The sequence below is a fragment of the Aegilops tauschii genome, chromosome 3 (assembly GCF_002575655.3).
Source record: "Aegilops tauschii subsp. strangulata cultivar AL8/78 chromosome 3, Aet v6.0, whole genome shotgun sequence".
NCBI classification, from domain to species: Eukaryota; Viridiplantae; Streptophyta; class Magnoliopsida; order Poales; family Poaceae; genus Aegilops; species Aegilops tauschii.
In genome coordinates, this window is record NC_053037.3 from 49,323,930 (window position 1) to 49,394,991 (window position 71,062).

The following is a 71,062-nucleotide window of genomic DNA, read 5'->3' on the forward strand; positions in this document are numbered from 1 at the left end:
GCCTGGCTTCAGTAGCGATTTTAGGTCCAGCAAATAGTTGGTGATAAAAGAGTGCGTTTGCTTTGGGCTTTGGAAGATCCCTTCATAAACAGCCTTCCTCCTGACATACAAATGGACCATAGTGTAACTACCATCTCCGCAAATTGGTCATGGCTCGGGATTTGCTGCATGTCACATACGAAGCTCTTCGCATTAGATTATCTATTCTCCGCTATGAGATCAACCAGGTCCGAGTCTGAGAGCGCCCAGATGCACCTTGCCATGGTGCAACTTATTAGGGCATGTCTCCATGAATCCTCTCCACCACACAACGGACATGCATCAACAGTGGACATCTTTCTGTGATGGAGGACATCAAATGTTGGCAGCGAGTGGCGCGCTAGTCTCCACAAAAAGATTTTGACCTTTGACGGTACCAAAAAATTCCATAACGACACCCAGTCCTTCTCATGTTTTGTACTATCAGAAGTTCCTCCTCTTCCTTCCAGCAGGTCCTCCCGGTGTGATTTGGTGTTGGTCATAAGTTTATAGGCAGAACTTACTGAAAACCGTCCTTTGTTGTGTGGGTACCAGGCCCAAAAATCGTCAATGTTCCTCGTACACACCAGGATATTCAAAATAGTTTCAGCATCGAATGGAAGAAAAACAGACCGGATCAACTCCTCATTCCACTGAGCCGTCGCTGGCACCAATAATTCATATACCATAATTGGAGGGTTAGGAATCAGAGATAATAAAGGTCTAAGTGAACTCTTAGGTAACCAATTATCTGTCCATATCTCTGTATTTTGCCCATTCCCTATTCTCCTTATGATACCTTGCTTCATGATCTCTCTCCCATCTAGTATTGCATGCCAAATCTGGGACGGGTGCGCTCCCAAATCTGCTGTCAAGATATTCCCATCCGGATAATAAGCTGCTTTCAAGATTCTAGCACTCAAAGATTCCGACTCTTGTAAAAGTCTCCATGCTTGCCGTGATAGAAGCGCAAGGTTAAAAAGCTCCATATCACGAAAGCCGAGTCCCCCCAGGTACTTTGGCCTCGTCATAACTTCCCACGACACCCACGTCGGCTTCCTTTGTCCTTGTTTACAACCCCACATGAACTTGCGGATGACGGAGTTAATATTTTGCACAACCCTCTACGCAAATTGAAGCACGACATAGAGTAGACTGGGATAGCTTGGGCAACTGTTTTAATCAGTACATCCTTACCTCCTGCAGATAGAAGTTTACTCATCCATCCTCTTACCTTCTCCCATACTCGATCACTGATATATTTGAAAGTGCCCATCTTCGATTGTCCCACATCGGTCGGCATACCCAAATATCTATCACTCAAAAGATTCATTTGGAACCTAAAGATGCCCTTTGACTGCATCTCGTACTATTTGTGGGCAACCCTTACTAAAAAAGACACTGGACTTATCTCTATTGATTCTCTGTCCTGAAGCTGCAAAGTAGGTCTCAAGTAGGTTTGATACCTCCTCTACTCCATTAACACTTGCCCTGAAAAACAGCAGGCTGTCATCTGCGAATAAAAGGTGGTTCACCGGCGGGGCCGATGGTGCCACTGTTGGGGAACGTAGTAATTTTAAAAAAATTCCTACGCACACGCAAGATCATGGTGATGCATAGCAACGAGAGGGGAGAGTGTGTCCACGTACCCTCGTAGACCGAAAGCGGAAGCGTTAGCACAACGCGGTTGATGTAGTCGTACGTCTTCACGATCCGACCGATCAATGACCGAACGTACGGCACCTCCGAGTTCAGCACACGTTCAGCTCGATGACGTCCCTTGAACTCCGATCCAGCCGAGCTTTGATGCAGAGTTCCGTCAGCACGACGGCATGGTGACAATGATGATGTTCTACCGACGCAGGGCTTCGCCTAAGCACCGCTACGATATTATCGAGGTGGATTATGGTGGAGGGGGGGACCGCACACGGCTAAGAGATCAAGAGATCAATTGTTGTGTCTAGAGGTGCCCCCCTGCCCCCGTATATAAAGGATGGAGGAGGGGAGGCCGGCCAGCCCCTAGGGCGCGCCAGAAGTGTGGAGTCCTACTAGGACTCCCTAGTCCTAGTAGGATTCCTCCTCCCACATGGAAAAGGAAAAAGGGAAGGGAAAAGGAGAAGGAAGGAAGGGGGCGCCCCCCCCCCCTCCCTAGTCCAATTCGGACCAGACCATGGGGAGGGGTGCGGCCACCTTTTGAGGCCTTTCTCTCCTTTCCCGTATGGCCCATTAAGGCCCAATACGAATTCCCGTAACTCTCCGGTACTCCAAAAATACCTGAATCACTCGGAACCTTTCCGATGTCCAAATATAGTCGTCCAATATATCGATCTTTACGTCTCGACCATTTCGAGACTCCTCGTCATGTCCCCGATCTCATCCGGGACTCCGAACTACATTCGGTACATCAAATCACATAACTCATAATACAAATCGTCACCGAACGTTAAGCGTGCGGACCCTACGGGTTCGAGAACTATGTAGACATGACCGAGACACATCTCTGGTCAATAACCAATAGCGGAACCTGGATGCTCATATTGGCTCCTACATATTCTACGAAGATCTTTATCGGTCAAACCGCATAACAACATACGTTGTTCCCTTTATCATCGGTATGTTACTTGCCCGAGATTTGATCGTCGGTATCTCAATACCTAGTTCAATCTCGTTACCGGCAAGTCTCTTTACTCGTTCCGTAATGCATCATCCCGCAACTAACTCATTAGTCACATTGCTTGCAAGGCTTATAGTGATGTGCATTACCGAGAGGGCCCAGAGATACCTCTCCGACAATCGGAGTGACAAATCCTAATCTCAAAATACGCCAACTCAACAAGTACCTTCGGAGACACCTGTAGAGCACCTTTATAATCACCCAGTTACGTTGTGACGTTTGGTAGCACACAAAGTGTTCCTCCGGTAAACGGGAGTTGCATAATCTCATAGTCATAGGAACATGTATAAGTCATGAAGAAAGCAATAGCAGAATACTAAACGATCAAGTGCTAAGCTAACGGAATGGGTCAATTCAATCACATCATTCTCCTAATGATGTGATCCCGTTAATCAGATGACAACTCATGTCTATGGCTAGGAAACTTAACCATCTTTGATCAACGAGCTAGTCAAGTAGAGGCATACTAGTGACACTATGTTTGTCTATGTATTCACACATGTATCAAGTTTCCGGTTAATACAATTCTAGCATGAATAATAAAATTTATCATGAAATAAGGAAATAAATAATAACTTTATTATTGCCTCTAGGGCATATTTCCTTCAGTCTCTCACTTGCACTAGAGTCAATAATCTAGTTCACATCGCCATGTGATTTGACACCAATAGTTCACATCACCATGTGATTAACACCCATAGTTCACATCGTCATGTGACCAACACCCAAAGGGTTTACTAGAGTCAATAATCTAGTTCACATCACTATGTGATTAACACCCAAAGATTACTAAGGTGTGATCACGTTTTGCTTATGAGAGAAGTTTAGTCAACGGGTCTGCCACATTCATAGCCGTATGTATTTTGCAAATATTCTATGTCTACAATACTCTGCACGGAGCGACTCTAGCTAATTGCTCCCACTTTCAATATGTATCCAGATCGAGACTCAGATTCATCCAGATTGGTGTCAAAGCTTGCATCGACGTAACTTTTTACGACGAACTCTTTATCACCTCCATAATCGAGAAATATTTCCTTAGTCTTCTAAGGATAATTTTGACCAATGTCCAGTGATCTACTCCTAGATCTCTATTGTACTCCCTTTACGAAAATAGTGTAGGGTATACAATAGATCTGGTATACAGCATGGCATACTTTATAAAACCTATGGCTGAGGCATAGGGAATGACTTTCATTCTCTTTCTATCTTCTGCCGTGGTCGGGTTTTGAGTCTTACTCAATTTCACACCTTGTATTACAGGCAAGAACTCGTTCTTTGACTGTTCCATTTTGAACTACTTCAAAATCTTGTCAAGGTATGTAATCATTGAAAAAACTTATCAAGCGTTTTGATCTATCTCTATAGATCTTGATACTCAATATGTAAGCAGCTTCACCGAGGTCTTTATTTGAAAAACTCCTTTCAAATACTCCTTTATGCTTTCCAGAAAATTCTACATTATTTCCGATTAACAATATGTCATTCACATATACTTATCAGAAATGTTGTAGTGCTCCCACTCACTTTCTTGTAAATACAGGCTTTACTGCAAGTCTGTATAAAACTATATGCTTTGATCAACTCATCAAAGCGTATATTCCAACTCCGAGATGCTTGCACCAGTCCATAGATGGATCGCTGGAGCTTGCACATTTTGTTAGCACATTTAGGATCGACCAAACCTTCTGGTTGCATCATATACAACTCTTCTTTAAGAAATCCATTAAGGAATGTAGTTTTGACATCCATTTGCCAGATTTCATAAAATGTGGCAATTTGCTAACATGATTCGGACAGACTTAAGCATAGCTACGAGTGAGAAAATCTCATCGTAGTCAACACCTTGAACTTTGTCAAAACCATTTTCGACAAGTCTAGCTTTGTAGATAGTAACACTATTATCAGCGTCCGTCTTCCTCTTGAAGATCCATTTATTTTCTATGGCTTGCCGATCATCGTGCAAGTCAACCAAAGTCCACACTTTGTTCTCATACATGGATCCTATCTCAGATTTCATGGCCTCAAACCATTTTGCGGAATCCGGGCTCATCATCGCTTCCTCATAGTTCACAGGTTTTGTCATGGTCTAGTAACATGACTTCCAGAACAGGATTACCGTACCACTCTGGTACGGATCTTACTCTGGTTGACCTACGAGGTTCGGTAGAAACTTGATCTGAAGTTTCATGATCATCATCATTAACTTCCTCACTAATTCGTGTAGGCATCACTGGAACTGATTTCAGTGATGAGCCACTTTTCAATTCGAGAGAAGGTACAATTACCTCATCAAGTTCTACTTTCCTCCCACTCACTTCTTTCGAGAGAAACTCCTTCTCTAGAAAGGATCCATTCTTAGCAACGAATGTCTTGCCTTTGGATCTGTGATAGAAGGTGTACCCAACTGTCTCCTTTGGGTATCCTATGAAGACACATTTCTCCGATTTAGGTTTGAGCTTATCAGGATGAAACTTTTTCACATAAGCATCACAACCCCAAACTTTAAGTAACGACAACTTTGGTTTCTTGCCAAACCACAGTTCATATGTTGTCGTCTCAACGGATTTAGACGGTGCCCTATTTAACGTGAATGCAACTGTCTCTAATGCATAACCCCAAAACGATAGTGGTAAATCGGTAAGAGACATCATAGATTGCACCATATCTAATAAAGTACGGTTACGACGTTCGGACACACCACTACACTGTGGTGTTCCAGGTGGCATGAGTAGTGAAACTATTTCACATTGTTTTAACTGAAGGCCAAACTTGTAACTCAAATATTCTCCTCCACGATCAGATCGTAGAAACTTTATTTTCTTGGTACGATAATTTTCCACTTCACTCTAAAATTCTTTGAACTTTTCAAATGTTTCAGACTTATGTTTCATTAAGTAGATATACCCATATCTGCTTAAATCGTCTGTGAAGGTGAGAAAATAACGATACCCGCCGCGAGCCTCAATATTCATTGGACCACATACATCTGTATGTATGATTTCCAGTAAATCTGTTGCTCGCTCCATAGTTCCGGAGAACGGTGTTTTAGTCATCTTGCCCATGAGGCACGGTTCGCAAGTACCAAGTGATTCATAATCAAGTGGTTCCAAAAGTCCATCAGTATGGAGTTTCTTCGTGCGCTTTACACCAATATGACCTAAACGGTAGTGCCACAAATAAGGTGCACTATCATTATTAACTTTGCATCTTTTGGCTTCAATATTTTGAATATGTGTATCACTACGATCGAGATCCAACAAACCATTTTCATTGGGTGTATGACCATAGAAGGTTTTATTCATGTAAACAGAACAACAATTATTCTCTAACTTAAATGAATAACCGTATTGCAATAAACATGATCAAATCATATTCATGCTCAACGCAAACACCAAATAACACTTATTTAGGTTCAACACTAATCCCGAAAGTATAGGGAGTGTGCGATGATGATCATATCAATCTTGGAACCACTTCCAACACACATCGTCACTTCACCTTTAACTAGTCTCTGTTCATTCTGCAACTCCCGTTTTGAGTTACTACTTTTAGCAACTGAACCAGTATCAAATACCGAGGGGTTGCTATAAACACTAGTAAAGTACACATCAATAACATGTATATCAAATATACTTATGTTCACTTTGCCATCCTTCTTATCCGCCAATTACTTGGGGTAGTTCTGCTTCTAATGACTAGTCCCTTTGCAGTAGACGTACTTAGTCTCAGGCTTAGGTCCAGACTTGGCTTCTTCACTCGAGCAGCAACTTGCTTGCCGTTCTTCTTGAAGTTCCCCTTCTTCCCTTTGCCCCTTTTCTTGAAACTAGTGGTCTTGTTAATCATCAACACTTGATGCTCTTTCTTGATTTCTAACTTCATCGATTTCATCATCATGAAAAGCTCGGGAATCGTTTTCGTCATCCCTTGCATACTATAGTTCATCACGAAGTTCTACTAACTTGGTGATAGTGACTAGAGAATTTGGACAATCACTATTTTATCTGGAAGATTAACTCCCACTTGATTCAAGCGATTGTAGTACCCAGACAATCTAAGCACATGCTCACTGCTTGAGCTACTCTCCTCCATCTTTTAGCTATAGAACTTGTTGGAGACTTCATATCTCCCATTTCGGGTATTTGCTTGAAATATTAACTTCAACTCCTGGAACATCTCATATGGTCCATGACGTTCAAAACGTCTTTGAAGTCCCGATTTTAAGCCGTTAAGCATGGTGCACTAAACTATCAAGTAGTCATCATATTGAGCTAGCCAAACGTTCATAATGTCTGCATCTGCTCCTACAATAGGTCTGTCACCTAGCGGTGTATCAAGGACATAATTCTTCTGTGCAGCAATGAGGATAATCCTCATATCACGGATCCAATCCACATCATTGCTACTAACATTTTTCAACATAGTTTTTCTCTAGGAACACAATAAACGGGGAGCAACATCGCGAGCTATTGATCTACAACATAGATATGCTAATACTACCAGGACTAAGTTCATGATAAATTAAAGTTCAATTAATCATATTACTTAAGAACTCCCACTTAGATAGACATCCCTCTAATCATCTAAGTGATCACGTGATCCAAATCAACTAAACCATGTCCGATCATCACGTGAGATGGAGTAGTTTTCAATGGTGAACATCACTATGTTGATCATATCTTCTATATGATTCACGCTCGACCTTTCGGTCACAGTGTTCCGAGGCCATATCTGCATATGCTAGGCTCGTCAAGTTTAACCTGAGTATTCTGCGTGTGCAACTGTTTTGCACCCGTTGTATTTGAACGTAGAGCCTATCACACCCGATCATCACGTGGTGTCTCAGCACGAAGAACTTTCGCAACGGTGCATACTCAGGGAGAACACTTATACCTTGATAATTTAGTGAGAGATCATCTTATAATGCTACCGTCAATCAAAGCAAGATAAGATGCATAAAAGATAAACATCACATGCAATCAATATAAGTGATATGATATGGCCATCATCATCTTGTGCTTGTGATCTCCATCTCCGAAGCACCGTCATGATCACCATCGTCACCGGCGCGACACCTTGATCTCCATCGTAGCATCGTTGTCGTCTCGCCAACTTATGCTTCTACGACTATCGCTACCGCTTAGTGATAAAGTAAAGCATTACAGGGTGTTTGCATTGCATACAATAAAGCGACAACCATATGACTCCTGCCAGTTGCCGATAACTCGGTTACAAAACATGATCATCTCATACAATAAAATATAGCATCATGCCTTGACCATATCACATCACAACATGCCCTGCAAAAACAAGTTACACGTCCTCTACTTTGTTGTTGCAAGTTTTACGTGGCTGCTACGGGCTGAGCAAGAACCGTTCTTACCTACGCATCAAAACCACAACGATAATTTGTCAAGTTAGTGTTGTTTTAACCTTCTCAAGGACCGGGCGTAGCCACACTCGGTTCAACTAAAGTTGGAGAAACTGACACCCGCCAGCCACCTGTGTGCAAAGCACGTCGGTAGAACCAGTCTCGCGTAAGCGTACGCGTAATGTCGGTCCGGGCCGCTTCATCCAACAATACCGCTGAACCAAAGTATGACATGCTGGTAAGCAGTATGACTTGTATCGCCCACAACTCACTTGTGTTCTACTCGTGCATATAACATCTACGCATAAACCTGGCTCGGATGCCACTATTGGGGAACGTAGTAATTTTAAAAAAATTCCTACGCACACGCAAGATCATGGTGATGCATAGCAATGCGAGGGGAGAGTGTGTCCACATACCCTCGTAGACCGAAAGCAGAAGCGTTAGCACAACGCGGTTGATGTAGTCGTACGTCTTCACAATCCGACCGATCAAGTACCGAACGTACGGCACCTCCGAGTTCAGCACACGTTCAGCTCGATGACGTCCCTCGAACTCCGATCCAGCCGAGCTTTGAGGGAGAGTTCTGTCAGCACGACGGCGTGGTGACGATGATGATGTTCTACCGACGCAGGGCTTCGCCTAAGCACCGCTACGATATTATCGAGGTGGATTATGGTGGAGGGGGGCACCGCACACGGCTAAGAGATCAAGAGATCAATTGTTGTGTCTAGAGGTGCCCCCCTGCCCCCGTATATAAAGGATGGAGGAGGGGAGGCCGGCCAGCCCCTAGGGCGCGCCAGAAGTGTGGAGTCCTACTAGGACTCCCTAGTCCTAGTAGGATTCCTCCTCCCACATGGAATAGGAAAAAGGGAAGGGAAAAGGAGAAGGGAGGAAGGGGGCGCACCCCTCCCTAGTCCAATTCGGACCAGACCATGGGGAGGGGTGCGGCCACCTTTTGAGGCCTTTCTCTCCTTTCTCGTATGGCCCATTAAGGCCCAATACGAATTCCGGTAACTCTGCGGTACTCCGAAAAATACCCGAATTACTCGGAACCTTTCCGATGTCCGAATATAGTCGTCCAATATATCGATCTTTACGTCTTGACCATTTCGAGACTCCTCGTCATGTCCCCGATCTCATCCGGGACTCCGAACTACCTTAGGTACATCAAATCACATAACTCATAATACAAATCGTCACCGAACGTTAAGCGTGCGGACCCTACGGGTTCGAGAACTATGTAGACATGACCGAGACACATCTCTGGTCAATAACCAATAGCGGAACCTGGATGCTCATATTGGCTCCTACATATTCTACGAAGATCTTTATCGGTCAAACCGCATAACAACATACGTTGTTCCCTTTATCATCGGTATGTTACTTGCCCGAGATTTGATCGTCGGTATCTCAATACCTAGTTCAATCTCGTTACCGGCAAGTCTCTTTACTCGTTCCGTAATGCATCATCCCGCAACTAACTCATTAGTCACATTGCTTGCAAGGCTTATAGTGATGTGCATTACCGAGAGGGCCCAGAGATACCTCTCCGACAATCGGAGTGACAAATCCTAATCTCGAAATACGCCAACTCAACAAGTACCTTCGGAGACACCTGTAGAGCACCTTTATAATCACCCAGTTACGTTGTGACGTTTGGTAGCACACAAAGTGTTCCTCCGGTAAACGGGAGTTGCATAATCTCATAGTCATAGGAACATGTATAAGTCATGAAGAAAGCAATAGCAGAATACTAAACGATCAAGTGCTAAGCTAACGGAAGGGGTCAAGTCAATCACATCATTCTCCTAATGATGTGATCCCGTTAATCAAATGACAACTCATGTCTATGGCTAGGAAACTTAACCATCTTTGATCAACGAGCTAGTTAAGTAGAGGCATACTAGTGACACTATGTTTGTCTATGTATTCACACATGTATCAAGTTTCCGGTTAATACAATTCTAGCATGAATAATAAACATTTATCATGAAATAAGGAAATAAATAATAACTTTATTATTGCCTCTAGGGCATATTTCCTTCAGCCACCTTAATACCACTGAGTTGAGATGACTGATGTTGGGATTTTAATATGAACGAAAGGCCCTCTGCTGCTAACAAGAAAAGGTATGGAGAGATTGGATCTCCCTGCCGAATTCCCCTGGATGGTTTGAAAAACTTTGATTTTGATCCATTGAACATGACTGAAAAAGAAACTGAGCTTACCAAGTGCATGACAATGTTAATCCATGATGGTGCAAAGCCAAGCTTTCCCATAATTGCTCTTAGATAGCTCCACTCAACTCTATCGTACGCCTTCATCATGTCCAACTTGAGTGCACAGTAGCTATTATTCTTTGACTTGCTCCTCTTCATAAAATGCAGACATTCATAGGCCGAAATAATATTGTCAGTGATTAGCCTTCCTGGGACAAAGGCAGACTGTTCGTCGGAAATTATCTCAGGCAAGATCACTTTTAGGCGATTAGATAGCACTTTAGATGCAATTTTATAAAAGACATTGCATAAACTAATAGGCCGAAATTGTGATAGTAAAGTTGGGTTTGATACCTTCGGGATGATACTAGGATTGTATCATTTATGCATTCCGCACTCTCCTCACCCCGAAGAATTCCCAGGATCGCATCCGTGATCGAGTCGCCTTTGGAAGAAGTGAGCCGGGAATCCATCAGGTCCCGGAGCCTTGGTTGGAAACATCTGAAAAAGGGCCCTTTTTACTTCTTCTCGGTCATATGGAGCTAGCAAAACATAATTCATTGGTGCTGTCACTTTTGCCGGGACATGCTGAAGAACATTCTCAACCCCTTGTACACCTTCTGACGTATATAAAGCTTTGTAAAACTCCAAAGCCAAAGCTTGCATTTCTGTTGGATCCTCCGTCAGCGTCCCATCTGGCCCTTGCAAGGCTTTAGTCAGGTTTTTCCTCCTCCTCATTGAAGCACGGAGATGGAAAAATTGTGTGTTACAATCACCCTCAGGGAGCCATTGAACTCGCGACCTCTGTCGCCACATTGTCTCCTTCCTGAGATACAGTTCAATTAGCCTATCATTTATCTTAATCTCATTGTTGCTAGGACCCATTCTAGCAGGGTCACTTCTCAGCTTTTCAAGTTCACATTTGAGCTTCTTTATCTCCCCTCGTACATTGCCGAAGGTTGCCTTGCTCCATTCTCCCAGCTCATTAGCTAGTGCGGTCAGGTTAGCTCGCACTTCACTGGCCGTCCGATTACGACCGTTCGACTCCCATGCAGAATCGACGACCCTCTTCAAGTCTGGGTGCATCTCCCACATCACCTCGTATTTGAAAGATTTCTCCAGCCGATGGCCTGATGCAGCTAGCTTTACCAATAGAGGTGAATGGTCAGAAGTGGCAGAGGTTAAGTGTTCGACCATTGCCAGCGGAAACTGTGCACACCATTCAGAAGAGCCGAGCGCCCTGTCAAGTTTTACTCTGGTATAGGTACCACCGGAAACCTTTTTCTCAAAAGTCCATGGTCGTCCCTGAAAACCGAGGTCAACCAAGCCACATATATCGATAGCATCTCGAAAACCTTGTATCTGGCTTTGGCTTCGCTTTCCTATGCCGTCATATTCCTCCAAACTCAGAACCTCGTTAAAATCACCGAGGCATAACCAGGGTAGATCACTCAAAGATGCCATATTCCTCATCGTGTTCCAAGTGTTGTGTCTCAGGTGGGTTTGAGATTTCCCATACAAACATGACAATCTCCATGGGGCTCCACCCAAGTCAGTAACTTTAGTATCTATATGGTACCTCGAGTAACCCAAAACCTGAATATTTATTTCATTATTTCAAAACATAACAAGCCCATCACTCCTACCAGTGACTTCCACAGCGAAAGAACTATCATAACCTAAACTGTTGGCAAGATTTTCAGCTCTATCTCTATCAATTTGAGTTTCAATAACACATAGCAGTCTAGGGTCAAACTTTTGCGAAAGGTCGCGTAACTCTTGAACTATCGGGGCGTTGCCTAACCCTCGACAGTTCCAACATAGCAGATTCATTGGGACCGGCGGTCCTCCGCCGGGGAGGCCGCCAATCGTCCTTCGTTGCTTTTTCCATCGGGAAGGTGTTTCTTCACATTGTTACTGCTGTTCCCATGGCCTTCTACAGCGAACAAAACAATCCCAACAGCAGCTATGTGCTACGGTAGTAGGCCAGGCCCAGTTGGAGTTGCCTGTGTGTCCGCTCGGTAATTCGCCGCAATGAGCGGCACGTAGGAGGCGCCGTCTGCCTCTGCCTGGAGAAGAACGAAACGCCCAACCTGTACTCGGAGGAGCAGGAAGAAGGTTTATATCCATTGTTTAATTTCTGCAACTCAGTGCTCTCTGCTCGTGACCTATCTGAAACTTTATAAGAACTAGCAGTAAATTCAGAGACCAATTCAGAGATTAACCACACTTGTACAACGCACGAACGTGTGAACATGCAACTCACTAAGAGCATCTACAACCGGACCTCCCAAACACGTCTACGTCCGGGCGGGCCGCCCGATCATTGACCGGTTACGTTTTTTTTTATCCAGACGGACGCCTCAGACGTGTCTCAAACGCCCGGACTGACCGGCACCTCCCATATCCAGCCCAAATATGGGGCGGATATGGAGGCACCCGGGCACGCCCGTTACGTCGGCCTGATGGCGGGGTCCCACGCGGAAACCGGCGGTCCGACGGACGCCGCGTCCGTCGCCGCGGTGTGAACGCCGCGTGGCGCCGCTCCGGCTCGCCGCCCCAAGACCAAAATTCGGCTATTTAAGCCGGTCGGCGTCCCACAACCCTAACCCATCCCCCTCCCCCCTCTCCGCGCCACCAGTCCGAGCCCATCCACCTCCTCCCTCTCCCGCTCCGGTGCTCTGCCCACGGTCAGACGCTTGGCCCACGCTCCGGCACTCTGCCATGGTCCGGAGCAAGATCACCTACTACCCCATGCTGACGCTGGAGCACCGCTACGAGATCCAACAGGAGATCCGGGCGGCAAGAAGTGGGCGCATCGTTGCCGGGCTGCCTCCGGACTCACCGGAGCCAGAGGAGGAGGAGGAGGAGGAGGAGGAGGAGGAGCCGAGGGAAGAGGAGGAGGATATAGCTCTGATGGAGGTGGAGGAGCCAGACCAGCAGGTGTCGGCTTTGAACATGGAGCAGGCGGAGGCGGAGTTCGCCGTCGCCTAGTCCGACGAGATGGCGGAGCAGCATGCCATCCTGGAGTCCATCCAGAATGAGGCATATGTGGAGGCCAACCGGGCGTTCCTCCAGTGGGAGGAGGCGGAGTCCGACACGCTATTCGCCGAGCTCGACGCGGAGATAGAGGCAGAGGAGGCCGGAGCGGAGCAGCCGGAGGAGGTGGAGCTGCAGCTATCGCCCATGCTGCCAGAGCCGGGCACGGAGATCGTCGACATCTCCGACGATGAGTAGCTAGTTGATCGACGTAGTGCGTAGGTTTATTGTAGTTTGCATGTCTTTGTATATTTTTTTATTTAAGAATCTAGTATGAGATGTTTGGATGCAACAAGTGAAATTTAAGGCGTGCCCGGTCACTACATTTGAGGGGTCATATTTGTCATATGTGGTCGTAGATGCTCTAAGATCCAATAATCTAGCAACGACTTGACTGAGAACTAGGGGCTACTAAATGTGTTATAGTTGGACTACTTCTACACTAGCTTATGTAGTTGTGCATATAAATCATGTTCGGTTGCATTTTTAGAATTCACTTTTTCTTATTAATTTTTTATGGACTAGCTTTGTTATCAGCATTTTTGCTAGAATTGAAAACAGTTAACTGACTATCAATGTTGTAGTTTACTTTCCTTGTGATGTAATAAGATTTAAGACAAGTTTTCTATTATGAGACTATTTGAGTTGCCACTGTGTGGTCAATGTCTGGACAGTGTTCTTGTTGCCTACTTATGCTTATGCTTGTAGCTTTTGTTGTGATTTGTGAAGGAATGATGATGAATTTATTTCGATCTTTGCTAAGGCTTTTCATTGTGATTTTTTGTGCCCATGGAGCTCCATGGGTACCCGGATAAAGTGGATTTGGGCATGGGCACAAGCTGCGCCCATGGATACTTTGGTGGATGGGCAAAGGGTAGGAAGTTGGGTCATGGGTTGGATCTGGACCAGCCACACCCGACCCATTGCCATCCCTAATCTTAGTTGGGGATTCTAATTAGGTTTGGATTTTGTCTATTGAAAATGTCCTTTAGAGGGTGGTCGTGATGCTTAAGGGGAAAATAATTGATGCATTTTTTGAAAGAAAGAGAGGTGATTTAGTTGATTGTACAACTGATGAACCAACATCAACTGAAGCAATACCTGTTCAGCCTCCTTGCTTGAATTTGAGCAACAAGGACTAAATCCTTAGATGTCGCGACAACAAGGCCATCAAATTCAAGCAAATGTAATACTATTCCGATGGATTGAATTCTTGCAGCTGTGGGGCGAGCATATTTGAAGCTTGGTGCCATGCAGCCCTTTTTGAAAAATTAAAAAGCTTATGGTCCAGAAGGTTTCGAGAAAGAATTTCCCTTGCTTTGTATTACAAAGCAACCAACTGATATAAACAGCGATAGGTGCTGGGGCCGAAGCAGCACAGACACGCTCAAAAGAAACGAAAGAGAAAACAAAAGGAACAAATGCCAACAACGTCGGATCGACAAAAACGAAAAGCCTCGCGACCAGTGCGCCCACCGTATCTCCCATCAAGCTCCTAGACTCCGAAGCGCTGGTACCAATCAACACCTCCAAGAAGGGTCGCGACGATGACAACGCTGCTGCCAAGGGTTTCCCCCGGTACTCGACGAGGAGAGAAGAACGGTAGCCCCCGACGCCCTCCAGGAAGGTATGGCACCCTCAAGTGCCACCGCGTCGATGCCGCCCATGCCGACAGGAATTTCTCCCGATCTCAACCATCACCTCGGGCGCTCCGGAGCCCACCGCCAAACCTACCACCACCCTGCGCCAACATGGTCTTGAAGCTTCTCACGCCGTCTCACCACGGCACCATGAAGTGAGGTCTACGCACCGAAGAAGAGAAGCTGGGACTAGAAACAGCAGCACCGTCGGCATGCGGGAGGGCTCAACCTCCACCGTCAGCAACGGTAGCTGACCGGACGCAGTAGCAGGAGCAAACCAGGCCCGTGGGCCCACAGGCCTGGCCGGGCCCTCCTAGGCCCGTAAAGCTCACGCCTTCCTGCTGCAGCAGGCACGCCGTCGGCGTCTCCGCCCCCGATCCGAGCTGCTCCTCTACCTCACCACACAAAAAACAACGAAGCCACGCCGGGGACCGACCCGCTAAGACCCGGATGGGGCCCGCAGGGCCCAGATCTGAGCCGGGGAAGGTCGGAAACGACACTTTAAGTTCGACTAGTTCAAGGATTTTCCATCATGGTTGGAGTACTTGGAGAACAGGCATTGTCCATATTGTTTATATTGTTTCTTGTTCAGCAAAAGTACAAACAAGCGATGTATTCTTTATTTTCGCAGCTTCGCCCCTATTGAGATTTCTTTCGAGCTCCGCCATTGCCCTCGTGCAGTTCGATTTGGAGCGAGCTCCAAACTTGGTCTTCATAATTTTGTGAGCTCCAAACTTGGTCTTCATAGTCTTCAAATATGGAGGCTATGAGCTCGGTTTTGGAGCCAACTCCTTAAATTATGTCGACTGAGAGACATATAACGACTTTGCTAAAGTGCTATTTTGGGTCAAAATCGTTATATTAGCAGTTATTATGAAGCCATATGACAGTTGCTCTAATGACTTGAAATCAGTACTTCCTCTGTTCCAAAATAAGTTTCTTGACCTTAGTATAACTTTACACTCAGGATTTTTGGGGTGGCCTCCGGCCTCCATACCAACTACGCCAAGTGTTCCATCTCTCCCATTCGCTGCTCCGAGGAGCTGTCTGCGGAGGTGAGCGCCGCCCTGGCCTGTCCCATTGCCCAGTTCCCAATCACCTACCTGGGTCTCCCATTGTCACTCCGAAAGCTGCCATCTTCCGCCTTCGATTCGCTCATTGTTCGCCTTCAGAAGAAGCTGCCCACCTGGCGAGCCGCCCTGCTTTCTAGGGGCGAAAGACTTGCTCTGGCTCGCCACGTCCTCACAGGCATGCCTACTCACATCCTGGCGGCGATCGCTCTGAATGCTAGCACCCTCAAGCGTGCCAACCGGGTCATCCGAGACTTCCTGTGGCACGGGCGCAAGGACGCGGCGTCAGGATGCTGCCCTGTCAACTGGCGCAGGGTGTGCATGCCGCTCGGCCTCGGCGGCCTTGGCGTGCGCGATCTCTTTCGTGTGGGCATCGCCCTCCGGGTCCGTTGGCCCTGGCTCCAGCACACTGACCACAACCGGCCGTGGAAACACCTCCAGCTCCCCCATGACGCGGAGGTCCGCACGATCTTCATGGCGTCTACCACTTGGATCATTGGCGATGGCCATACCTGCCGCTTTTGGACTGGTCACTGGATCCAGGGACAGTGCGTGGCCGAGTTTGCACCGGCGATCCTTGCCCTCATGCCCAAACGACGCCGGAAAGCCCGCTCTGTGGCGGACGGCCTCCATCTTCGCTCTTGGACCCAGGACATCCAAGGGGCACTTGGCCCCCTTGCGGCTCTTCAGTACTTGGAGCTCTGGCGTCGCGTCCGCGACATCCCCCTCTCCTCCGCTCCTGACGCCATCCGCTGGCGCTGGACGTCCTCGGGCATATATTCTGCCAAGTCCTGCTACGATGCCCTCTTTCTTGGTTCCACCTCGTCGCCGCACGCCAAGCTGATCTGGAAAACGTGGGCTCCGCTATGCTACAAGGTCTTCATCTGGCTAGTCACCCTCGACCGTTGCTGGACCACGGAGCGCCGCGCCCGCCATGGGCTTTCCCACAGCCCTACCTGCGTCCTCTGCGACCAGACCCTTGAGACGATCGACCATCTCCTGGTCGGCTTCCGTTCTCCCGCGAAGTATGGTACCGCGTGCTCTCGAGCTTCAGGCTCACCGCGGCGATTCTGACGGCATAGGACAGATTCATCGACTGGTGGAGCGCCGCCACCCTCAACACCCCGCACTCGCTTCGCAAAGGCTTCGCCTCCCTTGCCGTCCTTACTGCTTGGAGCATTTGAAGGCACCGTAACGCCGTGTTTTTCGACTCCGCCGACCTGGTGACGCAAGGCATCCTCGACGAGTCACGGACCTGGGCCTTGGCTGGGGCCAGAGGGCTCGCCGCGATCACCCAATTCGAGCCGTCCTAGGCGCGCCTCTGCTCTGTTTTCCGGGCTGAGCATCCCGGTCTCTTGCTCATCCTAGTTGCACGCTCTCCCGCTGGTGTTGGAGTTTGTAATTGGCCCCTGTAACTCTTGCTTTCTACCTATCAATGAAATGATACGCAACTTGCGTATTCGCGAAAAAAAGTATAACTTTACACCAGAATTAGTATAAAATTGAGACACTTATTTTGGAACGGAGGGAGTACATCATAGCTAGTGTCATTCCTGTGAGTAATATAGGTACAAGATTCCACTGCCATCTCTACTCTAAAATGGGGAAAAGAAAACGGAAACAAGGCGGTCAGCATGGACAAGGTACAAGATTCCACTGCCATCTCTACTCTAAAATGGGGAAAAGAAAACGGAAACCAACGAAGGAGCATGACACGATCCCAAAACTTATGGACTCTATCTCAGCTAGTATGAAGGACGGCAGTACGGCACTGTCGCCGGCCGCGTCTCTATGACACCGGCAGTTCAAGCAGCAGGCCGATGTGGCTGGACTCGGCGCTCGAGCTGCTGGCGCCGAAGCGTGCCCCTGCCGGCGGCGACCTCGCCACCACGCGCGGGGTGACCGGCTGGAACCCCAGCGTCAGCTCCAGCCCGATTTCGTCGTCATGTGCCTCCTCGTCCTTGGCCACCTGGTGCGCCGGGGGCACGGGGCTGTGCTCTGCTTGGCTCACGTGCGAGCCGGCGTCAACCTCAGTGCCCACGGACGACTCATCTCCCCTCGCCTGCTCGACTGCCATGCCGCCGTCTTCAACGTGGCTGCCGTGGTCGTGGCTGCCGGCCGACTCCTCGTGGCTCGGCGCGCGGTCGAGCCCATCGTTGTGCTTCGCGCCGGAGAAGCTCTTGGTCTTGGTCTTGGACTTGGCCGTGGAGGAGGACGCGCGCTTGAACCCGGTGCGCCCGGCGCACGAGACGCCGAGGAGCGTGCCGGCGGCCTCCGGAGAGGCGGCAGGGCGGTCGGCCTTGGCGACGTGGCGGATGTCGCACGCCGTGAGGGGCGCGTCGGAGGTGACCCGGACGATGGGGCGGCCCTTGAGCACGGCCTCGACGGCGGCCTGGCAGGCCCCCCACTGGCCGGACCAGAGCAGGCCGACGGAGCCGTAGACGGGGTTGACCATGCGGCCGCACGCCTCGTAGAGCAGCGAGCGGAAGAGCGCGGGGCGGAGGCCGGCGTCGTCGGCGGCGAGGAGGTTGAGCAGGCCGGCGCGGCCGTAGAACTTGGCGAGGAAGACGGTGGCGTTGGCCTGCGCGTCGGCGCTCCGGATCCACTCCAGGCAGGGGCGGATGGTGCACCCCTCGCCGCACCCCTTGCGCAGCACCCGGCACCCGTTGCAGCTCATCCGCATCCTCCTCTTCTTCCCTTCCGATCAAAGCCCGGCGCCGGAGTCGTTGGAGATCGATCGATCGATCGTGGTGCTGTGGACTGTGGCTCTCTCTTCTTGCTTCGTTGGAATATTTTGGCTGGTGTGTGATGGTGGTGATTTGGTGGTGGTGATGGGTTTTTAGGTGGCGTGGGCGCCAATGGTTTTGGGAAGGCGGGTTCGGGGCCGCTGCCAAAACAACGGGAGATGGCCGACTAAACAATGGGAGATGTCCACTGCACGGCTACCCCGGTATCACGGAGCCGCGTCGCACACGAATGTTCCAAAAGGGAAATGGATTTTTTCAACGGCTTGCAGTGAAACTAGAGGCGGCACTTTCGGTGGACTTTGCGACGTACCACGGTTTGGTTGCAGTGATGGGCATGATGGCATTGGCATGACATCCCCGTTGGAGAAACAAGTTGCAGGTCCCCTGGTTTTACCGATGGATGGCATCGTCATCTTTTGCCATACCGCATGTTTATTCAACATTCAAACTTTCAGTTCCCATAAATTCTTAAAAAAAACTGTGTGTAAAGTTTCACGATAAAATACCTTGAATTGCGGAGTTGCAAAAAAATCATTGATTTTGAGGATGAACATTACATATGGCCAAGAGCCGCAGATTTGTTTTTTTTTTTGTAGCTCTCATGCAGTCAAAGAATGGTCCCCATCATCTCTCAGGTTATGTGGCATAGATGGCATGTGGACCCACTGTGAAAGAGAGAGGAATAAAAATGGAGAGATGAGATGGGGAAAAATAAAAGTCACATTTTGCTGAGATGTGTCCTTATTGGAAATTCAGTTTGACACCTGAGCACGCATGCTGCTGGTATCTGCACCAACCAGTTCCACGGAACTGACACTGTATTCCGTTCTGTATTATCAGTTTCCTTGTGCATTTTTATATGACCGTGGCCCACGGTTGGCACATGCCCATTAATTGTTGGGGATGTCCTTATGCCATGCCATGGACGACAACCAGAGTGCTTCGATACAATGGGCATACATTTTTATTGTTCTTTTTATAAATGAGAGTTTGTTAATTATATGAGTGCCCGGTCACTACTAGAATTCAGATTTCCTAGAGTGCAAGCGTTATCTAGATGAATGGTTTTGCAGCACGACTTTAAATGCCAAATCAGTCGAGATCGATACAAGGTGCTGACAAAAATCCTATTACAAAATATATCTTCAACGCTGCTGCAGATCAAAAATTTCACCCAAAGTCTGAAGGGGTCAAGGGGTGGAGCCAAACCGAGGGGGAAGCGATACCCATTGGTTGAGTCGGCGGTCACGTACACCAGGTTGAGCTTTAGCTCGGCTCATGACTATCTTACAATGAACATTCACTAGCCCATGAGCCCTAGCTAGCTGTGAGGAAGATTATTTGTCGTGACCGGGTCGAAGCCTCTACTAAATCTGGATCAAAGAGAGGAAGATGTTGCTGGAGGACCCCATGCCAACCAGGTGTTTAGCCAAACACCGTCAGCGCATGGACAGCTGGTGAAAGTTTTTTCATTTTCTTTTTGAGCTAGGATGAAAGTTCATCTTGGCTCCAAATAAAAAGGTAACATGAAAAGGAGGCGAGTTAATGAAGACTTTTATTCCTATAGGTTTTGGTCATACTGATCACTTTGAGTATAGACAAGTCATACCTGAAGCCATTAGCCCCCACGTGTCCTTGCAGAGCATGCCACGGCCTGCCCTCCCCTCCTGCGCGCAAGTTCCCGCAAGGCGCTCCCCTGCTCGGCTCGATCCCCCTCGCCTAGCACCAAGCGCCGCCGGAGCACAATCAGCTTAATTTTCTTGACACATCAATCGCTCAAGTGATTAAGAGCTAGCATCAGATTCGTGGACATCTAGCACAGAGTGGCGGCATAATTAAAAATCAAGCACTAGTTTGGCTGGTGACAAACCTGTATCTTCTGCATAGGAGATCTATTGGTTGCTGCAGTAGAAAACCAACACGGTAAAAACTGTGTCCCGCTGAGGTGTGATGTTGGGTCATATACCAGAACCTACACACATGTAATAGACAAAAGATCCAAGGACTGCAAACTAAATGGCAGCAGACTTTGTATTTCTTTAACAAAGAAAAATATCTTATAAGAGATGTCAGATGAGAACAGCATGTCCATTATTACAGATAGCCTGATTCTGAAAACGAAAGCCCTCAGTTTTCATTAACCAGTCCAGCAAACAAAATTAGCTGTTATCTTTAATGTTCCATATAGACACTATTTGTCATATGCCTTGTAGAATCCTACTGCCAACCTTAAACACAGTCATGCAGCCCCATATCACCTACAGGTGTGCACACATTTAAGTAGAGAACTAGAATATGACAGAATTTTAGAAGCTGAATGCATGCACGCACAAATACAGACTTATAACATGCCAAAAGCAAAGGGGGCAAGCTGTAATCAGGTCAAGCAGAATGTAGGATGTTAACTGCTGACTGAAATGAGGCTTTCCGATTATCACAATATAAAAAGAATGAGACCAAGAAAACTTAAAAGCACTGAACATCAGCAAGATTTGAATCAATAAATGAATTCAGAGTCAGTTTGATAGATGACACTGTACAATGCTATAGACATGTGAATGACATTATAATGGTTCAGTGCATTAAAAATGTTACCATACATTATCTCATCATCAGCACTGGAAAAAGATTACCATTTACTGGTTCCTGCTCAGTGCATTAGTGCTTCGCAGAAGAACAAACCCTTACAGTAACAGGCAAGCAGAAATCAAGTGATCCATTTTGCATTGAAAAGGTCCTAGGAACAGCATACACTCATAGAGTAGTTATGTTGGCAATAATCTGGTCTGGACTCCAAGGGATGCACCATTTGATTTTGATCTGCATCATAGGTTGGCCTCATCCACTCGCACACAAGCAGAAAATAACATGTATCCAACTAGAATCTCAGATTGTTCGCCTTACAAGGCGAGAAAAGAAATATGGATTCTCTTGTAATTCCTCCCCTCACTTGTAGGGCAGGTTTCATTTCTCGGGAGTTAGGGAGGCCTTAATTTCTCCTTACATGTCCTTTTATTTTCAGCAGCCTCATGGTGGTTCACTGTTGGCTAGCCTACTATTTTTACCATTGCCTTTGCAAAGGTACAACAAGTGCAATATGTAGACGAATCTTGTATTAAATAATAGCAACCTTCTCCTTCTTTACCTTCGCCTATCCTTAGCCCCCTTTAGCTTTTCTCCCATTAAGCACAAACCATCTAACTGCGAGATCAGGTATTATGGGAGCTATGTCTTTACTTTGATGACTCTTCTCACCAACATCATAAACGTATCCGCAGAGGGGATTAGCTTCTCGCTCCGTGCAATCATCCTGTCATATAACCGAAGTGCGCTCTTAGTGTTACCCTTCTCACAGTAACTGCTGATCAGCATATCGCTTATGTCACTAGTCGGAGCCAGCAATTTCCTCTCCATCACAGACACAAACTTCTCAGCTTCCTTTGGATTCCCACACTGGCACAGGCCACTGATCAGGGAGGCAAAAACTTCGATGCCATGGTTAAGTCCCCTGTGCTCCATCTCATGATAAATCTTGACAACACCTTCAGCATCACCAACCTTGCTGTACCCATCAATGAGCTTACAGTATGTATCCTGACCAGGAATAATTCCTCTGTCGATCATTGCCGTCACCAACTCGTTTGCCTTGCCGACCTGTCCAGCACCACACATCGCCTCTAAGATCTCATTGCAAGTGCCAATGTCCGGCACAAGGCCTTCATGGATCATCTTGTCAAAGTACTCCGAGCCCTCATCTGTCTTCTCATGTCTAAAACACCCGGTGACGAGGTGACTGTATGTAGCATCATACGGTTTCAACCCCCTGGACAGCATTTCTTGCAGCAACTGCATGGCCTCACTGACATTGCCTTGACGGCAATGTACTCCGATGAGGCAAGTATACACAAATGGGTTCAGGCGACAGCCTCGTCGGACCATGTCGTCCCACTGCTCGCGCGCCGACTCCAGATCACCAATACGACAGTGGGCATGCACCATCAGCGAGTAAGCAACGTCATCGAACACCATGTTCCTCTGCAGCATCCTCCTGAGCAGCAAGATCCCTTCCTCGGTCCTCCCCTCCTCGAAGATCCACAGCGCCAGCGCAACGTGCGCCACGACGCCCGGCGCGCACTTCTTGCCGTGGATCCTCTCCACGAGGGCCGCCATCCTGGCAAGTGCGCCCTCCCGGCTCAGCACGCCGACGACAAGCTCGACGGTGGCCTGGCTGGCGTACACCCGCTTCAGCGTCATTAGCTCGAACACCTCCCAGGCGACCCGGAACCGGCCGGTGCGCTGCGCCGCGTGCAGCACGGCGTTGAAGGCGGAGATGGAGGGGAGCACGCGGCGGAGCGCCAGGTACCGGCAGGCCTCAAGGGCCTCCTCCGGGAGGCGGAGCTGCGCGTAGGCGTGCACCAGGAGGTGGAGGCCGCGGGTGGTCGCGGCGGTGCCGCTGTCCTCGTAGGCCGCGAAGAAGGCGTCCAGGAAATCCGAAGCGGGCGAGGAGGGGTGCCTGGTGATGGCGGCCTGGAGGATCACGGAGGCGTGGCTGATGAGGGCCGCGCGGGCGAGGAGGTGGACGAGGAGGCAGTAGGAGCGGAGCGAGTGGGGGGACGGCGACGAGGCGGCGGCGGACCAGTGGAAGAAGCTGTGCGCGTTCTTGGCGACGGTCTCGGCGGAGGAGGGGGAGGGGCTGGGGTTCCTGGCGAGGGAGAGGAGCACGGCGTCGACGTGGCCCTCGGGCGCCGGGGCGCCGGGGAACGCGGCGGAGAGCGCCTCCCAGGTCACCCTCGGGCTGCTCGCGAGGTAGTGGGAGACGTGCTGGGGCGTCGCCGCGGCGGCCGCGGGCACGGCGGAGGCGGCACCGCGGCAGAGGGACGGTACGACGACGCGCCGCGCGAGCATGCGGCCGCCGGACTTGGCCGCGTTCATGTGGCTGTCGAATGAAACGCCGCCGAGGTAGATGGACCTCGTCGGTGAAGAAGCGGCACCTCTATCGGGGCTCGAAGGTTCCCGTCCACCGTCCGATCAAGTAAATGGACGACTAAGATGACAAACCGCAAACAACATTCCCCACGGTATGCTATGAACTGAAATCCACAGTACTACGTACTACTCCCTCCTCGTTCCACTATGTAGTCCGCACACGCTTCCCGAGATTCAAATTTGACCATAAATTTAACTACCGAGACCAACTGTGGCGGGAGCAAAAATTATACCACTGAATTCGTATCGTATCAAAAATACAAATTCAGTGGCATAATTTTTACTCAGTGGTACAACTTTTGCTCCCGCCGCAGTCGGTCTCGTTGATTAAATTTACGGTCAAACTTGAATATCGGGAAGCACAGACGCACTACATTGTGGAACGGAGGGAGTAGTGTCAAATAAGCTCGCAGTATCAGGTAGTTTCAGGTAATTTTACATTCAGAGTCCAATTCAACAGTATTGATGTGAACTATGTGCCTTTTTCAAGATACAGAACATGAGTGCACGCCGAGCACAGTTTATTGCCATACCAGTATATGGGCTTACATGCTATCGCATAGACGTTACAGTACTATCGTTCTCGCGGACGGTATTATCTCCTTGTTTCGAGGTTGCAGACGGCGTATAATCATCAGTAGCAAGCTGCAGGTACGCCTACATGTTCTCCTTCACAACCGTGACCGGGCAGGCCGCGTGGTTGACAACGTAGGTGCTCACGCTCCCCATCAGAGCCCTGCCGCCAAGAAACAACAGCGGTCACATGAATCCCAAACAAGAACAAAGGAACCGCTCATCAAGTTAGATATCCATGATTTCACCATCGACCGCAAGCTCGACAAATTGCAGGTAAAGTTCGGCCACGGACCGAACATGCTGAATCTGTGTGTATGCATACCTCTTGAGCGTGCTCAGACCTCTGCTTCCGATGACCAGGCAGCTGAGGGGAACCAGGTCGACTGCCTCGCACACCTTCTTGGTCGGGTCGCCGTAGAATATCTTCCCATACACCTCAACCTGCAAATCACGTAGTTCCGCCAACAAGATAGTCGGCAGACAGGATCAATATTTAGCACAGAAATTTGATCAGGAGTAGTGATCACTACAAAATTCTGTGGATGGAAGATGAAAAAAAAAACTGGTACCCCGCTCTGATGTGCCACTTGGGCCAGGATCTCCAGTGTCTCCTTGTCCGGTGACAGGCCGTACTTCTTGGTGACATGGGGGTCCGAGAACTCTACCAGAGGGATGAGCGCTGAAATCCACAAGAATTGCCATTTCAGAAGCATGGTAATTTCATACCACAATGGAGAACACAGACATGCAGGCTTTGTTCGTCAGTTCGAAACTGACAGAAACAAATATAGATAGAACTTGAGGTAATCATGTGCAGCACTCGCTATACCTATCCTACAGACTCCAATACACGGTAAACGAGAGGGGTTGTCGGTGGACTTACGTGAACCACTCTGTTCCCAGAGATGCATCGCTCCTTGCTCATTCTGGTAGGAATTGTTGACATGGATAAGCACGAGTTGGTCACCGCTCCTGGCAAGGTTGGTTGACGCCCATCGCAGAGCCGCTTTGCTGCACGATGAGAAGTCCACAGCAACTCCAATATTCCTCCCACCCATGATGTCCTGCAAAGCTCAGATAAACACAAACAGGTTTTTGATTCCAGACCAGTGTGTCTAACAATGGCAGTGAGGTTTCAGCTGTGGTCAGGTCCTTAAATAGATAACAAAAGGATCTAGGAGTAGTATTATTTGAAATACTAAACGAAAGACGAGGAAAACATAGGCTGAACCGATGATCTTTCTCCTCTTGTTACTTTGCCTGATTCCTTATCACCACTTTACCTCCCCCAGGAAACAGACACGTTCCACTTGCTTACCTCTGCTAGAGAAGCCTATTGGTACAAGAGGCATGAAAAATCAAGATTCATGATGCAAAGCAAAAGGGGGCAAAAAGGAATTTTTACTCCAGTTTCTTTCATGCCACTGGCACTGGAATGCCAGATTCTACTTCATCGGTTAACTAAAGCGGCACCGTCGGCACGGCACAGGTATGGACAAGAGGAAAGAAATTCTGATGTAAACTGATACTCACCAAAGCAGCAACCAAAGAAAAGCCAAGTTGATCAGGAATAAGATAGTACCAGATGCTTCCAATACAGATGAAATGAAAGATAAAGCATTTTGATATGGGGAATCCGATAAGATGCAGCGTAGCAGTTTGGCATTTGATAAAAATAAAATGACTCATCCAGCTATTCTTTACCAGAAAAACATCAATAACAAGTTCAACACTTCTGTTAAGACAGATAATGTACTTGTATCCCGATCCGGCATGCAAAATAAAGAAAATAAGAGAGAAGAGGCCTTGTTACATCATAAGTAACAACAGAATGATCTTCATATCCCAAATAAACCCAGTGTCATGTATTTCCAAAGACAGATAGTAATATCTATACTCATATTCATACCTGGCATGCAGAATTAAGAAAATATGAGACAACAGGCCTTGTTACATCATAGGTAACAAACAGAATGATCGCATATCACATATAAACTCAGTGCCATGTTAATTCTAAAGAAAAATACTGTCTAAAGAAAATACTGCAGAGAAATGCAACTCAAATTGATGTAAGTTCACACTGCAAGCAGATACAAGTTAATCGATGCATCCATCAAACAAATTCCTTGGACGACCAGTAGAGCTAGATCTTCCGGACAAACTTGTGATGTTAAAGCATTTTAGCATTACATGCAAAAACAGAGCTCCGAAACATTGAGAATCAGTATTCCCTAATACAGATGTCAAAAACTACAGGTAACTACTGTTATTAACCAGCTCTTCAGAATGAGAAGTTACAAGTACAACTGCTCCACTCTCTTGTCATACGACACATGATAGATCCACCAATTGCCCAGAATTCCAATCACATGCAGTACTGTTCTGTCCTTTAATTCGACCGTCCCAATAGAAAAGAACTTGTAGTCTTCGGTATCAACTTTTCTTGTCTGGATGACCTGAAGGCAAATGAAGAAGGGTTATAACTATAAAATAGTACATAAAAGGAGCGCCGAGGAGCTAAATATTGTCATGCATATGGATTGACCTTGCTGACATTATCCATTACTCAACCAAAAATCATAAGCTTGATTTTCAGAATTCATGTTTCCTTTATAAACATGCAATTCAGACATAAATCAAAAAAGCTGGAGTCACTGAAACATACTACCTCTGCCCATAAATATAAGACGTTTTTGCAGTTTGAACTGAAAAAACGCCTTATATTTATGGACAGAGGCAATACAACTTAATTGAATTGAAATTATACCTAAATTTCAATGACAGCAAATTTCTTTTGTTTGTGGTGACAGAAAGCATAGCAGAGAGCTGCAAGCATAAGCATAGCATCTCAAAAGCTGCAGTCGACTAGTTCTGTCCAGGTGATGGTGTAACTCCACCGAAGCAGCACAGGAACAATTTACCAAATCATAAAATAGTACTCGAAATACAGGAAAAGGAACACAAGTACCGAAACATCCAATTAAAAGATAAGAGGTCTGCAGTTCTCCATCAGGAACCAAGGGAGAATCGTGAAGCTTTGCATACTTTCTGCCTAAATTATATTCTCTACTCCACAATTACAAGTCATTTTTTACTTCATGGTCTTTTGAATAGTTTCGACTATGGTTAAGGTCATTTTTTACCTTCAGGAACCAAAGAAAAATCACGAGGCTTTGCAGTTCTTCATTTTTTTTGCAGAAATTCTGATTATGATTTTTTTTGGGCAATATACTAGCTACGAAAACTAAACTTTACTAGACATGGTCCATGTCTTTCTATGGCTCCTCGCCAATAACAGAATTTTCACGTGTGATAACATTCAAAAACACCCAAATGTTAAAGACAAGGCAATAAGCATGCTTGTTTTGTGCTGAGAATCAATCAGTGCATAACTTGTTTTTTGGCGGTGTTGTAGTGGCCAAACAAGAGTGGAAAATTATCTCTGGTATATTCAGTGTCCAGCTAGGTTCTGACTTTGAATATGTTTGCCATTGGTGGTTGAGTAAATAATAAGAATGAAATTTTGAATTTGTTATGCTAGGCTACTCTCTGGTCAATAACTCAATATGGTCTTTACAGAGTCAACTTTGTTTTCAGAGCAAAAACTGGCACGGTACAATAATGCTCTGGAAACTGATGGCACACATTGGAAGATGGAAGATGCTATTTTAGATGCTCACTCAAGATTGCTCGACCGCATCCTGCTGCTCCTCAAGAGGATGAGGGGAGAACTGATGAGGGTTGCCCAGAAATGAAGATGATCAAGTGTGGATTTGCCCCCTTCGAGTTAGGTGTAGCGGAGATGCGCATGTTGAGACGGATGTGTGGCCACACAAGAAAGGATCGGGTCCGGAATGATGATATACGTGAGAGAGTTGGGGTAGCAGCGATTGAAGAGAAGCTTGTCCAACATCATTTGAGATGGTTTGGGCATATACAGCGCACTCCAGTGCATAGCGGACGGTTAAAGCGTGCTGATAATGTCAAGAGAGGTCGGGGTAGACTAAACTTGACATGGGAGGAGTCCATGAAGAGATATCTGAAGGACTGGAATATCACCAAAGAACAAGCCATGGACAGGGGTGTGTGGAAGTGTCCACATGCCAGAAGGATGAGTTGATTTCGAGATCTTATTGGGTTTCAGCTCTAGCCTACCCCAACTTGTTTGGGACTAAAGGCTTAGTTGTTGTTGTTGTTGTTGTTGTTGACAAACTCTTGTTGTTGTTGTTGTTGACAAACTCTGCAGTCCTCTCCATTGCCAACAGATTGCACAAGGCAACAGGCAAAAGCCTGTGATCATCTGGTTCAAGAGAACGTACTGAAGAAACTTTGAACATGCTCCAATATATTTCTGCCGGTCATCTTAGCTCGTCTTAGATTTGGCCTTACTGCCTCAGCTCCTTTTGTTTCGCTGTTTCTATCCACTGCCTAAAACTGTACCTGGGTTAGTTCATTACAGAGAGTAAAAGGATGCATACTGTAGAGACACAAAATATGTGAATCTCGAAGCCCGAACTCATGCTGGATCCAGCGGTGGTAGCTACCCTCCAGGAATAAAAAATCTGGTCTCATGTTTAGAGATGGAAGGACTACAATGCACACAATTCACACCACTTCAAAGATTTACATTACAGATAGATGAGTGGCCAAAAACTTGAAACCTACAAGCATGACCCTCTGGTCAATGTTCCAAACCACTTTTACCTAAGGTAGACGTATTCATTGATGCCGGGTTCTTGTTTGGTATAAGAGCAATGTGGTATTGAGATGAAGGATTGAAACAGTATCATCTTTCAAACTGTTTTCAGAAAAGGGTATAATCTTCTTAATGTGTTCAAGTTTAGGGGGGGGGGGGGGGGGGGGGGTATTTTGGGGGTTCTTCGATTGTGCAAAGGCTAAAAATAAAATGTGAATGAAAGTTCATGACCATATGGAAAGCACTTCAAAATGTAATGTGATGTAGAACTATTAAACTACTCCAAAATGTGTTACAAAATGCAGGTATATGTAATCTAGCTCTCTTAGGGGGAAACACATGAAGCTCACCTCCTCCTTCCACAATGCAGGATTTTGCTGCACCTTCCCTTGATGAATCTGAAACAGTAAAAGTTATATCAGGTACAGAAGAAGGGAAAACGTAGAACATCCTCTCGTAAGTTTGTTATTTTGGGTAGCATAAATAAATCTCAAACAATGCTATAATCATTCCACATTAAGCACCATCAAACTGTAAACGTGAATATGTTTAATTACAAGATGCCATAGTCATTTAACTAACCTCCTGAAGAAACAAGTATATGGAATAGGGGTCCGGCCTTGTAGAGTAGAGAAGAAGCAATGTATTGATGGCAAGAACCATTGGTTTCCGCCAACCATACACAATCAAAAGAATCAAACCGATAGGCAGCTGAAATTTTCTGACCAAATTCCAGAATTTCCTAAGAACTTGTTTCGAATATGGTGAGAGCACAGTGATATCTTCTGATGGGCTCTTTGCCGGTCGCTCTGCGATGCAAGCAATTACACACAGGAAAAATGTGCATTAGGATAATAATAGTGACTAGCATTTGGATTATCTGTAGCTACGTCTAAGTATGTATAACAACTTAAATGCAGTTTTTCAAGGGGAAAGCTGAATGAAATTGGACCATAGGACACGTTTGAGCTTCACTAAACTCTGTCATATACATGCCCAATTTACCAGATCATACCTAAGCATGCTCAGGAAAACGAACAATCATATCGGGGAAATGCACTAAATGTTTTTCTCCATGTGAACAAGCACTAGAGTGCAACAACTTAAATGTGCATTAGGATAGTAATAGTGACTAGCATTTGGATTGTCTGTAGCTAGATCTGAGTATGTAACAACTTAAATGGAGCTTTTTCAAGGGGTAAACTGAATGAAATTGGACTATAGGACATGTATCAATCCACTTCACTAAACTCTGTCGTATACAAGCCCAATCACCAGATCATACCTAAGCATGCTCAGAAAATAAGAACAATCATATCGGGGAAATGCACCAAATGTTTTTCTCCATGTGAGCAAGCAATAGAAAGAAAGAAAAACATATATACTGTAACAGTCTAATGTGTCTGGTGTTTGTGGCATGAAATTACCTTGTGCCTCAGCAACCTTTGTGGGATAGAGCATGACAGCAATTGCGGTGCCGCCCGTCCCAAATCCCCTCAGTAGACCTAAAATAATAATGGTTAAAGTCAGTGAACATAATCCTGGTCAACTGACATTCTAGACCAAAACATGGTTATCTGAGATATGTTTTTGAGACAAATACAAGGAGAGCTTGAAAGGACGGCCACGGCGCACTGACAAACACTGAACCGCAGCGCATGATCCTAACTCCTTAGGGCTTAGGCTACCTGGAAGCTTCGGACGAACTCCGGGGGACACCCTCGCGGCCAGCAGAGCTCGGAGCATGGGGGCGCGAGCCTGAAACCCGGGGGCCGAGCTCGAACACCGCGACCAGATGCCCTGCAACGCGTGCCTGGCAGGAACTGGTGGGGAGTCGAGTCACTCGAGGGCGTCAGCACGTGGATCGAACAAACGAGGACGCCGGATAAGCAAGGAACTCACGGGTAGGGCTGGCGGCGGAGAAGGCGCGGGCGGGGGCGAAGGAGGGAGAGGGGACGCCCCGCCGGAGATGCGCCGCCATAGAGGCACCGCTCGCCAGCCGCCTCCACGCCATTGTCGGTAGCCTCCTCCCTTGGTCTCGGCCAGGATCGAGCGGCCCTGGCAGTGGTAGCTTGGCTTCGGAGAGGAGAGGAGGAGGGGAGGACGAGGAGGAGAACTCCGGAGACGGCGGGGCGAGGACGGGGAGCCTCCCCGCTGCCGAGTCCCGTTCCGTCTCGCCGAGTTTTGGGCCGTGTGGGCTGTTAGGGGTTTCGGGCCTGTAAAGCAGAAGAAACTTCATGACCCATTTACAAAAGAGATACTAGCACGCTAGGCCCAACTCTAACCAAGCCCATATGCCCAGGACGAGGGTTTTGGTTGGTCGATCCGTCACTTCAAAGACCGGTCGGAGACGGCGCTCTCCTACTCCGGCCAGGCCGACCCACGACCGCCGCCGATTCGTGCCGTTCTTCTCTCCCGTTCGTGCTGACGGCGGCGCCCTTTCCTCTATTTCCGACTGAAGAAAACAGCTCCAACCTCGGTCTGTTAGCTCCTCAACTTCAGATGCTTATATGGATCCTGTCTTCCTTTCTTTCGATTTGGATGGTTGATTGACACATGGAACCCTAGTTTTGCGGGTAATTTTTATGTCCAATCCCGTGATTTTCTTGCTAAAGGCAAAAAAGAATTAGTGTCGCTCAGCAAAATCCAAGATGTCGGTTCAGCAGGTGGATGTTATCTTCTACGAGTAGTTATTATGTCCGTAGATTTCTTCCCTGCTTTGATTTCCCAGCAATTCCAGATATGTCTCTGCATAATTGTGTGACTTATGGGTTCTTTGTTGTCTGCTCAGAGATTTAGAGATAAATAGGGTGGTACCTTAGTTAAGGTTCTTTCCAAAGATGAACACATGAATCTTTAATATATGCATACTTGAAAGAATGTTTTTTCGTCTATCTATGATACTTGAGTATACATGTTTCAGAATTTCGATTGTTGTACTTTAATTGATGACTTAATGTCCAAAGGAGTATGCTAGAATTATTTTTTATAGTTTCTGTTCTATTGATGCAACTTCCTCAGGAGCACCTAGGTCTCAGTCCTCATATGGAGGAGGTTTTCATGCGATCGGTCAGATCATTGTTATCTCGTAGACTCATATTTCTGATTGGTTGTTTCTGGATGCTGTCTTTCTTTATTATTTTAGCAGTTTCAGATACTTGGGATGAAAATTACTTCGATGTTGTTCCTTATTAGTAACTCATGAATTTTCACAAGTACGATACAGTTATCTTTATCGCTATCGCTAAAGTGATCTTATAGCCCTGCTATGCTTAACTCTGATTCTCATCAATTTCTGTCCAGTGCTCTGCGTACCTATTGAACTTCAGGATTACCATACTTGCACACTACATTGCTCCATGGAGGATCTCCCGGAGGAACTGTTTGCAGAGTTTCTCAAAAGGATCACCAGGACAAGTGATCTGAATTCTGTTTCCCTTGTGTCGAAGCGGCTCTACAAGATTGAGGCAGATCAGAGGGGTGCTATCCATGTTGGCTGTGGCCTTTTCCCTGCTACAGAAGCCTTGGCATCGCTGTGCACCCGATTCCCTAATTTGTGTAAAGTGGAAATCGACTACTCTGGTTGGACGGCAGGCCATGGCAATCAGTTGGAAAACCAAGGCATCTCTGTGTTATCATCTCACTGCCCCTCGCTGACTAGTCTCGGTTTAAGCTTTTGCTCATACATTGATGACTCTGGTCTTGGTTATCTAGCCTGCTGCAAGAAACTAGCGTCCCTCAGATTGACCTCCACACCAAACATAACTTCAAGAGGGCTTCTCACCGTGGCTGTTCATTGCAAGAGTCTTTCTGCTCTCCACATTATTGACTGCCATAAAGTAGGTAGCAAAGATTGGTTGGAGTACCTTGGCTCTGTAGGATCATTGGAAGAGCTTGTAGTAAAGAAGTGCGAGGGCATCAGCCAGGATGACCTCCTGAAGTTTGGCCCAGGATGGATAATCTACAGAAGTTTGTGTTTGAAATCAAGAAAAGATTCTTTCGTAATGACGGGGCAGGGCCTGGTGAGGGCTATGATCCCTCATACGACCCTCATAGCCTGAATATGTATGATTTCAGTTGTGAGAATATGAAGGACTTGAGGTTGGCAGGTATCGAAATTGCGACAGGAAAAGGACTTCGTTTTCTCTTTGGGAGGTGCAAAGCACTGGAGAAGCTTTGCTTGGAGTATGTTCGGGGTCTAAATGACAACGACATGATTGCATTATCCCAGAGCTGCAACAATCTTAAAAGCATCTCACTTTGGCTGGATCCTCAGAATTATTACGATACTTTCAGGACGGCATTTACTGATAACAGCCTTAAGGCTCTATCTCTCAGTTGCCCTATGCTTGAGAGTGTTGATCTCACATTTTCAGGTTGCTCTGCCATCTACACGTCAGAAATAGGCTTCACACGGAAGGGCCTAGTGGCTCTCATTAAGTCTTGCCCGATTCGTGTTCTCGTGCTAAGGGGTGCCAACTTCTTTAATGACAAAGGGATGAAGGCCGTCTCATCTGCTCCATTACTGGAGACACTCGAGCCATTGGATTGCAAGGCCATAAGTAATGCTGGGCTGCGGTTCATTGTGCGTGCCCCATGCTTGATTAATCTCATGCTCCGGCTCTGTGACCGTGTGACTAATGCTGGAGTATCGAAGCTGGCACATTCACAGAAGTTAGAGTCTCTGATCATTGAACGTTGTTCCCGGGTCTCTGAGCAGGCTGTGCGTGGGGCTGCCAGATCAGTTCAATACTCCGAGTCTGTACCCCTCAGCGAGCTAGAAAAATTGTTCACAACTTCGTGCAGTTGATGAAGTGGCCTCCAAATTTTGTCAGTTCAAAACCCTCTTCTGAAGTGATCAAGGTGTTGCTTGGTGCTGGCTCTGAATCAGTTGGATGTCCCTGACATCAACTCCGTCTCATCTGCTCCAGATCAGTTCTGCATCTTCTCCTTATCTCTCTGAACTTGTTTTTGCTTCGACCTTTTGCTGTCGTTATTTGCCTTAGTGCGAGAGAATCTGCAGGGTATTTTTGACTGCGTACTGGTGCACTTTTCTTGCTCTTGTAGTTTATTTTCCTCAGCTTGATGTCCAAAATTCAGTTACCTACGTGGTTGGGCAGTAAGGTTTTTGTTGCCCAAATTATCAAACTTTGTGAAACTGATATTGCAGAAGTAGTTGTGTGGTAAGCGTAAAAATAAGTAGTTTTGGAGCATTATGTAGCTGTACTTCTATATATTTTTCTGGTGAGATTTGTTATACTTACACATGATTTCTCAAAATTTGTTGGCCTGCACATAAATCGACATTGCATTGATTTGTCAGAGTTTTGTTGGCCTCTACGTAGTAACAAAGCCTGCTTTTCGCCCGTTTTGTTTCTTTCGAAACGGCACCTGCAGCATACCGTCACTTATTCAGGAAACCCTAAAATATAAAGGTCGTTTGATTGAAGGAAAAGCACCCAAAAGATTTGAGTGATAGAAGTTTTTTGTAAGATATAGTGAAAAGCAATTGTTACCAAAAAAACTTAATATTCAATTGCACAAATGAAACAACCCAGATAACAAAGGTTTCTGAGAATTTCATTTCTCCATTTTTCTATAGAAAGATGCCCAAGATAGAAATAAAAAAAACACAGAATATGATTTCCTTTGACAAGCGAGCGTTCTAAGGGCATCTACAAGGCTATCCCTCAAATGTCCGTGGACATCTGGCCGGGCGGATGTCATCCAACGTTCTCCCTCAAATAATTGCCTCATCCATCTTTTTAACACGCTGAATATTGAAAAGAATCAAAGATAGATACCATGATCCATGAAAGATAAATATTCCAATACAACAATAATTCAACATAAAGTTTGAAATAAAAAGTTTAATTTAAATCCAGTTTATTTGGACACAAGCTCTAGTTGTATATATGAACCGTCCACAAATGCTCCATCACATCATTTTAAAGTTGTGTTTGAGTTCCTCGATTGGGAATCTGATGATGCATCCGAAAAAATTGCTCAAACATTGCTGCTTTCTGCTCAAGAAGCTGGACAAGATCACACATCTATTCAAATCCATAACTTGGTGAATTGCCTCACCCTCATCCTCCACAATCATGTTGTTCATGATCACATAAACTATCATCACCTCTCACATTGTCTCTGGATCTCATTGTTTGGTAGGTCCGTAAACAACTATAAAACGGGCTTCGATCACTCCAAATGTCCTCTCAACATCCTTTTACTTGCAACAACGTGTGATCTTTGCTTACCTAGTGGATTGGAGATGGTCTTGACAAAATTCGCCCACGAAGGATAGACACGATCACAAAGATGGTACCACATGTTGTACTCATGCCCATTTATGGTATAGTTGCACGCAGGAGCTTCGCTCGCACACACACCCTTGCAAACAATGGAGACCGTGCATCATGTTGATGTCATTATGAGACCCTGGCATGCCAAATAAAGATTGCCAAATCCAAAGATCTTGTGATGCAACTACTTCAGGAATGACGGTGGGATTTTTTTTGCTGGCCTTAGACACTGCCTTTGTTATTACCAATGCATGCAATACAGGGACGCGAGCATACGTGGAAACCCTCTCGCTTCTCCCATTGCCATGAGCCTTGTCGTGACTTCGGCATTTTTCTCTCACAAGTACTCCGGCCCATACACCTTGACCACTTCCTTAGCAAATCTAAACGTGGGTTCAAAGCATGTGCTCTCAAACATCCAGAGGTACTCATCCCACTAGTTTGTGGTTGTGCCAACACAAGCATCCTCACAACACTCATGCACACTTGGAAACCATATAACCCAATACAACTGACTGCATCCTTCTTGAGCTTCAAGTAATCATCATATGCCCTGACACCTTCCATGTTGTGCAAGAGCAATGGTCACTGCATCCAATACCGACTTCGGAAATAGCGGTCGAATAGCACATCATGGGCAAAGTATTCCTCGTGGAGGTCAACACGCTCCTATGCGTGATGTTGATTCAACTCTCGATGTCCCAGCGTTGAGCCCTTGAAGTTGAGAAAATGCTCCTATGCAAGATCCATTTCGTCCGGAATTGCCATCATTATCGCCATTTCAGTATCATCTTCGTTATCATCCGATGAATATGAATCCATAAACTCCATGTCAAAGAACTCCTCATCTGAATCCATCATGTTTGCTTCAAAGTAAATATCAAAAGTGTCAAAAAAAACGGTCTGGCATTTAACCGAACTCTTCGGCATGCAGTGCATGCCCTCCTCCCTTTGTTAGTCTCTAAGTGCGCCGACCCATTTAGTCCTCTGCCTCAATGGTTTTTTTTGGCTGATTTTCTTTGTGTTTTACATCTATTTTGCCGGGTTTTTCTTATTCAGTTTTAATTTATTATTTCCCTTTTTATTCGAAAATTGTGATTTTTTAAAACTCATGCTTTTCTAAAAATATTGCAATTTTTTTAAACCCATGAACATTTTCTAGATTCATTTTTTTATATGTGAATTTTTCATATTTCACCAATTTTTAAAAATTAGGAGAACAATTGCAAAAAAATTCCAGAGACTGCAGTAGCATAAGATGAGTAAAAGAAACAATGAACTGAAGGGGGATGTTAAATGAAAATAAATAAAGGTAATTAATGTGAACAAAATTATATATTTTCATGAATATTTATTTATATCCATGAACATTTTTTGGATTTTGTGAAAAAAATTAAATGGTACAAATTGTTTCTATATGTTATAAACATTTACTAAAAGTTGTGCGAACAAATTTTCTATTTTTATGAACATTTTAAACCTATGAATATATTTTATTTTTGTGCACAATTTCTTAAATGACACATAATTTTTTTTTATATGTTATGATGTTTTGAGGAAAAATTATGTGAACAAATTTTTATCCTTTCATGAACATTCTTAGATGTTATGAAGCATTTTATAAACGTCTGAAAACTTTTCCTCAACATGAACATTCTTAGATGTTATGAAGGGGAATGTTAAATGAAAATAAAAAATAGGTAATTAATGTGAACAAAATTATATATTTTCATGAATATTTATTTATATCCATGAACATTTTTTGGATTTTGTGAAAAAAAACTTTTTAAACCTATGAATATATTTTAGTTTTGTGCACAATTTCTTAAATGACACATAATTTTTTTTTATATGTTATGATTTTTTGAGGAAAAAATTATGTGAACAAATTTTTATCCTTTCATGAACATTCTTAGATGTTATGAAGCATTTTATAAACGTGTGAAAACTTTTCTTAATGGGACAAACATACTTTAAAATCATGAACTTATAAAGCATAGGAATATTTATTAAAATGTGAGAAAAAACTAAATTTTCATATTGTAAATGGATGAAACATTTTCAAAAAATTCAATAACAATTTTTAAAGTGTGTAAACACATTTTTGTAGTACACAAATATATTTTGAAATCACGTAAACGTAACATATTTTAACCAAAGTACATTTATCTATATGAATAGGACAACAATAAATAAAGAAAAATGAAAGGCGAAAAGAAATGGAAAAGTGAGCGTATGTTGTGCTCATACCTGGCCCTCCGTCGGGCCGGGCCGGCCTACCAAAGCCCGACGCAAAAAACCTAGGGCTGAGCCCGGCCTGACCCAATCGTCGGGCCTAAAAATCAGGCCCAAGCCTGGCCCATCTTGCAAAAAGCCCGTCAGGCCTCGAGGCGGACCTTTTTCTTAAATTGTAACTACGTCGGGCCTGAGCCCAGCCTAGCCCGGCCATCGGGCTCAAAATCTAGGCCCAGGCCCAGGCCGTGGGCAAGGTCGGGTCGTCCGGGCCGGGCCAGGCTGCGCATGGCCAGGTATAATTGTGTTGCATGATGGGTTAGTGAAAGTGCGTTATATCGACTAGAGGGGGGTCAATAGGTGATTTTTATGAATTCTTCACGGAGGAATTTGCGGGTGAGGAAATACCTTAGCGAAGAACTACTTGCAGCGGAATAAGTACTCAAGAGTAAGCATAGCAGAACATAGGCATGGTCATCATGATGAAATGAAGACAAACACAGAGTATAGAAAGCGTAAACACAGGATAGCACAGGATGAAGACAAACAGACTGAAGAAATTGAACTGAGGAAATTGAGAAAGTCTTCAGTCAAAGTCTTCAAACAGATATGAACAAGCACACAACAACTGTAATGAGAAAATGAAAGAGTTGAGGAAATAGAACCAGTAAGCTTGGTGAAGACAATGATTTGGTAGACCAGTTTCAACTGTTGTCTCAGTTGTACATCTGGTTGGAGCGGCTAGGTATTTAAACCTGAGGACACACAGTCCTCACCGTATTCTCCTTGAGCTAAGGTCACACAGACCTCGCCCAATGACTCATGGTAAGTCTTCAGGTGACTTCCGAACCTTCACAAACTCGGTCACTCGGCGATCCACAATTCCTCTTGGATGCTATAGACCATGACGCCTAACCGTCTGGAAGAAGCACAGTCTTCAAAGGTAACAAGCGTCGGATCCACGCAGGATCAATCTCTTCAGTGATGCTCAATCACTTTGGGTTTGTAGGTGTTTGGGTTTGGGTTTTCCTCACTCGATGATTTTCGCTCAAAGTCCTCGGAGGATGGGATGCTCTCAAATGACAAGTGTCAGTTTCTCTCGGAGCAGCCAACCAGCTAGTGGTTGTAGGGGGCGGCTATTTATAGCCTAGGGAGCAGCCCGACATGATAAGACATAAATGCCCTTCAATGATATGACCGTTAGGTGGGTAGATATTTTGGGACAGCTGGCGCATAGCACAACAACGGTCGGAAATTTGAGTATCAAATTCCTCAGGGCTATCATGTTCCTCACTGTGTAGGCAATCCGCACTGGCGAATTCCTAACTCCTCAGCCAGAACAAATTCCTCAGAGACCAGAAGAACTTCATCTCTGTCACCGAAGAATATGACTGAACTGTATGAGATTTCCAATGGCTTCACTCGAAGGGATTGGTAGGTGTAGGATTTTGAGTTGAGCATCACTTGGAAATTTTTCCTTAGTATTTCCTCGACCCCCTTTAACAGTACGGTGTTTCCTATGACTCAAGAAAGAGAAAATGAAACTGCGAAAACAAAAGTCTTCATGCTTCATGTTCCTCAAATGAATACCAAGTCTTCAAGGTCACACCAATTTCTTCACTTTCAAAGTCTTCAGAAAGTCTTCAGAAATCCAAAGTCTTCAGTCGAAGAACTTCATTTTTAGGGGTCGACTTTCTCTGTAAATATCAAACTCCTCATAGACTTATAGTCCTGTGTACACTCAAAAACACATTAGTTCCTTAACCTATAAGTCTTCAATACACCAAAATCACTAAGGGGCACTAGATGCACTTACAATCTCCCCCTTTTTGGTGATTGATGACAATATAGGTTAAGCTTTCAACGGGGATAAACATATGAAGTGTAAATACTGATATTGAGGAATTTGATTGCAAGATATAGAAGAACTCCCCCTGAAGATGTGCATAGTGAGGAATTTGCTTTTGAAGCAATGCACACTTGAAGAGTTGAATCATGGAGATCTCCCCCTATATCTTGTAATTCATACACGCATTTGACATGGTATATGAAGAATTTGAAATGCATGATGAAATATGGTGACTGATGTAATTCAGCATGCGTGCATAAACATTAGTGAGGAATAAGCATGCAGAAAAACTACAACAAAAGTATCAGGTCACCATAGTGTTTAAGTTTACAACTCGATCCAGCAAAGTCTTCAAAAAAACGAGAGTTGTAACTTAGAAAAAAGCCCATATATGATAGACCCGCTTGAAGACTAACTCAAATTTCTCCCCCTTTGTCATCGAATGACCAAAAGGATCGAAAATGAGGACTAACGCCCCTGAAGAATATCAAGTTGATGAAGGAGCGCCAGCGTTGTTGGGGTCGTTTGTTGATGTAGGGCCTGCCGCAGTGTCGTCCAAGTCTTCATGCTCATCGGTGTCGCGCGATGAAGAATAGGAGCTGGCCACCAAGGAAGGAACCTTGACCTTCTTGTATTTCTTCGGTGGAGGTGCAGACCAGTCAAAGTCCTCCTTGAGACCCATTTGCTTCAGATCTTCTTCACCATATACATGTGACAGAATAGCCCAGGTGCGACCGAAGACTTCATGGAGGTAGTAATGGTTTTTCTTCACTGCATTATGTGTAGCAGTCATGTTGTGAAGAATTGAACCAAACTAATGCTTAACCCATTTATGGTTTCGATCCACCTTCTGGTGAAGACTTAGCAGAAGCTCACGGCCAGTCATCACACGGGGAGCAGTGGCTTGAGGATTTGGCTTGGATGCATGAGCAGCAGAATCATGAGTGGCAGAGTCATCATTGGTGGAATAAGATGAAGCTTTGCGAAACTGACCATCCAATGGACGACTTCATCAATAACAGCTGGTGCCTTGCCCTTTTCATCAGCTAAGGAATAGGTCCGCTTGAGGACTTCAATCGGGAGCAAGTAGCTGAGGTGATTCTGAAAATCAGCTTTGTAGTTGAGTGAAGACCTTGTCCTGAGGAATCTCATAATCCAAGGTGCATAAGGCTTCAGCTCAAACGGAGAAAGTGCAACATTTGCTAGAGTCCTCATGAAGAAGTCGTGATAATTAACAAGAATGCCATGAATGATGTTGAATACCAGATTCTTCATGATGCCGACAATTTCCTCATCAGATGAGTCGTGGCCTTTGATTGGACTCATAGTCTTCATCAGAATGCGATAGACTGTTCTTGGTACATACTTCAATTCCTTCACGAGGAATTTTGTCCTTGAGGCTTGACCAGGTTTCAATGGCTTCATCAGCACTTGCATATAGTGATCTGTAAGCTCAGGCTCTTGGTACATGCAACGAGCTCCTTCAGGTGGAGGACTGATGGGCAGGGCGTGAAGTAATTCAGAGGCCGGTGCTTTGTAGTGAGTGTTTTCGGTCATCCAGTCCAAAACCCAGGAGTTCACATCGTCAGCATCTCCTGTGATGTGCAATGTTGCGTAGAATTGAAGAATGAGCTCTTCATTCCAATCAACTATGTCTGTGCAAAAGTTGAGGAGGCCTGTGTCATGAAGCACACTGAGGATAGGTGTGAAGCATGGCAGTGATTCCATGTCCACATGAGGAATATGCTCGTGGTCGAAGACTTTGTCCTTGTTGAAGAGCACTGAGGAATAGAAGTTGGCCTGGCTGGCGGTCCAGAAGTGCTTCCTTCTAAGACGAGTAGAATCGTAGGGATTGTAGTCAGTGAAGAACACGTGCTCGCCGAAGAAATCATCAGCCTTGAATTTCTGCTTCTTTGAGAATGGATCCTTTGGCTTGGGCTGAGGAGTGTCAGTCAATTGCATTATCACCTCAGGAATTGCAATCTCAGGTTCTTCAGGCTGAGGAATTTCAGCTTCTACTCCAGTAACAGCCTGGGTCTTCAATTCTTCATTTAAATTTTCTTCAGCACTAGTGGCTGGAATTTCTTCATGGACAGACGGTGTGGCATGTGGTTCATAAGATCCCATTTGTACTGTAGTTGCTGGGGACTGAGGAATTTGTTGCAATGGTGTGAAGAGTGGAGAGTTGGGGTGCTGACTTTCCCAAAAGTCATCATTTAGCACGGGTGTGGTACAACCAATGTCCACATCTTCATCTTCCATTTCTTCAACGCCGGCCTCTTCAGCAGTAAACTGAGGCATATGCGAGAAGACAACTGGTGTTGAAGGGATTTCATCCACTTCAATTTCTTCATCCATCTGCTCTGACGAAGCAGCAGAAGGATTTTCTTCATCAGATCCGCTAGGGATCACATATTCTTCATCAAGAGGGACGATTTCCTTTGATGGCATGCTGGAAACAGGAACAACATCAATTGGATTTTCAAATGAGCCGATCAATTTCTTCATCTTCTTCGGAGCTGAAGAATCTGATGAAGCTGATGCTTTCCTTTTCCTCACTGCTGCACGCTCTGCAGCCTTGGTCTTCTTCACATCTGAAGCAGATGGAAGGATCGGAGTTGGGGTAGGCGCAGGAGGAGCAGAGGAATGTGGTTGATTTTCTTCAGGCACAACTGATGCAGTTGCCCTGACTTCTTCATTTTCTTCAGGTGCACCACTAGTGGATGCCCTGGCAATTTCTTCAGCGACTGGAAAGCAGTCATCAGCCCTGGAACTCACATTTTCTTCAGCAGCCTGAATGTCATCAGTGGTGCTGGCATGTTCTTCAGTCGGCTGAGCAGATGCTTCAGCCTGAGGAATTTCTTGTTGCGATGGGGGTGCAACATTTGACGTGAACTTTTCAGTTATCTTGACAAATCTGATTTTGGCTCCAAGCCAGTCAGCATAGTAACGATCCAATTCATCACTCGGTTGCTTGATCTCAGCTTGTAAGGCAACGAGTTCTTCAGGGGAAAGCTTCAGGACATTTTGCTTCAGAAAGCGTTCTTTCTTGTACTGCGCTTTCTTCACTCTTCTTCCTTGTTCAAATTTCCACTTTTCTTCTTCAATGAAGGCAGTCAAAACATGACTTTGACCAGGAGTGAGGTTCATCTCCGGCAAGGGCATGTTGGGATCCTTGTGCCATAAGTCAATGAAGTCTAGGATCAGCTTTGGATCCAGAAGTAATGGCACATTGCTGCCTTTGGCTCTAGCGGCCTCGACTTGTCTGTCTCTGATGATTTCAGCAAGTTCTTCATCATTAGCTTCGTCTTCATCAGACGGCACTTGAAAGGCGGCCTGCTTCTTGTGCGGACTTGGTCCAGTGCCTCGTCCAACAGTGGCCTTTTTCTTCAGCAGAGAGGGGCCAGTTGAAAATTTTGGTGGAGCTGAGGAACTAGCAGAAGCTCCTGAGGCAATAGAGATGCCTGTCGTCCTTTGGCACGTGGCAAGATGCACAGGTGCTGAGGATTTTGTCGGAGCAGCCGAGGACTTTGGCGGAGGAGGTGAGGACTTTGGAGGAGCAGGAGCAGCTTGAGGAGTTGGCCGTGAGGGCTTTGAGGATTCTGGCCTTGAGGGCATAGCTGAGGAACTCGGCCGTGAGGGCAATGAAGAGGAAGCACTTGGCTTATGTGCAGGCTTCTTTGCCATGGATTTCTTCGGCTTGCTAGCAGAGGCCTCAGCAGAGGCAGCAGCAGCAGCAGAGTCCTCGTTGAATTTCCTCACTGCTTCTCTGGCTTGCCTAGCCAGCTTGGCCTGGCGCTTGGCCCATTCATCAGGATAATCCTCACCGCGCTTGAGGCTAGTGGGATCTGCTTCTTGGCCAGGTGCCAACGGAGGTCTTGGGCATGGAGGATTGAGTGCGAATTTCTTCATGTATTTGGGAGTAACATATCTGTATTCCCTCCACTCTCTTGCCCATCTCCTCTCTATTCTCTGGATGCGCACCTTGCGCTGATTCTTGTCCTTCTTTCCAAATTTGGCCTCATCAGGAATGCAATAATCCTTGTATATATCATCAGGGATTTCAAAAGCAGTATTGATTTCAGGCCTCTTTCCTCCTTTCTGTGGCTTCTTTCCATTAGCCATTTTCTTCAGATGAGGAATTTGAACAATTGAATTCTCTGAAGAAGTATGCAACTTTTCTTCGAGGAACGCTGCAAATGAGTTAAGTTGATGAGAACCTAGTGATTCAGCAGCGGACATGAGTACCTGTGAACAGAGTATAGTTGCGAGGAATTTGGAGAGGTCATATGCGTTCTCAGAAGGTTTTGTAAAAAGAACTAGTTTGAGGAATTTGACCAGATGAGTCTTGAAGAATTTCACTAAGCGTTCTTTGTCTTAGGTTCCAGAGTTGTATAGATCGAAGATCCACACAATTGAGGAATCTTGAAGAAAAAATATAGCTTAGAGAAATGAATCAAGATCAGATGACTTGTAAGGTGTTTAGTGTGTGAAGAGTTGAAGAAAAACACCTTTGAAGATTTTGTAGAAATCATTTGATCAAAGAGGGCAGTAAAAGTAACTTTTAATTACCCTGGACGAAGAACACGACGAACTGGGATGTGGAGATGTGAAGTTCGTCAGTGCAGATCTTCCACGCCCTAACTTGGCGGAGGAAGACAGCTACGGCGGCGGTGGAGTGAAGAAATCCCCAGCGGCGCGAGTACGACGGCGACGAGGTCGAGGCAGTGAAGCTCTTCCTCACCGGCGACGATGAAGTAGCAGCGGTGCTAGGGTTTGAGAAGCTCGAGCTAGAGAGAGGTCGAGCGGAGTAAAGGAAGTGAGGAAGGGGAGGGGGTATTTATAGCCACGGTGAAAAGTTGTTCGCCCTAAGAATTTGGACGAACGTGCCCCCGACCCTTCTCATTCGCTTGACATGTGTCACCCATGTACTGAGAAGTGGAGATCGTGTGAGATCGTGGGTGAATAAATAAGTATTTCGTGGGATGCGGAACGGTTTGAGCGGCAAAGCCGAAAATTTGGATAAGATAAGTTTTAGGTTCCGTTCGCAAATTCTTCAGCTAACAAGGACACAGTGAAGATTTTGAACGAGTTTCAAATAGAACGCACATGAAGAATTTGTGAATAGATTGGGTTGAGTGTAGCATAGAGGGGGAAGGGTCCGTTCACATTCACTTAGCAGAAAAACCAACTTGAAGAATTAGCCATAATATATAGCCAATGAAGAAAACGACGGAAAGGGGTGAAGACAATGCAAAGTTGAAGAACATGAACAACTGAGGAATTTCAAAACTGAGGAAAAACTCAAATTGAAGATTTTCAACTTTTGGTGGTGGCGTGACCCACCGTATAAGAATGATGATTTCAGACACCACGTTCATTGTCGTAGGGTTCTGAGAATCAAATTCTTCGTTAATTTCTTCACACTTAGAGTGTTGTTCTTCATTGATTGAAGAAAAACGTTTCTTCATGTGTTGCACATCTAAGTCATCAATTTTGCATAAGTGTTAGGATGAGTGTCCTTTTCAAAGAACATTCGAAGATTCTAAGATATTTAGCTCACACCGCAACTTGCTAAATCTCTTCTCGTCCAAGGGCTTTGTGAAGATATTGGCTAGCTGTTCTTCAGTCTTCACATGCTCAATGGAAATGTCGCCCTTCAACACATGATCACGAAGAAAATGATGACGAATCTGAATGTGCTTTGTCTTTGAGTGTTGAACTGGGTTGTGAGCAATCTTGATGGCACTCTCATTGTCACAGAAGAGAGGCACATTCTTCACGTTGACGCCATAGTCCTTGAGAGTTTGCTTCATCCACAGCAATTGAGCACAGCAAGAACCAGCAGCAATGTACTCAGCTTCAGCAGTAGACAGTGATACGCAATTCTGTTTCTTCGAGGACCAACAGACCAAAGATCATCCGAGGAAATGACATGTACCAGATGTTGACTTGCGGTCCACACGATCACCAGCATAGTCAGAGTCAGAATATCCAATGAGATCAAAAGCCGAGCCCTTGGGGTACCATAATCCAAGTGTTGGTGTGTGAGCTAGATATCGAAGAATATGCTTCACAGCCTTATGGTGTGATTCCTTCAGTGTAGCTTGAAATCGGGCACACATGCAAACACTAAGCATAATGTCTGGCCTAGATGCACATAAGTACAATAAAGAACCAATCATGGAGCGGTATACCTTTTGATCGAAGTCAATACCATTTTCATCAGTGCATAGATGGCCATTTGTGGGCATAGGAATTTTGACGCCTTTGCAATCTTGCATGCCGAATTTCCTCAGTACATCCTTGAGGTATTTCTCCTGAGATATGAATATGCCATTGCGCTGTTGACGAATTTAAAGACCTTAGAAGAATTTCAATTCTCCCATCATAGACATTTGATATTCTTCACTCATCATATAGGCAAATTCATCACTATAACGTTGGTCAGTACAGCCAAAGATAATATCATCAACATATATTTGGCACACAAACAATTCACCATCATAAGATTTAGTGAAAAGAGTAGGGTCGAGTGAACCGGGTTTGAAGCCTTTCTTCATGAGGAATTCCTTCAAGGTATCATACCACGCCCGAGGGGCCTGCTTGAGGCCATAGAGGGCCTTATTGAGTCTGAAGACTTTGTCAGGATTCACTACACCACAACACTGATGCAATGGCACACAATCTGCCGGGAGAAAGTCATTAAGGTGGCATAAAAACTGTCGGGACAGTGTTTCTCCCGGCAGATAGAACTGCCACAAGAACGGCTGCCGGGGGTTACTTCTCCCGGCAGATAAACTATTCCCGAAAGTTTCTCTGCCCCGGCGCTTGCATTTCCCGGCAGTTAGTTTTCTCATGGCAGATTGGTGGTGACACGTGAACTACTGTTACTGGCTGTGGAACTGCCGGCACAAACATGTCTACCCGGCAGTTAATATGCCATCACGTTGTTCACTTGCAAACTGTTCAACATATCTCTAGTTTAATATCCATTATCTATGTCAGCTGATTTGGACAAATGTCACGACTTGTATATACACTTAAATCAAAGTTACATACAGCCTCATCCAAAACCTTAAAAGTTTAGAAACATTCATAGACTAATAATTCAGTACTTCATCATCCATACATGTGTTCGGTAGCATTCAGCTACAAGGGTACACAAATTTTACATAAGAAAATAATATTTTATATCTTCAAACTGAGCTACACAAATGGTTAAGCACATCGCATGGCTGCAACCATGTCCAGGAAGACAAATTACATGTTCACTCTTTTGTACACTAGATTCCACCCTTTGCGCCGCTGGCGCAAGAACGAAACAAAGGCGAAGTAAGTAGAACAGAAGCAATGTGGAGTTCAATTATCATTGGCCCATAATAACTGCGTGTTAGGTACTTTAAGGCCTATAGAAGGAGCTGCAGGCGCACAATCATAAGACTTATCATGTGCAAATAGACTTTATATTCCCAGAAAGATAACACATGTTAAATTAGTCTAAAGATTAAAAAAATGGTCTAAAGGGGTACTTCAGCACGTGATCCACTCACTTTTCATTACACACAAAAAATACTGCAATATTCATGATCATGAGAATAAAAATAAATTTGTATAATGTAAAATGGATCATTGTATTGCTTCAACTTAACACGAGGAGAGTGTTAGAAATCTGGAATCACTCTGCCTATTTACCCACTAGTACCCAACCTCATTTTTCATAGCAGGCAAACACAAGAATAAAAACAGATTTGATTTGATTCAATAGTTATAGGAGTAATGGAAATTTTAGCATTATATAGTCCTTCCCTTTATCTTAACATAAAGAGAGTTTCACAAATCAGAAATCGCTTCACCTAAGCTATATGCACAATTGTACATACGAACCCCCATTGTTTATGTAGACGTGCTAAGGAGTGATGCTCCATTCCTATGAACCTTCTTCCGTAATGTGATTCCCTTCTAAATTTCTGCTTCTACAGTGCCTAACAACATTTACAGGAAGCCATGAAACAAACATTTTTTCAATTGCAAACAGCCAACCCAGATTAAATTTAAAACTAAACCAGAGAAGCAAAAGGAGAACAAATATAGTTTTCACGTCCAACCGTCGAGCCTTTCTCAAGGATGGCTAAACAGATTAGTGGTGTAGAACGAACAACAAGAAGGTTTCCTTTTTAATTCCAAGAACAATTAAGACAAAATGCTAACTTGTATTACTGGACTGAGTTTACAAACAAATAAGAAATAGGTCCGGTGTTTTGACCTAAGCATCAGAAATGTCTCCAGTCCTATTAAACAAAGCGTATTTCATCAGCCATAAACACCACACGAGTACCCAAAAGTATTATTGAGCAAGCTGATGATTTAGTTAATAAATGAACGCGTATCACAAAAGTTATTAATCTCTCGCAATCATATAACCTTGTCGATGATGGGACAAGTAGATGACGCTAATCAAAGTAGACCTAGAGCAACTATGAAGCAGTATCTAACTAGTATATAGGAAATGAACCTGGATGAGGTGTATGCTGATGGGCAACAAAAGCTTCAATATTGGACAATGGAGAAAAGAAGATCATCTGCCTTAATAGCCTTATAGGACATCTTGCAACACTGTAAAAAACATAGACATGTCACTGGTCAGGTTAAAACCTCAAAACAATGAAAAAAGAACTAAAATTCGTACATTTTTCACTTCAGGCATCAGGCATATGGATCTCTCACCAGTAAGTGTGCCATAATTTGCAAGTGTTTTGGCAAACATATCATGTACACCCATAGCCGAGAAAAATATACCCGATGTGAAGATGATTTATAAGCATATTGCCTCTTCGATCACCTCCACCTCGTTCACCAAGACCTAATTCAGTCAGGAAAACAGAGGGAGATTGAACCAAATGAGCTTGCAATGTTCTCTCTGGCCTCCAACAACTTTTGCGTGAATAATTAGAAAATGGACAAAAGAAGATCACCTGCCCTACTCAGGTCTTGGTGAGTATACGAAATACAGTAAGTAATTGCAGGAATCACTTGCCCATAAAAAGGCATAAATGCTGATGGCATATTGTTTAGTTAACAAAAAAACTACCAATCCATCTTCATAGGTCAGAGTGGCTAGCACGCGAAACATAAATCCTCTTACTCGAACAACACATTCTGCAACACATATAGAAATCAACTCTTGCGAAACAGCATTACAAACTCTTACCAATCCATCTTCTCCGAGGGCATAACCCAAGGCATCTCCGATTTACACACACAATCTACACATTTGCTCATCACACAAATTAGGAGGCAGGTCAACTGTGGGCTTCAAGGTTGCTAGACGCCAGTACTGAAACAGTAGCAGGCAATTGTGAGTGATATTAACAAGAAAACAATGCTTTGGCACTGAGGAACAGTTCTATCTAATAAAAAGATGACAGCAATACCTTTAACTGCTAGTACTATTTGTTGGGGAACGTAGTAATTTCAAAAAAATTCCTACGCACACGCAAGATCATGTTGATGCATAGCAACGAGAGGGGAGAGTGTTGTCCACGTACCCTCGTAGACCGAAAGCGGAAGCGTTATCACAACGCGGTTGATGTAGTCGTACGTCTTCACGATCCGACAGATCAAGTACCGAACGTACGGCACCTCCGAGTTCTACACACGTTCAGCTCGATGACGTCCCTCGAACTCTGATCCAGCCGAGTGTTGAGGGAGAGTTTCGTCAGCACGACGGCGTGGTGACGATGATGATGTTCCACCGACGCAGGGCTTCGCCTAAGCTCCGCAACGGTATTATCGAGGTGTAATATGGTGGAGGGGGGCACCGCACACGGCTAAGAGATCTCAAGGATCAATTGTTGTGTCTCTGGGGTGCCCCCCTGCCCCCGTATATAAAGGAGCAAGGGAGGAGGAGGCCAGCCCTAGGAGGGGGCGCACCAAGTGTGGAGTCCTACTAGGACTCCCTAGTCCTAGTAGGATTCCACCTCCCATATGGAATAGGAAAAGAGGAAGGGAAAAAGAGAAGGAAGGAAGGGGGCGCCCCCCTTCCCTAGTCCAATTCGGACCAGACCAAGGGGAGGGGTGCGGCCATCCTTGAGGCCCTTTTCCTTCTTTCCCGTATGGCCCAATAAGGCCCAATACGTATTCCCGTAACTCTCCGGTACTCCGAAAAATACCCGAATCACTCGGAACCTTTCCGAAGTACGAATATAGTCGTCCAATATATCGATCTTTACGTCTCGACCATTTCGAGACTCCTCGTCATGTCCCCGATCTCATTCGGGACTCCGAACTCCTTCGGTACATCAACATACATAAACTCATAATAAAACTGTCATCGTAACTTTAAGCGTGCGGACCCTACGGGTTCGAGAACTATGTAGACATGACCGAGACACGTCTCCGGTCAATAACCAATAGCGGGACCTGGATGCCCATATTGGCTCCCACATATTCTACGAAGATCTTTATCGGTCAGACCGCATAACAACATACGTTGTTCCCTTTGTCACCGGTATGTTACTTGCCCGAGATTTGATCGTCGGTATCTCGATACCTAGTTCAATCTCGTTACCGGCAAGTCTCTTTACTCGTTCCGTAACACATCATCCCGCAACTAACTCATTAGTCACAATGCTTGCAAGGCTTATAGTGATGTGCATTACTGAGTGGGCCCAGAGATACCTCTCCGACAATTGGAGTGACAAATCCTAATCTCGAAATACGCCAACCCAACAAGTACCTTTGGAGACACCTGTAGAGCACCTTTATAATCACCCATTTACGTTGTGACGTTTGGTAGCACACAAAGTGTTCCTCCGGTAAACGGGAGTTGCATAATCTCATAGTCATAGGAACATGTATAAGTCATGAAGAAAGCAATAGCAACATACTAAACGATTGGGTGCTAAGCTAACGGAATGGGTCAAGTCAATCACGTCATTCTCCTAATGAGGTGATCTCGTTAATCAAATGACAACTCATGTCTATGGCTAGGAAACATAACCATTTTTGATTAACGAGCTAGTCAAGTAGAGGCATACTAGTGACACTCTGTTCGTCTATGTATTCACACATGTATTATGTTTCCGGTTAATACAATTCTAGCATGAATAATAAACATTTATCATGATATAAGGAAATATATAATACTTTATTATTGCCTCTAGGGCATATTTCCTTCACTATTGTCTAATAAGAGCGAGGCATAGGCTAAAGAAAATGTTGCGAAACGTATTATATGTTTAATCCTACATTTGAAAAATTACTATAGAAGTATTTTGTTACCAACTACCAGCAGGAAAAAAATATGTTACCTCAACACTGAACTGCTATGAAACATTTAGCTAGATGATAAATCAAGGCAGGAAAAGTAGCTACTTTTGTAGAGCAAATTTTAATATCAAATCCACATTCATGTCTACAAATTTAGCTCTTCTAGATGCAGGCACCAAAAACTTTATAGAGTGCTGTATTTATATAGTATTCAGTTGTGCAATGTCTGAACCTGAATAAATAAAGACCGATCCATGTACATAAAAAGGGTGGATACAAGCAAATGAAATTTTACAAATCATAGCACATATACCTGCATATTAAGATAACAAAATGAAATATGACATTACACGTACACTAACCTGGCTGAAACCCTTTGCAAATCATGGGCACTAGAAATTCATCAAACAAACCACCACTACTAGAACCAGTCTCCAATCCTTTCACTGATAGAACATGCATCAATTTGGTAGCAAAAGAAAAAATAATAATAAGGAAGACTTGAGCCTAGTATAACTCGGTGGAAGGGGAAATCTGGCTTCCTACGGACAACTGGACAACTCCCACCGTGAGTTCTCAATCGAGCAGGGAAGGAGAGGTTCACAACCTTGGTAAGGAAAATCTCACCTGCATCGAGTTTCCACCGGGACGGATCTACAGAGCGTGGAGAGGAGGCACCGCGCTCGCCGTTGGCGGCGAGGAAGCCATGGTGGGGAACCCGCCCATGCTCGTCACCGCGGAGAAGAGAGGGACGCGACCGGCGGCGTCGACCAGTTCTGGTAGTGGTCTCGAAGGGAGGGAGGCAACTTCCATCTCGCACACCACAGGCGTCTGGAGGGAGGCGACGCCGAGCTCCAAGCACTACCGCCATAGATCCCCATGGGGTTGCACAGATCAGCCCGGGGGGTGGGGGGTTTGGAGGGCGTGGTCAACGGCAGAGGGGGTGGCGGCGGCGCTGGCGGCGGTCGAGGAGGAGGAGGAGGAAGGGTTCGATTTGGGGCTGAACAGGTCGGGTGGCGGCCCACGGCTGTAATTCCTTTTTCTTTTGGTGAAAAAATTTGGTCTGTCGCGCGCTCTCCCGCGCCAACGCGCGCGTTTTGGGCCAAATTATGTGGGCTCGCGCCACAGACAGGCCCGGCAGATAGTGAGCCGTAGTTCAGTCTCCCGGCAGATTTTATGACCTACGATGTAGACATCATTGCTGGCAGTGCACGCGCCCTTATTGCTTAACTTCTATCGGCAGTTTTTCTGCCATTATGCGCTTCTAGCGGCAGTAACAAGATCCCCGGCAGATGATTTTCCCTTATTCTCTTATTTCTCCCGGCACTTAATTGCCCCCAATTTAGTGTTGTGGTGTAGTGATTCTTTGGATCTTCAAAACCTGGGGGTTGAGCAACATATACTTCTTCCTCAAGCTTACCATTGAGGAATGCACTTTTCACATCCATTTGATATAAAGTGATATCATGATGGTTAGCATAAGCAAGTAATATGCGAATTGGCTCAAGTCTAGCAACAGGTGCAAAAGTTTCATCGAAATCAATTCCTTCAACCTGTGTGTAGCCTTGAGCTACAAGCCGTGCCTTATTTCTCACCAAAAGGCCATTTTCATCTTGCTTGTTGCGGTAGATCCACTTTGTGCCAATGATATTGTGCTTGGGAGGATCTGGACGTTTGACTAGTTCCCAGACGTTGTTGAGCTCGAATTGATGTAATTCTTCTTGCATGGCCTAAATCCACTCAGGCTCCAGAAATGCTTCATCTACCTTAGTGGGCTCTATGATAGAGACAAAAGCATAGTGCCCACAAAAGTTAGATAAATGTGAAGCTTTTGAGCGTGTGAGAGGACCTAGTGCTTCAATGTCATCGATGATCTTTTCAACTTGCACTTCTTTTGCAACGCGAGGATGAGCTGGTTGTCGTCGAGGAATTTGATCAGCATTTTCTTCAGGTGCATTAGCTCGACGTTCTTCACGTTCTGGAATGAATTCTTCAGCAGATTCTTCGCTAGGAATGACATCCTCAATAGCCTTGAACTTGATAGTTTCCTCAGGTGCTGGTTCATCTATCACAGAAGGTAGGTGCTCTCTTTGCGAGCCATTAGTTTCATCGAACCGCACATCTACAGTTTCAACAACCTTGTGAAGAACGTTGTTGAAGACTCTGTAGGTGTGCGAGTCCTTTCCGTAACCAAGCATAAAACCTTCATGTGCTTTCGGTGCAAATTTTGAGTTGTGATGAGGATCTCTAATCCAACATTTAGCATCGAAGACTTTGAAATAACTCACATTGGGTTTCTTGTCAGTGAGGAGTTCATAGGCAGTCTTCTTGAAGAATTTGTGAAGATATACTCTGTTGATGATGTGGCACGCAGTATCAATTGCATCAATCCAAAAACGACGAGGCGTTTTGTATTCATCAAGCATAGTGCGAGCCATCTCAGCAAGAGTCATGTTCTTGCGCTCCATGACGCCATTCTGCTGAGGAGTATAAGGAGCAGATAACTCATGAGTAATACCAAGTTCATCAAGATAGTCATCAAGACCAGAATTCTTGAACTCAGTTCCATTGTCACTTCTGATGTGCTTGATCTTCACACCAAAGTTGGTTGAAGCCCTCGAGGAAAATCGTTTGAAGACTTCCTGCACTTCATGTTTGTAAGTGACAATGTGTACCCATGTGTATCGAGAGTAATCATCAACAATAACAAAGCCATATTGAGATGCATCATATGAAACTGCAGAATAATGGTTAGGACCGAAGAGATCCATATGAAGCAATTCAAATGGTCGAGTAGTGGTCATGATAGTCTTCGCTGGATGCTTAGCCTTTGTCATATTCCCAGCTTCACAAGCTCCGCATAAGTGATCCTTGAGGAATTTGACATTCTCAATGCCAATGGCATGCTTCTTCTTCGCAAGCGTGTGCAAATTCCTCATGCCTGCATGACCAAGTCGTCGATGCGAGAGTCAGCCTTCTGAAGCTTTTGCAAGTAGGCACATGGCTGGTTGCGGTCCTGTAGAGAAATCAACAATATACAAGTCTCCTCTCCTAAAGCCTTCGAAGACTTTGGAATTGTCAGCTTCCATAACCACAACACAACGATACTTGCCAAAGACAAAAACCATATCAAGATCACAAAGCATTGAGACGGACATGAGGTTGTATCCTAAGGACTCGACAAGCATGACTTTGTCCATGTGTCAATCCTTTGTGATCGCAACCTTACCTAGACCCAATACCTGACTTTTGCCTTTGTCAGCGAAGATGATATGCTTCAGATGCGATGGTGATAAGGGAGCATTCACCAATAGATTCTTGTCACCAGTCATGTGATTTGTACATCCACTATCAAGGACCCACTCAGTGGCTTTGGGTTGATCATCCTGCAGATGAATTAGTGCAGCTTACGAACTCATATACATCATCAGTGAAGAATATGACATCAATTCATCAGATCAATTTCAGCAAGTAATAGAACAAATAAAGCAGTATGAGGACGTGAGAAATGAAAGTTCATTTCTTCATGATTAGCCTGCGTCCTTTCAAGCAATTTTTCAAGTCTCCAGCAAATTCTTCAGACGTTCACGCACGTCTGGAGACCTGACCCTGCAGAAGAGATTAGTTCTTTTTCTTCACCACCCACATCTGAAGGGGTGGCAAAGAGTTCATCACTCTGCGAGCTCCATACGAGAAAGGTGGAATAGAAGCCAATCCATTTCGTTTCACATAAGAGGAGTTAGGGTAAGCATATGAATAAGCAGAGAAATTCTTCGAGGACTTATGAACATAATGATTAGAAGAATAATGCTCATATTCATAGCCCTTAGCTCTTCCCTGCGAAACAGAGTTGTTAGCACGATGATATTCATATGAGGACTTTGATCCTTTTGAGGAATATGATCCACGTGAGGAATTTGATCCGTATGAGAACTTGGATCCATATGAAGAATTTGGTCCATATGAAGAATTTGATCTGGGGTTCCTATTCTTCACAGGTGGTGTCATGAGGACATTCACCTGAAGACTTTCAAGGCACTTTTTGGGAACCCAGATTTTCTTCATAGGAGAACCGTTCCTGCAGTTAGTGCCAACATATCTAGCAAATACTTCACCATTCTGATTTTTAAACAGTTTATAGTTGGAGTCAAATGACTCATCAGAAGAATGAGAAGATTCACATGTAAAGCCAGATAAATTAGATGGATCAACTGGAGGTCCCTTTGCAGCAACCCATGAGGTTTTGGGGTACTGCTCAGGCTTCCAATATGTACCATCAGCATTGAGTTTCCTCTCAAAGGCAATACCCTCTTTCCTAGGGTTCCTGTTGAGGATCTGCTTTTTAAGCACATCACAAAGAGTCTGATGCCCTTTGAGGCTTTTGTACATGCCTGTCATGTACAATTCCTTCAGCCCTGCATCGTCAGTGATACTAGCAATGTCCTCAAATGAGGAATTAGTGATAGCAAAGGCAGGTGAAGAATTTGTAACATTAGAAGCATTTGAACATTCAGGTGAAGAATTAGCAGATTCACGTTCAATGCACTTCAAACATGGTGGGACAAATTCTTCCTGAGAAGCGCTGATTTGTTGAGCAAGTAATGAATCGCGCTCCTTCTGAAGATCTTCATAACTCACTCTTAGCTTCTCAAGATCTTGCTTTCTTTGAAGAAATTCATAAGAAAGCTTCTCATGATCAGATAAGAGAGTGTTATGATGACCTTGAAGGTTGTCAAACCTAGTCTGAAGTCTTTGAAGATTTTCAGTCAAGGTTTTTGTGCGATCCATTTCTTCACCCAACATATCATCACTTTTGTCTAGCATGTTTTGAACCTTTTCAAAAGCCCTTTGTTGTTTCACAGCAATCTTAGCAAGTTTAGAATAGCTGGGCTTGAGGTTTTCATCAGATTCATTCTCACTTGATTCAGAGGAGGTATATTTGAGTACCTTGGCACCCTTTGCCATGAAGCAATAGGTGAGAGCGTAGTCATCATTGCCTTCATCAGCCTTGTTGGTGAGGTCATTTTCTTCAGAGTTGAAGATAGACTTGCTGACGAATGCAATAGCGAGAGCTAGGCTCGCCACACCGGATTCGGACTCCTCAGACGCCTCCTCTTCCTCATTTTCTTCAGATTCAGCCTCAGAGTCCATTTCCTTGCCAATGAATGCCCGAGCCTTCTTGGAGCTGCTCTTCTTGTGAGATGAAGACTTTGAGGATTTTGATGATGAAGACTTTGAGGATTTCTTCTTTTTCTTTGCATCATCAGAACTGCAATCCTTGTATTTCTTCTTCTTTGATTCCTTTTCCCACTGAGGACAATCTTGAATGTAGTGTCCAGGTTTCTTGCATTTGTGACAAAGCCTTTTCTTGTAGTCACTGGACGAGGAATCATTGCTCCTTGAGGGTCTTCCAAAGCGACCACGTCTTGAGAACTTCTGAAATTTCTTCACGAGCAGTGCTAGTTCCTGGCTTAGTTCTTCAGGATCACCAAGGCTGCTACCAGAGTCTTCATCTTCAGACTCAGAAAGTGTCTTAGCCTTCAGTGCACGTGATCTACCATAGCTAGAACCATAGAGATCTCTCTTTTCAGCAAGCTAGAACTCATGAGTATTTAGCCTCTCGAGGATATCAGCGGGATCAAGTGACTTGTAATCAGCACGTTCTTGTATCATCAATGCCAGAGTATCAAATGAGGAATCAAGCGATCTTAGCAATTTTTTCACCACCTCATGGTCAGTGATGTCAGTGGCACCAAGTGTTTGAAGCTCATTTGAGATGTCAGTGAGGCGATCGAAGGTTTGTTGAACATTTTCATTGTCGAGTCTTTTGAAGCGGTTGAAGAGATTGCGAAGAACACCAACTCGAGAGTCACGCTGTGTTGAGACTCCTTCATTGACTTTGGACAGCCTATCCCAGATAAGCTTAGCAGTTTCCAAAGCACTCACTCTTCTGTACTGTCCTTTGCTCAGATGGCCACAAATGATATTCTTCGCTTGAGAATCGAGTTGCTTGAATCTCTTCACATCAGCAGCATTCAGAGAAGGTGTGACTGAGGGAACACCATTTTCCACAACATACCAGAGATCGTTATCAATTGCCTCAAGATGCATTCGCATCTTATTCTTCCAGTAGGGGTAGTCCGTCCCATCGAAGGTAGGACACCCAGCAGAGACCTTGATCATACATGCGGTCGACACAACTAAAACTCCAGGCGGTTAAACCAAAATCACACAGAATAAGGGAGTACCTTGCTCTGATACCAATTGAAAGTGCGTTATATCGACTAGACGGGGGTGAATAGGCGATTTTTATGAATTCTTCACTAAGGAATTTGCGGGTGAGGAAATTCCTTAGCAAAGAACTACTTGCAGCGGAATAAGTACTCAAGAGTAAGCATAGTAGAACATAGGCATGGTCATCATGATGAAATGAAGACAAACACAGAGTATAGAAAGCGTAAACACAGGATAGCACATGATGAAGACAAACAGACTGAAGAAATTGAACTGAGGAAATTGAGAAAGTCTTCAGTCAAAGTCTTCAAACAGATATGAACAAGCACACAACAACTGTAATGAGAAAATGAAAGAGTTGGGGAAATAGAACCAGTAAGCTTGGTGAAGACAATGATTTGGTAGACCAGTTCCAACTGTTGTCTCAGTTGTACATCTGGTTGGAGCGGCTAGGTATTTAAACCTGAGGACACACAGTCCTCACCGTATTCTCCTTGAGCTAAGGTCACACAGACCTCGCCCAATGACTCGTGGTAAGTCTTCAGGTGACTTCCGAACCTTCACAAACTCGGTCACTCGGCGATCCACAATTCCTCTTGGATGCTATAGACCATGACGCCTAACCGTCTGGAAGAAGCACAGTCTTCAAAGGTAACAAGCGTCGGATCCACGCAGGATCAATCTCTTCAGTGATGCTCAATCACTTTGGGTTTGTAGGTGTTTGGGTTTGGGTTTTCCTCACTCGATGATTTTCGCTCAAAGTCCTCGGAGGATGGGATGCTCTCAAATGACAAGTGTCAGTTTCTCTCGGAGCAGCCAACCAGCTAGTGGTTGTAGGGGGCGGCTATTTATAGCCTAGGGAGCAGCCCGACATGATAAGACATAAATGCCCTTCAATGATATGACCGTTAGGTGGGTAGATATTTTGGGACAGCTGGCGCATAGCACAACAACGGTCGGAAATTTGAGTATCAAATTCCTCAGGGCTATCATGTTCCTCACTGTGTAGGCAATCCGCACTGGCGAATTCCTAACTCCTCAGCCAGAACAAATTCCTCAGAGACCAGAAGAACTTTGTCTCTGTCACTGAAAAATATGACTGAACTGTATGAGATTTCTAATGGCTTCGCTCGAAGGGATTGGTAGGTGTAGGATTTTGAGTTGAGCATCACTTGGAAATTTTTCCTTAGTATTTCCTCGACCCCCTTTAACAGTACGGTGTTTCCTATGACTCAAGAAAGAGAAAATGAAACTGCGAAAACAAAAGTCTTCACGCTTCATGTTCCTCAAATGAATACCAAGTCTTCAAGGTCACACCAATTTCTTCACTTTCAAAGTCTTCAGAAAGTCTTCAGAAATCCAAAGTCTTCAGTCGAAGAACTTCATTTTTAGGGGTCGACTTTCTCTGTAAATATCAAACTCCTCATAGACTTATAGTCCTGTGTACACTCAAAAACACATTAGTTCCTTAACCTATAAGTCTTCAATACACCAAAATCACTAAGGGGCACTAGATGCACTTACAGTTAGGTGAGGAAGAGTAGGGCATAAGACATTGGCACGGCTTGAGTCCCAAAAGGGCCGCGCCAATGTCTTATTCTTCCATTCCCGTAGCTCACGTCTTATTCTTCCACATAACGGAAACATATTTTACCCAAAATACATTGGAAAACGCTAACAATCAGCCGGTGGATAGCTCGGTCGCATCCGCCGCCTGCTCCATTTTCCACGTGCCTTCCTGGGCGCACACTCAACCTATTCCCCTAGAATCAGAAGCATCATGTGTTCGTTGTCGTGAAGTGCTTTACAACAAGTCTTGTGTTAGAATAAGGTTCTACAACAGGACCTATGTTGCAAAAAGATTCTGAAAAGGAAAAATGTTCAGAAAAAAAATCCTCAACAAGAACTCCGATGCAAAAACAAATCCGCAATAGGACCTCTGTTGTAAAAGTTTCTGCACCATGAGTTCTGTTACAAAAGTTTTTGCAACATGGCCTCTGTCGCAAAAGGTTTCACAACACAGTAGTTGTTGCAATTGGAAGGACAAGGCTGGGCTCTTGGTTGGCACAAGATCTGGCGGCTACCGAGGCGAGGATCTTTAAAAGATCCGCCGGCCGATGCGTAGGGTACCCCAAATACATTATATTTATGAATAGGACAAAAATAAACAAGGAAAACGCTCGTCTACTGGTGGATCGCACGCGAGCATCCGCCGACTCGTACGTACGATGTGTGTCCTGATAGAGCGGTCCTTTCCTTTCGGTTAACGTGGCCGCTGCTTGCTGCTCACTATCCACTATGATGAGTTTCCGCAGCAAGGTCTCTGTTGCAAAAACTGCAACAAAACCTCTGTTGTAGAAAATTAAATTTGCAGTAAGACCTCTATTGCAAAAAAAACTAAATTGCAACAAAATCTATGTTGCAAAAAAACTGAAACAAGACCTCTGTTGCAAAAGAAATATCTTGCAATGATAAAAGGTGACGACCGGCGGATCATACGCGAGCATCCGCCGGCTCATCCCTACGACACGTGTCCTGACCGAGTGGTCTTTTTTTTCTTTCTTTCGGTCAACGTGGCCGCTGCTCGCTGCTCATTGTTCATTGCAATGAGTTTCCGCAGCAAGGCATCTGTTGCAAAATCTGCAACAAGAGTTATGTTATAAAAAATGTTAAATTTGTAATGAGACCTCGGTTGAAAAAAACTAAATTACAACAAGACCTCTCTTGCAAAAAAAACTGAAATATGACCTTTGTTAAAAAAAATCTTGCAAAAACTTCTGCAACATGACCCGTGTTGCAGAAATTTTCCGCAACACGACCTGTGTTGCAATGATAAAAAACAACGCTCGGTCGCTCAATCCATCAAATCCAATGACTCGTGAGGCGCGTATCTTTTAAAAAGATCCTCCGGCTGATGCACAGCAGCGCCCAAAGTATGCATACTTCGTTGTGCTGCAGGATGGGTCAGAGGAGGAAGAGTTGTGGAATGTTGGCATGGCTTGGGTCCCAGGAGGGCCACGCCCCACGTCTTATTTTTCTCCTCCCACAACTTCACTTTTTAGGGTTCGGTGAGCTTGCTGAACATGGGAAATATATGACATGAGACATGAATGTTGCCATGGCCAGTGATCATTCAGACTAGTTTAAAAAATCTTTCCCTTTTTATTTAATTGAAATGTGTTGAAAATATAATGATTTTAATCGTTTTGCAGGATAATCATTCGGTTTGTTCAAATCTCATTTAAAATGTACTCTCTCCGTAAACTAATTTAAAAGTGTTTAGATCATTAAAGTAGTGATCTAGACGCTTTTATATTAATTTACAGAAGGAGTATGTGGCATGCGGTACAGTGATAGTCGATTCGGCTTTCATATTCATTGTGGACGGACGTATACTGTGTCCAAGTTCGTGTTGGAAATGCCCTGCTACGCTACGCTAGGCCCAAGCTCTTAGAGCATCTCCAGCCGCGCCCTCAACAAGCCCCCCCTCTTCCGGGAGCCCTTTTTTTTATCGTCGGCGTCGAAAAATCGGTCGAGTCGCACCCCAGAAGCTTTTCATCGGTTAGGACCGAATTTGGCGTTGGCGGACCCGGACCAAACCCGAGGCGCTGTAGGGCTCCCGGGGTAAACATTTTTTGCACGAAAACCTGGCGGGCCCACCGAGTCAGTGACCGGGCGCGTTTTGTCTACCTCATCGCCTCGATTTCCCGCGGGGAATCAATGCCAAAGCTTTCGCCGGTCAGCCTTCCATTGATTCCTCACGGGCGGCGCAATGGAGCGGTGACACGCGCCACGCGTACACACATCTGCCGCTCCCCAGCCGCTATAAAAGCCGCCCCCTCTCTCGCCTGTGGACGACTCTTCTTCACCCGCAGTCCCTCTCTCGCCGCCGACGCCCCCATCTCTTTCTCTCTCTCCATCTACAGCCACCGCGTCCACAACTGTCGATGGGAGAGCGATTTCCCGGCGACGAAGCGGTGGCCAACGGCTTCGGCCGCCGCCATCTGCACGAGTGGGAGGCCCACCTCCTTCACGAGGCGAACTACCCGGGGCCGCCTGACATGCGCGTGCCGGGGTGGTGGAGGCTCAGCGCCGGAGGCGTCCCCCCCCCCCCCCCACCCCGCAGCCCGACGTCAACCGCTAGTACCCGGCGGCCCCGCCCCGGTCCCCCGCCGTAGTGGCGGCCCATGACTGCCGAGGCGCATGGCGGGCGGGTCCTCTTCCTCCTCCTCCTCCTCCCGCTCTACCGGTTCATCGGCGCTTGCCAACGTCAAGGCCGAGCCCGTGGAGACGCCGCTCGGGCATCGCACCCGCGGCGGCGCCCTCGTCATCAACGAGGGCCGTGGCTCCTCTGCTCCCTCCTCCCGCCTCGTCAAGCCGAAGACGGAGCCGGGGCTCGTCGCCGTGAAGAATGAGTACGCCGACGAGGCCGCCATCAAGTGGGCGCGCGAGGACTACGTCCGGCTGGAGATGGAGTGCCAGTGCCGCGCCCTCGAGGAGATCGTCGCTCGGCGCCGCGGCCGCGACGAGGGCGGCGTCATCGTCCTCGAGGACAGCGACAATGAGGCACCACCGCCGACCAAACCGGTCCGACAAGGCGACCCAGGACAGGGGTGTAGCAAGGACAGGGGTGGCGGCATGAAGAAGGACAACGACGGCGGCGGCGGCGGCTACAACACCTTCGGCAAGCTCTTCGGCCTGTAGGCGCGGCTGACGGACGACGCGGCGGGCGGCGGCGCAGTAGTAGTAGTCGTTGTTTTTTATTTTGTTTGTAAATTATGTTTTCAACAATATGTAAAAAACAATAAAACGTTGACTGAGTATGGTTTAATGAGCTAAATATACCAGTGGTGTTTGAACTTGCCATGGATGTTCACTTTGGTGCCCAAACTTGAAAAATACATCGAACTAGTTCTAAAACTTAGCACGAACGTGCAAATACGGTGCTAATGTTGTCCGTAGATGGTATATGGCCGACGAAAATTAACATAAAAATTTGGACTTCATAAATCGAACCTGCTACCAGATCTTCGGGGATCCCTGTGCTAGCCATCAGAACCAACATGTTTTGTTGACAAAGAGAGTCCCTCAAGTATTATGTATTGAACAAAAAAACTCTTATGTGCATAAATTGACTGCAGCCAGCGGCCCATGTTGGAAACATTTTTTTAAATGTAAAAAGTATGTAAATAATAATCATAATAATAAAAGTTAGATTCAAATATTCATGTGTCATTAATATTTACCTCATGTTACGCAAATAATCGGTGTGCACACAGAGTAAATATATAGAGGTATGCGATAAAAAAATTACTTTTAGAAATATTAACTAATTATTTGGAAAATACTATTTTAAATATAACATATGAGTGTTTCAAACTGTTCGTAAACAAACATTGAAAATGCACAGTCATGGATTATATTTAACAATGATATACAAATATATAAAATGTACAGACATGAATAATATATATGAATTATAACAATGTTTGAATAATATAAATAATTCATTTCTTTTAGATTACCATTTGTAAATATTTGTTCAATTATTCAAACACTTGAATAATTATTCACATATTTTAAATTTTTATATTTACAAATATTTTTAAACAACCATGTATTATATTTAAAAAGGAATTTTCTAAATAATAAGTCAATATTTCTAAAACTTACAGGAACATTTTTTAGTAAGTTATTTTATTAAACTCCTCTATATATTTATTTTTTGTGCACACGGATATTTGTGTAGCATGGGGTAATTATTACTCACACATATTTGAATCTGCATTTTATTATTATGATTAGTACTAATATGCTTTTCACTTTTTTTTGAAAAAATAACGTGTGCAAAATGGACCACTGGCTACAACTAATTTATGGGCACAAGACTTTTATATAAAATACATATAAATGGAGTTGCCATTTTTATAACCAGTACATGTTTGGTAATAGTGGGTATCGCAACTAGCGGGCACACATCAGGTTGCTTGTTCGATTCCTGTCGCATTTTTTCATTCTTCATATTAATTTTTCTAATGTACTGACAGGCGGGTCCACTAGTTATAGAGTCAAGTAATAATTCTGTTTCCTAGCTACAATTGGGGCCTACGCCATGTCAGTGCCACATCATCCATATACGGGCCACGTGGACGCACTTTACATCTACAGATGAGATTAGCACCGTATTTGCATGTTCATGCCAAATTTTAGAACCAGTTCGATGTATTTTTTGAGTTCAGGCATTAAAATGAACATCCATGACAAGTTAAAGCACCACTAGCGTATTTACAACATCTGGGCCACCGTGGGGCGACGGCTGGAAAACCTACCACCCCATACCGATTTTATCGCGGGGGTTTTAGAGTCGGGGCTGCAGCGGGCGCGAGGCGTTTGGCTGGTCGATCCGTCACTTCAAGACTGGTCGGAGGCGGCGCTCTGCTCCTCCGGCCGAGCCGACCCACGACCGCCGCCGATTCGTGCCGTTCTTCTCTCCCGTTCGTGCTGACGGCGGCTCCCTTTCCTCTGTTCCGTCTGAAGAAAACAGATCCAACCTCGGTTCGTTAGCTCCTCAACTTGAGATGCTCATATGGATCCTTTCTTCCTTTCTTTCGATTTGGATGGTCGATTGACACATGGAACTCCTAGTTATTACTACTTATTAGCGTTCTTGTTGCCGGTAATTTTTATGTCCAATCCCGTGATTTCCTTGCTAAAGGCAAAAAATAAAATAAAAAATCAGCAGGTGGATGTTATCTCGTACTACTAGATTTGCTCATTTGCATCGATTCTAGTTATTATGTCCATAGATGTCTTCCTTGCTTTCATTTTCCCAGCAAATCCAGATATGTCTCTGCATTATTGTGTGACTTATGGGTTCTTTCTTGTCTGCTTAGAGATTTAGAGATAAATAGGGTGGTGCCTTAATTAATGTTCTTTCGAAAGATGAGCACATAAATCTTCGATATATACTTGAAAGAGCAATTTTTCGTGTATCTATGATACTTTATTGTACATGTTTCAGAGTTTCGATTGTTGCACTTTAATTGATGACTCAATGTCCAAAGGATTATACTTGAAAAAAAAACATAGTTTCTGTTCTATTGATGCAACTTCCTCAGGAGCACCTAGGTCTCAGTCCTCACATGGAGGAGGTTTTTATGCGATCGGTCAGATCACTGTTATCTCTTAGACTTGTATTTCTGATTGGTTGTTTCTGCATCCCTTCTTTCTTTATTAGTTTAGCAGTTTCAGATACTTGGGAGGATAATTACTAAGATGTTCCTTATTAGTATCACATGAATTTTCCAGTATAATATTTATCTTTATCGCTATAGCTAAAGTGATCTTATAGCCCTGCTGTGCATAACTCTGATCTCATTAATTTCTGTCCAATGCTGTGTACCTATTGAAGCTCAGGATTACCATACTTGCACACTGCATTGCTCGATGGAGGATCTCCCGGAGGAACTGTTTGCAGAGTTCCTCAAAAGGACAAGTGATCTGAATTCTCTTTCCCTTGTATCGAAGCGGCTCTACAAGATTGAGGCAGATCAGAGGGGTGCTATCCATGTTGGCTGTGGCCTTTGCCCTGCTACAGAAGCCTTGGCATCGCTGTGCACCCGATTCCCTAATTTGTGTAAAGTGGAAATCGACTACTCTGGTTGGACGGCAGGCCATGGCAATCAGTTGGACAACCAAGGCCTCTCTGTGTTATCATCTCACTGCCCCTCGCTGGCTAGTCTTGGTTTAAGCTTTTGCTCATACATCGATGACTCTGGTCTTGGTTATCTAGCCGGTTCCAAGAAACTAGCGTCCCTCAGGTTGACGTCCACACCAAACATAACTTCAAGAGGGCTTCTCACCGTGTCTGTTCATTGCCAGAGTCTTTCTGCTCTCCACATTATTGACTGCAACAAAGTAGGTAGCAAAGATTGGTTGGAGTACCTTGGCTCTGTAGGATCATTGGAGGAGCTTGTAGTAAAGAATTGCGAGGGCATCAGCCAGGATGACCTCCTGAAGTTTGGCTCGGGATGGATAAATCTACAGAAGTTTGTGTTTGAAATCAAGAAAAGATTCTTTCGTAATAGGTGGGCTGGTCCTAATGGGGGCTATGATCCCTCATACGACCCTCATAGCCTGAATATGTATGATTTCATTTGTGAGAACATGAAGGACTTGAAGTTGGGATCTATCGAAATTGCGACAGGAAAAGGACTTCGTTTTCTCCTTGGGAGGTGCAAAGCACTGGAGAAACTTTGCTTGGAGTATGTTCGGGGTCTAAATGACAACGACATGATTGCATTATCCCAGAGCTGCAACAACCTTAAAAGCATCTCACTTTCGCTGGATCCTCAGTACTACCAAGATGATTTCAGGACGGCATTTACTGATAACAGCCTTAAGGCTCTAGCTCTCAGTTGCCCTATGCTTGAGAGTGTTGATCTCACATTTTCAGGTTGTGATACCATGTACCCGTCAGAAATAGGCTTCACACAGAAGGGCCTAGTGGCTCTCATTCAGTCTTGCCCGATTCGTGTTCTCGTGCTAAGGGGTGCCAACTTCTTTAATGACAAGGGGATGAAGGCCCTCTCATCTGCTCCATTACTGGAGACCCTCGACCTTGTGGATTGCGAGAGCATAACTGATGCTGGGCTGCGTTTCACTGTGTGTGCCCCATGCTTGATTAATCTCACGCTCCGGCTCTGTGAAAGTGTGACTAATGTTGGAGTATCGAAGCTGGCACATTCACAGAAGTTAGACTCTCTGATCATTGAACGATGTTGCCAGGTCTCTGAGCAGGCTGTGCGTGGGGCTGCCAGATCAGTTCAATACTCCGAGTCTGTAAGCCACAGCGAGCTAGAAAAATTGTTCACAGTTAGCTGTTGATAAAGTGGCCTCCAAATTTTGTCAGTTCAAAACCCTTCTTCTGAAGTGATCAAGGTGTTGCTGAGTGCTGGCCCTGCATCAATCAGTTGGATGTCCCTGTCATCAACTCCGTTATGTTTCTCCGTCTTCTCCTTATCTTTCTGAACCAAGTTTTTTACTTTGACCTTTTGCTGCTGTTATTTGCCTTAGTACGAGAGCATCTGCAGGGGATTTCTCGGACTGTGTACCGGTGCACTTTCCTTGCTCTTGTAGTTTATTTTCCTCAGCTTGATGTTTCCGAAATTCAGTTACCTACGTGGTTGGGCTGCAAGGATTTTGCTGCCCAAATTATCTAACTTTGTGAAACTGATATTGCAGATGTAGTTGTGTGGTAAGCGTAAAAATAAGTGGTTTTGGGGACTTACGTACTTTTATATATTTTTCTCGTGATATTTGTTATACTTACACATGAATTCTCGGAACTTGTTGGCCTGAACATAAAATCGACATTACATTGAGTTGTCAAAGTTTTGTTGGCCTGTGCGTAGTAACAAAACCTGCTCTTCACATGTTTTGTTTCAGTTGAGACACAAGATCTTGTTAGTATTCTTTTTTTCAAACGGCACTTGCAGCGTACTGTCACTTGATCAGAAAACCCCGAAATAGAAAGGTCGTTCGATTGAACACTAGGAAAAACAAAGGAATCTCCGAAAGATTTGAGGGGCAGAAGCTTTCTGTAAAATACACTGAAAATCGTTACAAAAGGAAATCACATAAATCAAACAACCCATATAGCAAAGGTTTCTGAGAATTTCGTTTCTCCATTTTTCTATTTTCTTATGAAAAGATGCGCAAAATAGAAGCGAAAGAAAAGGGGCTGTGTTCTGCGCCGGCCGGCCCAAAATTTCGGCCGGTCATGCGCGATCCGTCCGATGCGAGCCGCGTGGGCCATTGGATCGGGCAGAAAACAGTTTGCCCCGAGTTTCTCCTTCCTTGCGTTGGTCCCGCATCCCGCGCAGCTCCTCGGATATGGGCCGCCACGCTCTGTCGCGTCCGGTCGCAGCACCGTGCCACCTGTCGCTCCATGCTAGATAGTCATCCTGCTTGCAGCCGCGCTCGTTGCCGCCGTCGTGGTTCACAGCAACCCACCACCAACATCTCACAGCCCCGTGAAGTAATGCGGGAGTTCGTGAATGGATGTAGCAAGAAAGGTCGCCGGTAGTAGCAAAAAACGATATGGTTGCAGCAAAAACTTCCGCCGTCATCGCCGGTTTGTAGCTCGCCGTGCAGGGTCATAGCATTGTCGTCTCTCGTTGTAACTCCGATGTCGACCGGTTCCAGCAAATTTCCAGTATGTTTGTAGCTCGACGTCAGTTAGTTCTAGCGCGTGGTGACCGCTTCTCCAACCTCGGGCTGCCGGGTCGCATCTCCGACCATCGCTAGGTGCACCGACTGGCTTGCTGGCGGTGCTCGCCCCTCGTTGCGCGCGGCCATGGCGTCCTCTACACAGAGCATGTGAAGAGCCCAAAAAAAGCAGTGGGGGTGGGTCTGTGGCGCAAGAGGGAGGCAGGGAGAGGCTGCTGGTCAGTGGCGGGGGCGGGCCAAGGGCGCGCGATCGTGCGAGCTCAACCGGTGGTGGTAGTTTGCCGGGGGAGAGGAATAAAAAGAGGAGACCTGTTAGTGGAGGGAGAGAAGATACATGATCTGGGAAAGGCGCACCAGGGACGCACAAGTCGCTTCGATCGTACGCATGCGGCATGGTCGATCGAAGTTTCAGCCGGCCAGCCGGATACAAACGATTTCCCAAAAAAGAATATGGACTCTTTTGACAACTGAGCGTTCTAAGGGTGACTTCAAGCTGTCCCTCAGACTCACTCCCTCAAATGTCCACGGACATCCGGCCGGGCTGCCATCCAACGTTGTCCAATACAAACATAAAGTTTTGAAATAAATAGTTCAAATTTAAATTTAAATTATTTGGACACATGCTCTAATTGTCTATATGAACCGTCCACAAATGCCCACCACATAATACTAATGTTGTATTTAAGTTTCTCGATTGCGGATCTGATGATGCATTTGTAGAAATTGCTCACATGTTGCCGCATTCTTCTCTAGAAGTTGGGCATGATCACCCATCTGTTCTAAATCCAGAACTTGGTGAACTGCCTCACTCTCATCCCCCACAATCACGTTGTGCACATACAAATTGTCATGACCTCACATGAATGTCTTTAAATCTCATTGTTTAGTAGGTCCGTGAGTTGGATTTCCGCGTGACTAACTGCAAAATGGGCTTGGAGTACTTTAAATGTCCTCTCTGTATCCTTTTTAGCACATTCTTGTCTTGCAACAAAGTGGGATTTTTGGTTACCTAGTGAATTGAAGATGGTTTGACAAAAGTTGCCCACGAAGGATAGATACGATCACAAAAATATTATCTGTGTTGTACGCATGCCCATTAATGGTATAGTTGCACGCAGGAGCTTCTCACATACAACCTTGCAAACAATGGAGACCATGCACCACATTGATGTCATTATGAGACCTTGGCATGTCGGAAAAGAAGTGTCAAGCCTTCAGATCTTGTGATGCAACTGCTTCAAAAATAATGGTGGGCCTTTTGTGACGACCTGATATTGCCTTTGTTTAGCATGTGTGCATTTCTTTCGTTTTTCACTGCATGCAATACATGGATCCGAGCATACATGGAAACCCTCTTACTTCTCCCATTGCCATGAGTCTTCATGTGTCTTCGACATTTGATTCTCTATAGTACTCCGGTCCAAACACCTTGATCACTTTAGTAGCAAACCTGACCATGGGTTCGAGACATGTGCTTTCAGACATCGAGGGGTACTCATTCCACTAGTTTGCGGTTGTTCCAACGGAAGCATCCTCATAGCAGTCATGCACTTCTGAAGACTAGAGAACCCAACGCAGCTAACGACATCCATCTTGAGCTTGAAGTAATCATCATACGCCCTGACACCTTTCATGTTGCGCAAGAACAATGGTCGCTGCATCCAGTATTGACGCCGGAAATTGCGGTCGAGTAGCGCACCGAGGGAAAAGTAGTCCTGTAGAGACTAACATGCCATCGTGCACGATGCTGATTCAACACTTGATGTCCCGGCGTTGAACCCTAGAGGTTGAGAAAATGCTCCTCGACATGCTCGTTTCATCAAGAATTTCCATCATCATCGTAGTTTCAGTATCACCTTTGTCATCATTCGATGAAGACGAATCCATAAACTCGGCGTAAAAGTACTCCTCGTCTGAATCCTTCGTGTTTGCGTCAACGTAAACAACAAAAACGTCGAAAGAAATGTGCTATGGCATTTGACTGAACACTTCCATATGCAGCGCACACCCTCCTCACTTTACTAGTTTCTAAGTGGGTCAACCCATGCAGTCCTTTGCCTCACTGGTTCTTCAGGCAAGTTTTATTTGTGTTTTACTTCTATTTTGCTGGTTATTTATTCCAAGTTATTCTTTATTTATTCTTTTTTTATCTTTTTAAACTTGTAACTTTTTAAACCTCATGTTTATATTTTGAGAAAGAGTAATTAAATCCATGAATATTTTTTCAAATTCATTTTTATTCATGTTTTTTCACAAATTTTTTAAAAATAGCAGAAAAATTGACCTGTTTTTCCTGAGACCAATGAGCAAAAAAACCAATTAACGGCATGGGCTGAGCGAGCGAGTGGGTGATCCAGCAAAGTCGAGTGAGCAGATGGGCGACATTATTGGGCTCGGCCATGCAGTGACGTGTTGTGCGTGTTAAGGGTGAGAGCTATTTTTAGGAAGCTTCTACTATTGTTCTGGGTGGTTTGGGAAGCTTGTAGTCGGTCTTTCCATTTTCCTTGTAATTTTTGCCGGTTTTCCGTCTTTCTTCTTGGTTTCAATTTTCTGTTTGGTGTTCTCTTTTTTCTTTTTTTTGTCCTTTTCGTTTATGTTCTTTTTTTCCTTTTTTATCTTTTAAATTCGTCAACATCTTAATCTGCCCACTTCAGTGTACGAATACTTTTACAAGTCATGAAAGTTTTTAAGAAATTATGTGAAAAATTGTTCACATTTTCATGAATATTTTTATAGGTGTGAACATTTTTTGATTGCTGTGAGTTTTTTAATTGATACAAACATTTTTCTATATGTTATAAACATTTAATAAAAGTTATGCGAACAAACTTTTATATTTTTATGAACATATTTTAAGTTCTGTGAACAAAATTTTTGAATGGAAATTTTTTATATGTTATTATTTTCTTAGAAAAGAATGTGTGATGCCCTTTCATGAACATTTTTTTATGTCATTAACCATTTTTTGGGCGTGTGAACACTTTTGTTAAATGGGACACACATTTTTTTAAATGGTACAAACTTTTTCTAAAATATTTTTTAAAAAATATACAAACATTATATCAAAATTGCGAATAATTTATTTTTTATAAAAAACTGGATGCACGAAACATTTAATAAAAGTGCAAGAACACTTTTTTTGTACTACAAGAAAACTTTGTTGTATTACATAAATAATTTTGTGAAATCACATAAAAGTAGCATGTTTTACCAAATATATATTAATTTTATGAATAGGGGAAATAATAAATATTTTTTTGAACACTAAAAAAATAAAAAATAAAGATGGAAAGAAAGACAAAAAAAAGGAAAAGAACATGCCTACATTGTGCCGCACGATGGGTCAGGCGAGAGCTAAGCGAACAGAAATTTAGGCCTGACCCATTTAAGGTGCGTGTTTTCTTTTTGGAGGGGTTTTAAGGTGCATGGTAGGCGAACATGTCATACGTCTCGAACAAGCGGGGTTTGCTAAAAAAACTTGGTGTTTATTCTTATTTGCGAATTAGCTACAATGTTTTTATCGTGCACAAAATTACAATGTAATACTTCAGATCATAGATACAAAAAGATTACAAAATTCTTTTAGAACAATCCCACAAGGGTTGGGGATTGTTCCCTCAAAACACATTCTGGGACCTTTTTGCATTTGCAATCAAGTTGAATGTTCAGTGGCCTCTAGGGGAACGCAGCAGAAAACAAAAATTTTCCGACCTACGCACCAGCCCAGGACCACTATGGAGACTGCATACATGGTTTGATCTTTTTCGTTACCGACTCGTAGCGCAGCGGGAAGTAGAGTCGATGACGATCGGCGGTGCAGATCCCCGCAGCTAGGATTTACAACCTCCCAACCGCGAGGATGTATACCCTCATCTGCTCCTCAGACAGCCCTCCGGGAGGCG

The 71,062-nt window shown here is 44.9% G+C and overlaps 5 protein-coding genes, 1 long non-coding RNA gene and 1 pseudogene across 7 annotated transcripts; 2 read left to right on the forward strand and 5 right to left on the reverse strand.

Moving 5' to 3' along the window:
* Positions 1–17,565: 17,565 nt before the first annotated feature.
* LOC109756827 (uncharacterized) lies at positions 17,566–21,145 on the reverse strand. Its single transcript, XM_020315667.4, has 2 exons — positions 20,652–21,145; positions 17,566–20,500 (listed from the first exon to the last, which is right to left on the reverse strand). The coding sequence occupies exon 2, from the start codon at positions 18,715–18,717 to the stop codon at positions 17,824–17,826; it is 894 nt and encodes a 297-aa protein (XP_020171256.1). The 5' UTR covers positions 18,718–20,500; positions 20,652–21,145; the 3' UTR covers positions 17,566–17,823.
* A 118-nt stretch (positions 21,146–21,263) lies between these two features.
* On the reverse strand, positions 21,264–24,012 carry LOC109756826 (uncharacterized). The gene has a single exon (XM_020315666.4). It carries the CDS (start codon positions 23,711–23,713, stop codon positions 22,007–22,009), a length of 1,707 nt encoding a protein of 568 aa, XP_020171255.1. The 5' UTR covers positions 23,714–24,012; the 3' UTR covers positions 21,264–22,006.
* Positions 24,013–24,159: 147 nt separating this feature from the next.
* On the reverse strand, positions 24,160–25,651 carry LOC109756825 (universal stress protein PHOS32). Its single transcript, XM_020315665.4, has 4 exons — positions 25,227–25,651; positions 24,913–25,022; positions 24,666–24,784; positions 24,160–24,503 (listed from the first exon to the last, which is right to left on the reverse strand). The coding sequence occupies exons 1-4, from the start codon at positions 25,399–25,401 to the stop codon at positions 24,425–24,427; spliced, it is 483 nt and encodes a 160-aa protein (XP_020171254.1). The 5' UTR covers positions 25,402–25,651; the 3' UTR covers positions 24,160–24,424.
* A 745-nt stretch (positions 25,652–26,396) lies between these two features.
* LOC109756828 (uncharacterized) lies at positions 26,397–31,244 on the reverse strand. The gene is made up of 6 exons (XM_020315669.3): positions 30,942–31,244; positions 30,728–30,862; positions 30,467–30,544; positions 29,622–29,848; positions 29,390–29,437; positions 26,397–26,799 (listed from the first exon to the last, which is right to left on the reverse strand). The coding sequence occupies exons 1-6, from the start codon at positions 31,051–31,053 to the stop codon at positions 26,638–26,640; spliced, it is 762 nt and encodes a 253-aa protein (XP_020171258.1). The 5' UTR covers positions 31,054–31,244; the 3' UTR covers positions 26,397–26,637.
* A 132-nt stretch (positions 31,245–31,376) lies between these two features.
* LOC109756829 (F-box/LRR-repeat protein 14-like) lies at positions 31,377–34,299 on the forward strand (annotated as a pseudogene).
* A 12,567-nt stretch (positions 34,300–46,866) lies between these two features.
* On the reverse strand, positions 46,867–51,158 carry LOC109753492 (uncharacterized). Of its 2 annotated transcripts, none has more exons than XR_002230504.4 (4): positions 51,059–51,158; positions 48,637–48,762; positions 48,153–48,288; positions 46,867–48,041 (listed from the first exon to the last, which is right to left on the reverse strand). It is a non-coding gene; the product is annotated as an uncharacterized lncRNA (long non-coding RNA). The 2 variants fall into 2 exon arrangements; XR_012204194.1 differs by having other exon boundaries at positions 48,115–48,288.
* Positions 51,159–63,246: 12,088 nt separating this feature from the next.
* LOC109739575 (F-box/LRR-repeat protein 14-like) lies at positions 63,247–66,215 on the forward strand. The gene is made up of 2 exons (XM_020298656.4): positions 63,247–63,485; positions 64,347–66,215. The coding sequence occupies exon 2, from the start codon at positions 64,377–64,379 to the stop codon at positions 65,814–65,816; it is 1,440 nt and encodes a 479-aa protein (XP_020154245.1). The 5' UTR covers positions 63,247–63,485; positions 64,347–64,376; the 3' UTR covers positions 65,817–66,215.
* The last annotated feature ends 4,847 nt before the right edge of the window (positions 66,216–71,062 follow it).

Coding starts and splice junctions, on each gene's coding strand:
- LOC109756827 (XM_020315667.4), bottom strand. CDS start 18,717: ATGCGGATGAGCTGCAACGGGTGCCGGGTGCTGCGCAAGGGGTGCGGC.
- LOC109756826 (XM_020315666.4), bottom strand. CDS start 23,713: ATGAACGCGGCCAAGTCCGGCGGCCGCATGCTCGCGCGGCGCGTCGTC.
- LOC109756825 (XM_020315665.4), bottom strand. CDS start 25,401: ATGGGTGGGAGGAATATTGGAGTTGCTGTGGACTTCTCATCGTGCAGC. Junction 24,785..24,912: donor AAGTGGCACATCAGAGCGGG/GTACCAGTTTTT, acceptor CGTGATTTGCAG/GTTGAGGTGTATGGGAAGAT. Junction 24,504..24,665: donor GGTCTGAGCACGCTCAAGAG/GTATGCATACAC, acceptor TCTTGGCGGCAG/GGCTCTGATGGGGAGCGTGA.
- LOC109756828 (XM_020315669.3), bottom strand. CDS start 31,053: ATGGCGTGGAGGCGGCTGGCGAGCGGTGCCTCTATGGCGGCGCATCTC. Junction 30,863..30,941: donor CTCCGCCGCCAGCCCTACCC/GTGAGTTCCTTG, acceptor ACTCCCCACCAG/TTCCTGCCAGGCACGCGTTG. Junction 30,545..30,727: donor AGTTCGTCCGAAGCTTCCAG/GTAGCCTAAGCC, acceptor TTATTATTTTAG/GTCTACTGAGGGGATTTGGG.
- LOC109739575 (XM_020298656.4), top strand. CDS start 64,377: ATGGAGGATCTCCCGGAGGAACTGTTTGCAGAGTTCCTCAAAAGGACA.